The 67,326-nt window shown below is 40.0% G+C and overlaps 1 protein-coding gene across 2 annotated transcripts; it reads left to right on the top strand.

Annotated features, from left to right (window-relative positions):
- Window positions 1-14,693: 14,693 nt before the first annotated feature.
- Window positions 14,694-64,251, top strand: SLC17A8 (solute carrier family 17 member 8). Of its 2 annotated transcripts, XM_061205149.1 has the most exons (12): window positions 14,694-14,794; window positions 32,441-32,693; window positions 40,121-40,239; window positions 42,035-42,149; window positions 43,882-43,969; window positions 48,656-48,742; window positions 49,101-49,240; window positions 49,373-49,522; window positions 50,501-50,633; window positions 57,359-57,469; window positions 62,386-62,513; window positions 63,907-64,251. In XM_061205149.1, the coding sequence occupies exons 1-12, from the start codon at window positions 14,694-14,696 to the stop codon at window positions 64,249-64,251; spliced, it is 1,770 nt and encodes a 589-aa protein (XP_061061132.1). The 2 variants fall into 2 exon arrangements, with proteins under 2 accessions (XP_061061132.1, XP_061061133.1); XM_061205150.1 differs by lacking the exon at window positions 49,373-49,522.
- The last annotated feature ends 3,075 nt before the right edge of the window (window positions 64,252-67,326 follow it).

Below are 67,326 nucleotides of genomic sequence, written 5' to 3'. Positions count from 1 at the left end.
TCCAAGAAATGAAAAGCACTAGGAAGAGCAGATGCTTTTGGCAGATACATTCATACCTCGACCTGATTATTTGTCTTGATTGTAACACAATATCTATCTTGAGAAAGGTTTACATAAGGAATAAAACTGCTTAATTGAAGAATTGAGCTGAAGAGTTGAAGAATTTTTCTTCGTAACAATTCAGTAGTCACTGTTCATTAGGAAATTGCTTTTTATTTTGTAAAATAACTTTGTCAGTGTTGAACTCCTAATTAGAAGGAAAACTTAATAGAACAATTTATATAATTTGAACTTCTAAATATAAAAATAGATTATTTGAAAAAATATATGTGATTCTTAGGTAATTTTCACATCTTGAAATTTGTTCGTTCACTGAGGTAACGATGCTATATTTTTAGAAGATTTTCTACACTTTTTTCTTACTTTCTTGAAGGTATTTTGTTTAAATCATTTCTATCACTCGAACTGTTACCACTGCCTTTCTCTGTTGTGAAACTGCCTCTAAAAAATAGTTCTGTTTTTAGGCTTGTATTTCTATGTGAACAAAATTTTCAAAGTACTAGATAGATCACCTTAAAATTATTGAGATATTGATGGCATTTTAAGTCCCTTGTGCTTAGAGTAGAAAGTTGGTAGGTTAAAAAGCACCTGTAGACAAAAATTACAAGAAAGATTCCCTTTTATTTGAATTGGTTCTTTATTCTCCTAATGCTAAAGTGTGTGATATATTTAGAGGATGCATAAAAAGAAATGGAAATAGACTATGTACTTGGCTGGGGTTAGTTTTGTTTTTATTTTGGAACGCTTATAACCCTCTTTTCACCTGAATAAGTTAAGGAAATAGGTTTTTGTTATTGTTTTTTAACCTGTAAAATACCTCACATGGTTGCTTTTACATATTAAAGGAAAAGGTATATGTGAAAGTACCTGATAGCAAGCACAGAGTATGCACCAAATAAATTTCGGCTTTGATGAAACTTTCCATATTAAGTTGTGATTTCATGCTTTGTTATTTACTGGTCTTGAAATAATTTTAGAACAAAACAAATCTGTAAGAATTCAAACTGTATAGGATTTTAAGAGATTATTTATGTTGCTGGCTTTCAAACTATAACTGTGACACTCAGTAAGAAATATATCTTACATTACAAACCCAGTATATGAAATTTATACCTGAAACAAAAGTTTCAGAAAATCTTTGATACATATAGTGTACTGTGTTTTTTTTATTATATCCTATTAATTAAAAAAAAAAAAAATGGTTACAATCCCTAAAGAGATTTCATGATATAGTTTGAGTAAAACTGAAATAATTCAACACCACACAGATGTAGAAACAGAAGGTCAGAGATTCACATGCCCTAACCCAAGAAAGTTAGAGCCAGGAATAGAAGCTAGATTTTTTTTTTTTTTTTTTTTCTGATCTGCAATCCCATGCTTTCTGCCATTATATCCTTTATTGTATGAATTCTGGAGTTGCTTTTGTCAAAATGGTTTAATATAGTAAGTATTATGTGTTCAGTACTTATTTGGTACCATAAATATATTTACATTGGAAAAATTGGCATTGAAGAGGAAGAGGGAGATGATAGAACGGAAATGTTCATGGTCAAAATCAGCCTCTGGGCTGCTTCTCTGAATTGTGGATGAGATGGCTGGGGGAGCCAGGTTAGCAGTGCTTGCAGTACCCAGACATGTAGTAGAATTAAAGCATATAACCTTGAGGAGGGGGTGGCATGGTGGAAAAAGCCATTTCACCAAAATGGAGCTTGTTAGATATTAGAAACTTCTATCCAAAGCAGCCAAGTTGCTCTAGCCACTCAGAGAGGATTTAACTACCTGGAGTGCAGAACACATATGTAATTTAAAATTTCCTAGTAACCACATTAAAAAGTAAAAATGGATGAAATTAATTGTAATAATATATTTTGTTTAACTTAATAGAGCCAAAATATCATTTCAACATGAATTGATACAAAATTTAATGATATATTTTACGTTCTTTTTTGTGCTTAGTCTTGAGATCCAGTGTATATTTTACACTTAGGACATATCAATTCAGGCTAGTCACATTTTGAGTACTTGATAGCCACGTGTGGCCAGTAGCTCCTGTGTTAGATATGTAGGTATATATGGAAGGTAAGAAGCCAAAAGAGTGAACTCTGGCAGTTATCAGTTTACTGTCTCCCAGCTCCAAATCCATCCTTCTCTGCCCTGCTTTGTGATACTCGAGCTGGACCCTGTAAACGCATCTCTCTTGCCAGCTTGGCAGAATGTTAGGCTTCGTCGGTAGAGGGGCCTGAAGTGGCACTGCAAAGCAATAGCAGCAAGAAGTCACTTCTGGATTCTCCATTTTTATTCACTGCAGGAGCCCGGCAGCCCCAGCAGAGGACCCCAGCTGTGCCTCAGTCACACTGTCCCACTTGGGAGCAGCTCCAGTGGGCTGCTTTCGGCCACTCCCTCAAGCAGCTGTCTCCCACTCTGGCCCTCTGACAAATGTCTTCACCACTGGTGGCTGAATGTACCTGTGGAAACCACGCCTTCGCCGAAGAAGGCGCTCAGCTTGAGGGGTTGGAGTGGGGAAGAGAGCCTCTTCTAGTCTTTAGTTCCTTAATTTTCTTTTTACTTTCTCCTAGCCTAGAGGTAGTAGCTGCCTTTTTTTCCTTTTTTTTGCAACTGCTACTTCTGAACTCCTTAGAGTCCTTTTTTATGCCTTTTAAAGGCATAAAAGGACAAGTAACTTCTACTAGTTGACAATTACTTCATTAAAATTTCCCTGTTCAAATGTCTGGTTTTGTCTCCTAACCCTACCTTCACTGGTAAGACCCCTCAGTCTATTAAGCCATTTAAAAATGGGGCCAATATGAAATAAGTCAGACAAAGAAAGACAAATGCAAGTATGATTTCACTTTTATGTGGAACCTAAAAAACAAAGGAAAAAAGAAAACAAAACTCACAGACAACAGATTGGTGGTTATCAGAGGGGAAGTGGATTGGGGTAGTTGGGCAAAATGGGTGAAGGTGGTCAATTGTAATGTGACACATATTAACTAGGCTTATTATTTTAATTATTTTTTAGTGCATACAGTAATCGAATTATTAAGTTTTACACCTGAAACTGATATGTTATAAACCAATTTTACTTCAGTAAAAAAAAGTTGTCCAAAAAAAAAATAATGGGGCCATAGGATGGATATATGTGCTGCTAACAAAAGCTATAGGGAATTGTATATATGTAGCCTATATTAAAACTTTCCTTTCTGAAAGTTCTTTTGAAATGTGCCTTGAGTGGAAATATGATTTAGCTACTCTGTACCTATTTGAGCAGTCCCAATTTTCATCTTTTTTTTTTTTTCCTGTATTTTGGATATATGTTCTTTTTGTGGTGGCCTAGGTTGCTAGGAAACCCAGTGTTTGGCTTTCATATGAGAATGAGACTGTAATGTCCAGAGTTTGCATGTAGGGATCAGCATTCATGTAGGTCCCTTCCGAGTCCCTGCCAGTCTTTCTAAATGCAATGATCAAACAAAAGTCAAATATGGGGCTTGTCCACGGGCGCATTAGGAGCATAGAGTGCATGGACTTTGGAGCCAGATAAAGTTGGGGTTTGGGAGGGGGGCATATTTTTTTTGAAATTTCAGGCTAAAATTATAGCATTTATGGCTCTATGGAGGTGGGATGGGTTGCTTTACACATTTGTTCAGTTGGAACAGATCCAAAATAGTTTTTAGGAAAATCTTGTCTCTAACAGTGTGTGCTCTTAAGATCACTTTTGTGGAGAGATGGAAAGGCCTCTCACTGAGGTGGTATCCTCCTTAGACTGCTCCAGTGTCAGAAGGGGATGACATCTTTATCCCCAGCTCCAGTGATCATACAGACCTGCCCCTAATCAGCAATGATATCTGTACCCAGATACTTGTCAAAGAACAACATTTAACTCTCTATTGCCCAACGTTCAAAATCTCATTTTTGAGAAAGTTTTATGGAGGAGGCCAAAAATTGAGTAATCCATCCATTTCTTTAGAAATTCTGAATGAAATTAAACCCACTGTGGAGACCTTTGTGCCTGGGTTGCGTTGTTTTGGCCACACATCAATTTCTGTTACTGCACTTAGCTTTGGACTGTATTATGAAACATATTCATGCCAAGGATGACGCTGTTTCACTCTAACATAAAATAGTTTCTTTGAGGACCCACAGGAGAAACTTCAGGTTTCAGATCAGGAGTAAGTGTGCTTCTAAGCAACTAGTTTGCCCTTATGTTTTAAAGTCTGAATAATGGAGTAAATCACATATTAACAGCTTGGAGGTTCAGGCAAATTTGCAGTCCACCTGTAACAAATATATAGGACGTTAATAGTATGCATTGTTCAGTACATCTGGCTTTATCTGATTTTTAAAATTCTTATTTCTCCTTTGCTCTGATTTCCATTTTAAAAAAAAGTTTTGTATTATGTTCTTAGAAATTCTCATTTTGGAACAAGGTAAAGTGTAAATAAGTATATGGAATGAATGAGTTTAAATCTTGTCTCTTTCACCAACTGACCAGAATAAGTTTTCTCAGCTATAAAATGAGGATCACGTCTTACAGACTCATTAGGATTAAATGAAGTAAACGTGTGTGAAGCACCTGACAAGGCTCCTGACATACTGTAAGTACTCGATAGATATCCTTACCTTGCTTATGCTGGACATAAGCCTCTAAAATAATATCCACTTGAATCAAGAGCAGATACCTCACCTAGCATTATTTGAATACGTTTATTCTTCAAAAAACAAGCCAAAAATAGGTTATAGGCTATGAGATTCTTGGGACACAAATAGTAAAGAGATGTAGGCCATGTCATTAAGGAATTTGCACTGTGGTTATAAAAGGTAGCTGAGTAAGCTGACAATTACAGGACAGCGTGGTATATGCTGTGATAAATCTTAACATAGGAGGGACGGCCAACCTAGGCCAGGGGAGTGGGGAAGACTTCTTTAGAGGAGATGGGCCCTGAGCTCAACCTTGCAGGGAGCCTTTTAAAAATTGTGTTTGATGCTATCAAATGATTACTTAGGAATTACATTTTCCCAAATTAAGCTGGACACACTGGGGAGAGGATTAAGGTAGGTAACTCCCAAGGTCCTTTTGAATTCTGAGATTACATGAAAATTGCTTGAATTAAGGAAAGTCCGGTCAAATGACTTGATGACCAGGAACAGTGGAATTAATGTTGGCTGAGTAAGCCAGGGATGACACCAACACAAGGAATAAAATAAGTGAGGAATATTGTTATTTTTTAAGTAATAATTTATGCTTCGTTGAACATTTCAGAAATTTAAGAATCCACACGTGTGAGTTTAATAAACCTACTTTAAAACAGTGGCTGGGGGATTCCCTGGCAGTCCAGTGGTTAGGACTCCACGTTTTCGCTGCCAGGGTTCGGGTTCAATCCGTGGTCAGGGAACAAAGATCCTGAAAAATAAAATAAAATAAAAACATAAAACAGTGGCTGGCTTCTGGGGGAAAAAATGTCTGGCATAAATAAATTTAATCTATAAACCACCAGAAGATGTCACTATCTCCCAAGTAATAGTCCATTACATTAGCTCCTTTTCGTGTTCATTTTTGAACACTGACAGACTGTGACAGATTGATGTCTGGCTTGTAATATTGAGTCTATGAGAAGGATAGGACCTCACAGGAAATACTTGTCGAAGGTGTGTAGGTTTGTTCCATCTTGATTCTTGATGCCCTAGATATGTGAACCCTGTTCTCTAGTTCATGTATTGAAATTATCTGGACACTCTGGATTTCATTTGTGCTTTCAAGAAAAATTAAGATGGTGAAAAATCCTCCAAAATATACTCTCTGATCTTGACTTTCTCTCACATTTTCCGATTTCGTTATTATTATCCAACTGCATTTATTAAATTATCAGATTTTCTGTGTTCTATCTTGGACACAATCTAAGATATCCTTGAATCTTTTTATTTTTTATTTTTTATTTTTAAGTCAACTTTCATGGTGTGTAGAGCAAAACTGGAACATATTTCCACACTGTAATAATACTGGATGAAATGAACCAGTAGTTCCCCAGTTAGTCAGAAGTAAGCATTTCAGACTGTCTGAGCCAATATATACCAATATATAACAGGAAGTAACACGTTAAAGAAAAATAAATTATAGCAAGAAAACAGGCTCAAAAATTGATCATCAAGTGTCTTGTGCTGGGGGCTGTGGGAGTGGGATTCTCCAAGATAAAAGGTTAATAGTTTGTTAAAGGCAGCCAGTGACAGCCAGCAGATGAGCAGATGGGTAAGATTTCTGCTTCAGTTCTGCCCAAACCTCAAAAGAACTAAATACATCACTTGTCTTCTCCATGCCCATTGGTTTCAACAGTAAAGTGGAATAGTCTGGCCAACCTAGTTCTCTTGGTAGTTATAACCTCAAAGGAGCAGTGAAGAATGAAGTTGAAGTGTTTCATAAATATAAGGAATTCATGTAAATTCTTCTATGAAAAATACAAAATACTCAAATTATTCCATGCTGTGTAAAGACATCCTATATTTCTATATTTTGATTGTTTGACTTTATTTAAAGTTTTCATTAATAGGGAAAATTTGGGAAATGTTTTTCATTGGGAAAAATTTTAATTTTCATTAATTGGGAAAAATATTTAAGCAGTTACACTGATGAACTGAAAATAGAACTTGATATGTTTCTAGGGTGTCCATGTAGGCAGCCTTATGTCTGCAAAGAATTATAGAGACATTTATTTAATAATGGTATAAAATTATGTTCCTATAACTTAGGAACATAGAGCCAAATTAATTGAATTCCAGTACCCAGCTCACAGTGAGCTGAAATGTAATGGGACTAACAATGCTTTATTGTGGGCTGGAAACAGCACTGTATAATGAAGTGAGCATTTGTAATTAATTGGTTTAAATCCTGGCTCCACCAAAAAACTATGTAACTTTGTAACTATGTAACTATGTAACTTCTTGAGTTTGAGCCTCAGTTTCCTAATATGTAAAATGGAGATAATATCTGTTTGGTCATTCTACTTTGTCATTCCTAGTTTTTCATTCCCCTTTGTGAGTATGAAATGAGATCAGGAAACTCAAGTCAGCAAGACAGATAAGGAAGCAATGACTGCAGAATGGGATAAAGGTTCCCGTTAGCCTCCCCTTAGAAGGGTGGTCTTATCAGCCTTGGGTGGATGGTGGCAATTTTAATTCAGGGGCTGGTACATCAGTGTTATATGTTAAATTCTCTTTATTTTGCTATTGGTTTGCCCTATTTTTTGGTGGAACTTTTTAGTGAAAGCAAGCAGATTAGTATGTAATCTCAAAAACCAGCACCCTGTTTTATTTCTAAAAATTTCACTCTTGCTATCACAAGCTTACCTATACAGTCACACCTCTGTATCGGTGGGGGTTGTGTTCTAGCCTCTCCCCACCGGCACCCCCCGCAGGATGCCAAACTCTGGGACGCTCAAGTCCCTTATCGGCCCTCTGTGTCCACAGATGCAGAACCCATAGATATGGAGGGCCGACAGTAATTAGGTGCTCAGTGACGTTTTTAAAGACACAAGGATTCTGAATACATCTTTCCTGAGTTGTTGTGTTAAAGACAGTCTTTAGTACCCACAGTGGGACTTATAGGATCACAATGTACTGTGTATTGTGGTGACACAAGCTCAGGAAATGGGCTTAAGGACCTAGTCCCCAATCTCCACATTCTACTGGCCAGGCTACCTTGGGCAAAATTGAGTCTTGTTTTCTCTACCTGCTTATCTGTTACACAGATGGTTGGGAGAATCAAATGAGATACTTGAACGTGCTTTGTACGCACGTTTGACTATTAATAAAAGAATGTCAAAAATAGAAGTGCAGTGAAAAAAATCAAGCTTTATATACATTCAGATTAGTACTAATGATAGTTATCAACAATATACAAATTTTAAAGGATTGGGAGAAATACTGAATAAAATAGAAAGTTTTATGTTGGTATTAGTATGTTATGGGGACAAGGGGAGAGGAGTATGGAATTGGGGTGTAGAATGGGGCCTAGAAAAGCTGCCACAGAATTCAGGAGAGAAGGAGCCTCAGGACGATTAATTTTCTTCATTACCTCTGTTTCCTTATGAAGTTTCTTATCCTAAAAGGTGAATAATTAAGTCATTAGTTTTGAGCCTGTTTAAAATTCTCCACCTAACACTTTGATCGGGTTTGATGAAACTATTTTCTTGCATAAATTATATATATGTGTATATATATACATACACACACACTTATATATATATATATATTTTTTTTTTGTCTAGGTAGATTAGAATGACTTGGCTAACAACCAACTTATGAGATCCACTTTTTTCACTGTTGGGAGACTACAGTCCTACCTAAAATTGAACTGGATGGTCAGGCTTGCCCTCATGGTGTTAGGTACAGGCAGTATTGGCATTTCAGGATTTCAGGACTAAATACCAAATAAATGTTTTTATTTTACTTTAAATTTTGATTAGTATTTTCACTGGGTATATAATTTTAGGTTGACAATTTTTTCCCTAGTTTTTAAAGAGATTATTCCATTGTCTTCTGACTTTCAATATTTCTGATAAGAGGTAAACTGTCATTCTTTTTTTTTTTTTTTTTTTAGTTTATTTTTATTTATTTATTTTTGGCTGTATTGGGTCTTCGTTTCTGTGCGAGGGCTTTCTCTAGTTGCGGCAAGCGGGGGCCACTCTTCATCGCAGTGCGCGGGCCTCTCACTATCGCGGCCTTTCTTGTTGCGGAGCACAGGCTCCAGACGCGCAGGCTCAGTAGTTGTGGCTCACGGACCCAGTTGCTCCGTGGCATGTGGGATCTTCCCAGACCAGGGCTCGAACCCGTGTCCCCTGCATTAGCAGGCAGATTCTCAACCACTGCGCCACCAGGGAAGCCCGTAAACTGTCATTCTTATCTTTATTTCTCATCTAATAGATCCAGAGCAAAAACCTTTGGTTTTTTTATCTCTTGGGTTTTAAATCATTGATAAAGTCAAGATTCTTTATCAGTGAGGAGCAGAAACTATCTTAGCTAGAGTGAACTAAAAGGAGGGCAATTTGTAATAAGGATTGGGTATTTCATGAAACCCAAGGGTAGGACAGCTGGGTCTAGACAAACAGGAATTGGAAGGCCATTAGAAACAGACACCCTCAGCCTGCTAAAGTTTCATTGTGTTTCATTCCTCTTACTCTTTGCCAGACCAGTGTTCTCTCCATCTCCAGTCCATAACGTGAATGTAACCACCCCCCACCCCCCACCCCCAGTTACAGTTCCAGGGTTCTGCAAGATTAACTAACAGTCTTTCAATTCTAAAGTCAAATTACAGGAAAATTTGGCATCTGACTGGCTCAGCACAGTGCAGGTGCCCATCCCTGGTCCATCCAACAGGAGATGGGAAACATTATAGTATATACAGGACTTTGGGGGGCCTGTCTCCATAAAAGAGGAGGGGGGTGGTAGTGGGAGGGAAGTTCCCTGAGAATGAGGAATTGCTATGTTCTGGGCAATCACCTCTAAAGATGTCCTAGTCAATCTTATTTTCTCTAGGGAAGAGGCTCTTTCTGTACAGGATGATGGGAAGTCATCGAATACATGCAATGGCTGGATTTTTTTCCTAATGCATGTTCAGTCTACATATCCTAAGCATAGACCAAAGCTTTAGTTTCATGGCCCTCAGGGGTTTCTGCTCTACACATCATTTCATCTGTCTTTGCTGTATTTGTTATTTTGAGATGGAGAGCACATATTTTAATGCTCTTCTGTAACCACTAAATTATATAAAGCTCATGATCATTGTTCCAGTCTTGTTTTCTACCACATGGTAAACTCGCCCAACTCTTTGAAACTATGCAAATTTCCCCCGGGCGCCATGCTCTCTCATGCAAGTCTTTGCTCCCACATTTTTTTTCTTTCGTTTGCCTCACTCTTTCAGCCCTGAAAGCTTATACTATCATCCCCTCTTCTAGGAGACCCTCTCCCACTCCCTTAGTAAGCTAATTTAGGTGTCCTTACCTGTGCTCCCATGACCACATGTGTCACTCACCACACCATATGGACTCATTCATTTTCTGGTTTGTTTCTTTAAGGGAAATATCACAGTTCAGCCTATATCACCAGTGTCTCAGAAAGGCCTGCCACATAGTAGGCCCTCATGAGAAGGAACAAATGAATAAAACGAGCCTCAGTTCTGGAAAGTCTGGCTTTATATTTTCTTGTCTCTATTATCAACAGCTCTAGTGTAGAAGTTAGGAGTTCAGGCTCTGATGCCGGACTTCCTGGGTCTGTATCCCGTCTCTGCCTAGTTTCCTAGTTGTGCGAACTTGAGTAAGTTGACTTTAAGTCTCTGTGCCTCAGTTTCCTCATCTGTAGATGGTATAATAACGGTACCTACCTGAGAGAGTCGTTGTGGGGATTAAATGAGTTAAGTGCATAAAGTCTGGCACCTAGAGGGTGCTCCATAAGTGTTAGTTATTATTATCATCAACCATCTAAATCACTACCAAAAAAACCTTTGCAGATTCAGGTGTGTGTCATGAGCAATACATTCTGCAGAAATGGTTTGTGCTCTTAGCAGTCATTGACCCTTAAAAGAGATTCACGTGGTCTTTGCCTAGTGGTGCTTCCATTATGTGCTCTAAGAGATTAGTAACCTAAAGTTATCTGGGGATTGAGGAATGGGTTAGAAGCTTCACCAGGGTATGTTTTCTGTAGCAAGAGAGTGTGTTTATCATATTTTATTTTGATTGTATTTGTTTTTGACGAATGAGTGAGCTTTTTGGAGACAGATGAAGACATTTTGGTGGAGTGATTAGATATGTGATTTCCTGGAGTCTTAGCATTCTCAGCCTTGAGGAGTTGTGGGTGGCAAGGTTGGCGGCCTAAAAATATCCTTTTAAGAGCACAGGGCTGGATAGGATTTTTTTGCAGAAACTGATAAACTGCCTCTGAAATTTGTATGGAAATACAAAAGACTTAGAATAGCCAAAACAATTTTAATAAAAGAACAAAGTTGGAGGACTTTCATTTCCCAATTTCAAAACTTACTCTATAAAGCTACAGTCAACAGAGTGTGATATTGGTAGAAGGATAGACATAAAGATCAATGGAACAGAATTGAGAGTCCAGAAATAATTTTTTATATTTATGTTCCATTGATTTTCGACAAGGGTGCTAAGGCAATTCATTGGAGAAAGGATAGCCTTTCTAACAAATGGTGCTGGGACAACTGGATATCCACATGGAAAAAAGATGAACTTAGGGCTTCCCTAGTGGCACAGTGGTTAAGAATCCACCTGCCAATGCAGGGGACACAGGTTCAATCCCTGGTCCAGGAAGATCCTACATGCTGCGGAGCAGCTAAGCCCGTGTGCCGCAACTACTAAAGCCCGCGTGCTCTAGGACCCGAGTGCTGCAACTACTGAGCCCGTGTGCTGCAACTACTGAAGCCCGTGTGCCTAGAGCCCATGCTCCGCAACAAGAGAAGCCACCACAATGAAAAGCCCGCACACTGCAATGAAGAGTAGCCCCCACTTACCACAACTAGAAAAAGCCTGCGTGCAGCAACGAAGACCCAACGCAGCCAGAAAAAAAAAAAAAAAAATGAACTTAGATGTTTACCTTATACCATACATAAAAGTGAACTCAAAATGGATCATAGACTTAAATGTCAGAGCTAAAACAATTAAACTTTTAGAAAAAAAAATAGGAGAAAATCTTCAAGACCTCAGGTTAGGCAAAGATTTCTTACAAGACACAGTCTATGTAAGAATAAAAACTGATACGTTGGACCTCACCCCATCAAAATTTAAAATGTTTGCACTTAAAAATATAGCATAAAGAAAATGAAAAGACAAGCAGTAGACTGGGAGACAATATTTGCAAATCGTATTATCTGGTAAAGAATTTGTATTGAGACTATACACTCATACACCTCAATAATAAGGCAAAAAACTCATTTTAAAAATGGGCAAAATATTTGAATAGAAATTTTACCAAAAAAGATACATCAGTGACAAATAAACACATGACAACGTGGCCAATGCTATTAGTCATCAGAGAAATGCAAATTAAAACCACAATGAGATACCATTTTATACCCACTTGAATGGTTATACAAAAAAAACCAGACAACAAATATTGGTGAGGATGTCAGAATGGGAGTCCTCATATATGCTACTGGGAATGTAAAATAGTGCTGCCACTTTGGAAAATAATTTGGCCGTTTCTTAAAAGTTTAAACATATACTTGCCATACAATCTACCAATTCCACTCCTAGGTATTTCCCCAAGAGAAATGAAAAGATTTGTCCACAGAAAGATTTGCACACAAATGTTCTTAACAATTTTATTCATAATAGCCAGAGATTGGAAGCAACCTAAATGTCCATCAATGGATAGACACAATGTGGTATGTCCATACAATAAAATATACCACAGAAAGCAGAAAAGGAGGCACAAACTACTGACACAAGTTGTGACATGGACAAACCTGAAAATCATCATATTAAATGGAAGAAGCTAGACACAAGAGACAATATATTGTATGGTATATAGTGTGTTGATTCCATTTATATGAAATGTCTAGTAAAGGCAAATCTATAGAGAGAGAAAGATTGATGGTTGCCTGGGGCAGTGTGGGGTATGGGAGATGGGGACTAACAGTGAATATGAGGGATATTTTGGGGATGATAGAAATGTTCTACCTGCTTTGTGCTTTATGGTGATGCTTCCACAACATGGTAAATTTACTAAAAATCATTGATTGTCCACTTGAAATGGGTGAAGTGTATGATATGCAAAATATACCTCAGTAAAGTCAGAGGAGGTAGTATGGGTCGGGGGGGTGGTGGAAGAAAGGAGGAGGAGAGAGAGAGAGACAGAGACAAAGACAGAGACAGAGAATGAGAATAGGACTGCGTGGAGCCAGGCTGTTTGGATCTGAAACCTAGCAAGTCTAACCTCTCTTTGCCTCAGTTTCCTGTCAGTGAAGTTGGGGGAAATAACAATTAACTATCCACAAAGTAGTGTTGGAAAGATTGTGATAATATGTAAACAATGCTTAACACAAAGTTTGGACCATAAAGAGAGCTCAACAAATATTAGCCGTAATAGTAATAATTATTATTATTGGTGGTAGTATTTAACCTACTGAGGATCCAGCTCTGATTTATATCAACTAAATTCAAATCCAGGAGAAGGGTTTGGACTGCGACTGCAGAGGGCAGTGACTCATGTTGTGGAAATGACTCTGGGGGAATCTGAGAGTCTAAAGCACAGGATTTGTCAGTCACCTGCAGGCTGGGGGTTGGAGCACTGGAGCCTCACAGATGAAGGCTGTTTCTTCATGGCAGCATCATTTATGGAGGGGTCATCCTGCCGCCCATCCATGTGGGAGCAACATGTGCTATTTCTACTCCAGTCCAACAATGACTTATGTTATACCACTACATGCCAGATCCTATTGGCTTGGAGGACAGGGGATTTGGGGGCACAGAGGAGGGATACCTAACCTTGTGTAGGAGGGTTTCTAGAGGAAGTGATATCTCTGTGAGACTTAAGAATCCCTTGACATTTCCCAGATGAAGGGTGAGGAGAGTTATCCAGACAGAGGCTACAGTCTGGGTAAACCTCAGAGGTGACGGGGAGCTTGCTGAATTCAGTGAAAAGCTGACACACAGAGCAGAGTGACAAGAAACAAGGCTGGAGTCCCACAGAGGGCCTTGTGTGCCATGATAAAGAATTTAGACTTATCCTGAGGATGAAGAGCACTAAGCAGGTTCCAGGACCGGCTCGGTCATCTTCAGTTCCGTGGTGCCAGTGGCACTTACGCACCACACCTTGAGTGATCCTGCTCTGTTGATCAGGGGCAGATAAATGACCTCCTAGAGGTTTGAGGCCTGGGTTTTGCATTTAGCCTCCTCGAGTGCAAGTGTTCCTCCAAGGACCACATCCATACTGGTGTCTCACAGAAAAAGTGTTTCACGGCTCCCTCGAGAGGCATAAGAGGCCATAATGTGGTCGCTGAGAACCTGTCTTAGGGGCCAGACCTCAGAAAAGCAGAGGACCTGTGAATGTTTCACACACTTCGCCCTGGGTGCCTGCTCTGGCTGAGAGCGCATTAAAAGTCCCAGCGACCAAGGGGCAGGTATTGTCCTGGTTACTATGGCATCACCTTGGAAAGGATCACTCAGGGAAAGCCACAGCTGAGCCGAGTGAGCCAGGAGGCGAATGTGGTCCGAAGCAGCAGGAGGGGCTGGAGATAGGCTGCAGATGCTGTCGCTGGTCTCGGGACACCTTGTGGGCTGGAGCCCACTTTAGCTTCTCCAGCTGCAGCCCAGGGCACGAGCCGGGCTGCGCTCAGCCTGAGAGTGGCTGCCTGAGACAGCACCACAGGCTGCTGCTGAGCTGGGAGCTGAGAGGGGCCGAATTCCCGGTCACACACCACTTGGCCTCTCCTTTTTTTTGGCAGGGGGTGTTGTCTCATCTTGAAAGATCTGGGCTGGGTTTCATCTTCTTTTTGATTTTAAGTAGTCACCTGTATGAGAACTGACTTCCAGGTGTTCATCGAGGAAAGCAGAGTGGTCCCCACGCTGGAAATGAGAAAGGATGACAATTTCCGAGACTGACTGTTGACGGCTTGGAGATACCCCCTTTTCAAAATGCCTTTTAAAGCATTTGATACCTTCAAAGAAAAAATTTTGAAACCTGGAAAGGAAGGAGTGAAGAATGCTGTGGGAGATTCGTTGGGGATTTTACAAAGGTAAAGTTTGAATGCAAACTTTAGGTTTCTTTCTGAGTAGCTTCACATTGCTGGTGTTTGAAAGAGTTTGCCTCATGTTTTTAAAGCCACATTTAAAAAAGGAGTGAGTGGGTCAGATTAAAGGGCTTCTGGAGCCCCTTCTCGCTCCAACAGACTATGTGCCTAGAGGAAAAGATGCATCAAAACGATAAGGTTGAATTAGGAAAACATCAAGACAAACATTCTGCTTATACAGTAGGATTAGCACTTATTGGAGATGGTAATATTGCATTATTGTGTGTTTGGCATTGAATTAGAAAAGATTTAGGGAGATAATATTTCATGTTAATTCAGTACTAATAACAAAATCAGGAACCACTTTATATGGTTATGCTCTGAGCTGAAATAATTTTTAAGAATTTTTCACTTCATTTTTCACTATGAATGAAAATTAGGTATTTGCAAATTGTGTAGCTTGTAATATAAACTATATAAAGTGGTTCTTGTTTGGGTAGTTTTCAAAGAGAAAGATAATTACACAATGGTGTGAAGAAAGTAACTTAAAAAATTAGTATTTAAAGCAGAAAATCTTACATGATTAAGTGGGAAAGTGTTAAGTACTATCATTGAATTGAATGTTTTTGTCCAAACCAAAAAATAAATCTTTTTTTAAAAAGTAAAATATATTACCATTGGAAGAGAGTTTGCCATAAATGAATGAAATTATGTGATATTTTAATTGTGATTTTTAAAAGTAGACATAGTAAATGCCTTCCTAGGTCTTATAGATGAATTAATAAGCAGTCCTTATGTGCAAGGTAAAATGACTCCTTTAATCTCTCTGACATAAATAAATGTGAAAATATCCTTGATAAGTTTTTTATGATTATTTCTAATCCTGGTGAGTGAAAAATGCCACCTAGCATCTCCTTTTAACTTTTCTATCTATGTTTTCTCTTAAATTTAAAAACTAGCATTTGAAGGACTATTTCTAGGCACACTGAGATTCATTCCACTTCTTGTATTTTATAACACAGGGGCTCCTGTCAGTGTTAAATTTTCCATTGTATCACTCTTGATGAGCTTAGCAGGAGAACTGGGTTGGGCACCTTATTATTTTGGTAATTAAAAACAAAAAACTTTCCATCAGAACTACACTGAATTATCATGTATAGACGAAAACCTACCTCAGTGACAGCAAGATAAACCAGCCAAACATAGGAAATGATTACAATAACCTATTCTTTTAAGAGTGTTTTATCCTTCCATTGAGCACTCCCAGGTAACATCTTATGGTGGTGTTCATTTGATTAAAAATGTGAAAGGAAGGCACAGTGGCTTAATTGGCATATTCAAGTGATGACAAAAGCATCCAACAAAGTCAGGAATAAAAACCACGACTTTGGACTAGTCACCATTACAATCACCAAACTCTGTGCCTTAGTTTATAAAATGCTCAACCAAAAGTACTTAGGAGTGTTCTTTTCCAACTTTGTTTTTAAAAATTTAATCACTTTTTTCAGTAAGGGACTTATCCTAAATGCTGGTTTTACTGTGTTTGATTGGATAATCCAAACTTGAAGATCCTTTTGTTTACCAGATTGGTTTACTTAGGGATATAACAAAATTAGTAATTTCCAAGTTGTGTGACCTCAACCCCAAATTAAGTTATGTGTCTAGGACTCTGAAGAGTTTCCTCAGAACTGCATCATGGAACAATAAAAAAGCAGCTAACACAGTTCTGGAGATAGAGAATACACTAAATGAATGCTAGATACTATCATTGTTGTCATAATTGTAGAATGAATGTTTTTAGAATAAATAAAGCCAAACTCGCACCTCTTCTTTCACTGATCCCTAGAGAGACACGATTGGCAAGGAAGGGGGAAAAAAGGCATTAATTGACCGTCGATCTAAGTTGACGGATCCTCAGCTCTAGTGGTCTTTGAGCAGCGCTCCAGAATTAGGGCTCCTCCAGCAAAAACAGCTCTGCCACGCACTTGGTGTTAACCTCAAGTCTATAAGATAATTATATATAAAGTGCCTTGCCCAGAGCCTGGCATGTAATGGACATTCCCTCTCCTCATTGATTTTTACATAAAACCAGTTGACGGAATCCAACGTGAAAAAAAAAAAAAAAAAAAAAGACCTTAAAGAACTGTTTTCTGTTTTGTAAGGGGCAGGAACATTGGGAAGTTAGAAATCCTGACTTTCTAACTTAGCAATCAGTATAAATCATAAATGTCTAATAATGTTTAAGGCTGAGATCATCATCTAGATGGAATTTTTAGATGTTTTTTAATCACGGAGTGTTCCTCTTGGTCAGGGGAGTGGCAAATTCACAGGAAAGCATCTGAAGTTTGCACATGGGGCTGATTAGAGCCAGGCATTATTAATCTTTCTGGAGAACAGTCATTGATAAGAAGCAGGTGAACAATTCATCAGCTAAAGGTACAATAATATTTTTCAAATGTAGGAAGAAAGATGATGCATTCACTTATCGTCCAGTATTGGAACAGATAGACAGCATTACATTTGGAAATTAATGTCCAAAAACTGCTATACAGATTTTTTTCAACTTAGATGATAATATGAGTACCCTCTAATTGCTTATGTGTAATAAATGATAATAATGAACACTTAGTATGTTCCAGGTACCGTAAAATTATTTAATTCTATTAACAATACTGTGAGGTAGGGCCGATTATAATCACGGTTTTACAGATGAGAAAACTGAGACACAGAGAGGTTAAGTAAATTGCCCACAGCTTATAAGTGGCAGAGCTGGGTTTCAGACCAGACATTTCTGCCCACCATTCTTAATCATTACACTATGCTGCACTCTAATCAACTGTCCGCTCTTCCCACTTGCTGTCTTGAAATTTAACCACTCCCTTAGGCTTAGGGACTTACTTGGGCTGCAAAGTAGCCAGCAACTTCTGGATCTTCAGGCAAGCATGGGCTTTTATCCTAATTAGTTATAGTATGGAAGGCTTTCCCCAAGGGAGACTGAGCGAGAGTCTGGTCTCCTTTTAGGTGTTCATATCTCCCCTTTAAAGTGATGGTACCAATCCCTATATTGTGTACATCTTCAGCATTCAGCGGTTGTGTATTGAATGTATGTACCAGCCGTGCACTGCCTGCTCCATAGACAAAGGCTAGTGTGTGAGACCAGGCTCTGAGATCAGGTGATCCTGGATTCCAATTGCCGTGACATCATTTACTTTCTGCCTGCACAACCTCAGGCAACTTGCTCCCATGGTTGCAGTCAGGGTGATTCTATTAAAACAGATAACATCTCTCCCCTGCTCACCACTAACGCCTCCCCCCCCCACCCAGTTTCCCACCTCACTCAGAGTGAAAGCCAGTGTCCTTTCAATGGCCTTCAAGGTCCTACATGATCTGTAGGACTTTGAGAAATCTGACTTCATCTCTGACCTTCACTGCCTGCCTCACCCCACTCCAGCCACACTCTGCACTCTTACTGGAGCTCCCTGGACCCGTTCCTGTGCCAGCTTTTGTTTTTTCCTTTGAATTAATTTTTACGAGAGTATAGTTGCTTTACAATGTTGTGTTAGTTTATACTATACAGTGAAGTGAATCAGCTATACGTATATATATGTCCCCTCTTTTTTGGATTTCCTTCCCATTTAGGTCACCACATAGCATAGAGTAGAATTCCCTGTGCTTTACAGTAGGTTCTCATTAGCTATCTATTTTATACATAGCATCAATAATGTGTATATGTCAATCCCAATTCATGCCACCCCCCCTTCCCCCTTGGTATCCATATGTTTGTTCTCTACGTCTGTGTCTCTATTTCTGCTTTGCAAATAAGATCATCTATACCATTTTTCTAGATTCTACATATGTGTGTTAATATACAATATTTGTTTTTCTCTTTATGACTTACTTCACTCGGTATGACAGTCTCTGGGTCCATCCATGGCTCTACAAATGACCCACTTTCGTTCCTTTTCATGGCTGAGTAATATTCCATTGTATATATGTATCACATCTTCTTAATCCATTCCTCTGTTGATGGACATTTAGGTTGCTTCCATGACCTGGCTATTGTAAATAGTGCTGCAGTGAACATTGGGGAGCATGTGTCTGGATGTGATTTATTGAGAGAGAGCTCTTCCTGGAAAAATTGGGAGAGAGGGAGTAAAGCAGGATAGGAAAGGAGAAAATGAAGCAAAGATGTGATCTCAGGTAACGCACAGGGGCCAGGTCACAGTGGAAAGCTCTGGGGCATAACTGGCACTGGGTTGTCCCTTTGAGCAAAGAGACCAATCTTTTATGTCTCTGCATCAGTCAGTCATTGACTGTGGGCTGCCCCGGCAGGGATGGAGGTTTATAATGGAGGCCATGTAGTGGTGGGCAGTTCTCCTAAGAAGCGAGCAGTTGCAGGCGATTAGCAGCTCTAGAAGTGTGCTGGCTTGAGAAAAGGGACCTGGGCTGTGCACTACAGCCCACTCATTGCACCATACAGATCCACTTGCTTCTCACATTCAGTTCACTCCATCCAGGTACAGCTTCTCCAAGACCCTGTGGTCATAATTCCTGAGGAACCTTCAGGAGAAGAGTTGGTGGGATGCACTAGCTCTCTTTGCTCTGGCTGGTCCCTCCTTCCCACCCATTCTCGAGTCCCCTCACTTATGTTAACTTGCCTTGTGGGTTGATCCAGTCCTCAATCCCTGAGGGGTCTAAACCCCTGGTTAACATACCCTTACCAGTTATGGTTGCTGTATTTGAGTTACACTGGACAAGGCAGTATCAGGAGATGTCTTAGTGGATGCCCTGAATGCCAAACGTATGTCTTCTTGCTCCTGTGATGAAGCAACGGTCCTAACTCATCCTGAGGATCAGGATCAATTTCCCTTGCTACAGTGGTGACCCCTGGCCTTCCCTTTTGCTCTTGGTGTGAGGACCCCAACATGACTGGGCAGCAGTCATAGCCATATACTTAATAGGATTTTCATAGTATTCCCAAGTGGAAGAATTCTTCTTCGGGATTAAGACTTCTGGATTCACAGAGCCTAAAGTTGAAGAGATGAGGTAGCCCTCAAGTGGGTTACAGGGAATGATGGTGAGTGGGGCCACCCCTGCTTCTAACCCCTTGTTTCTCAGATCCATGTATTCTACCTATTGGGGCAGAGTACCATGCAATAACTGTTGGTTTATGGAATATACTGCATCCAGAAGGGTAGCACCCTATCCTCACAGAGATTTATCTCTAAGCTGATGCCTCAGCTGCTTCTTTAAGAGGCTTCCTCAGCTCTGGCAGGTGGCCAGCTCCTGGAAGGTGCGGGGTATGTGGTAGAGCCAGTGGATCCCATTGTCATGTACCTCTGCTACACCTCCTTTGCCATATATTGGCTTCCTCAGGTTCTTATTCACAGGGGGAATTCACCCATGGTCAAACTGAAAGGAGAAAGTCACTGATAGTCAAATCTACTTCAAAGATGTGCTCTGCTCAATTACTGAACCACAGGAAGCTCTCAAGTTATTTAAAAGATCATAGCAGCCCTAATCTCTGACCACAATGCACTGATTACTAGAAATTAATGCACAATTATTTTTTTAAAGTCATCAGCCTCCTCTTGGCATCTCTACTTTGTCTAAGCTTCTGAGAGCCACACTAAAAGCTCATTAGAATCATTTTCTTGGCCTTTGCCAGGATGTTAAATCCTGTGTCATAGGGGAATGCCCCCTGAATTAGTTTCCTAGGGCTGCTGTAACAAAACACCACAAACTTGGTGGCTTCAAGTTATTCTCTCACAGTTCTGGAAGCCCAGACTCAAGCTGTCAGCAGGGCCACGCTCTCTCTGAAGGCTCTGAAGGAGGCTTCGTCTTTGCCTCTTCCTCGCTTCTGGTGGTTGCTGGTGAATCCTTGGCCTTCCTCGGCTTGTAGACACATCACTCCAGTCTCTGCCTCTGTGGTCAAATGGCTTTCTCCCCCTGGGTTTCTCTGTCTATGTGCTCAAAGCTCCCTCTTTTTATAGGGACACCAGTCATTGGATTAGGGTCTACAGTAATCCAGTGTGACCTTGTCTTAACTTGATTACATCTTCAAAGGACCCATTTCCAAGTAAGGTCGGCACAGGTATCAGAAGTTAGGACTTGAACTTATCCTTTGAGGGCAACATAATTCAACCTAACCTTCATATTGACAAACTCTCCCTTATCCAATTTTATTACCCCTACATCTCCCTCAGAATCCATTCCCAGGCATACTTTCCTGCTTCCTGCTGGTAAATGTTAGTCAGATCCTGCTTGTTTGTTGGTGTATAACCCCTCCCTCCATTGACAGGCACACCCAATATTTGCCTAATCTTTCCCAGCCTGGGACTCGGTGCTAATTATCGGTCTGGTGGTCAGAAAGGGAGGTGGGAGCAGATCTTGAAGAGCATCAGCGTCATCTCCTAAATCACCTGCTCCGTCTGAGGCTAGTTTTCAATTAAAAGGAGGAGGGACATCTGTCTTCCAAAAAGAAGCGTGGCTGTGTCTGCAGGTCCAGAGGGTTCAGAGGAATCTAGAGCTTTAGATGTTCAAGGGCATCTACCCTTTAACCCAGCACTCAGGTATCCTAGCATCCCAAGTTCTTAGGGTCCCAGTTCTTATCAGGATCTCAGCTTGGGTGTAAGAGACCTCCCCAGCCTCAGAATTCCACCTTCTCTGGAGTTCTGCTATTTTTTTAAAACTAAGCTTTTGTTTTGGAATAATTTTAGATTCACAGAAAAGTTGCAAATATAGTACAGAGATTTTCTATTTACTCCTTACTTGGTTTCCTCTAATATTAACATCTTACATTATTATGGAACGGTTGTCAAAACTAAGACACCAACATTGGTACCTTACTAATTCAACTCCAACACTTCATTAAAATTTCATTAGTTTTTCCATTAATGTCTTTTTTCCTGTTCCAGGATCCAAACCAGGATACCACATTGATCTTAGTCATCATGTCTCCTCTGATCTGTGACTCTTTCTCAGCCTTTTCTTGTTTTTCATGACTTGGATGGTTTTGAGGAATACTGGTTGGGTATTTTGTTGAATGCTCCTCAGTTTGAGTTGTCTGATATTTCTCTCATGATTAGACTAGGATTGTGAGTTTTTAGGAAGAACACTGCAAAGGTGAAATGCTTTTCTCATCATGTCATATGGGGGAGGGGTATGTTGTATCAACATAACTTATCACTAGTGATCCTAACCTTGATTGCTTGGTTAAGGAAGTGTTTGCCAGGTTTCTTCTCTTTCCATACTCTATTCTTTGGAAGCAAGTCACTAAGTCCAGCCCACACCCAGAGGGGATTCTGCCATTTTTACAATGAAGTCTTGTGCCTGATCTTCAGTTATGTCTGCTCTCCAACTGCAGGAGATGAGGGTCTCTTTAAAGGCTGACAAGGAAGTGACAGATGCTCACTTTTTCTTTTAAATTGGTAATTGATTGCCCCAATTCTGTTATTTTCTTTCTTCAGAGCATCAGTGGCATTTAACAATAGCCACTCAACTCTGTGGAGAAATTGCTATTTCTCCTATACCTCCCAAGTACCAGAGATATTGCATGAACCACTGCAACCCCTTCCACCTGTATCCCAGCCCAGTTCACCACAGCTGAAAGTCTTAGCATTTGCACTGGTACCACATACTGGGAACTATCAACACTCACCTACCACCAGTGTTGGGGTCCTCACTCCCAACCAGTTAGTGAGCTATCAAACTCTAAGATCTCATTCTTAGGGTTTGCTTCCTAGAACGACATTCTCTTAAGGACTCCCCACCTCAGGGGTCTTTCCAAGCAGCAGGGCACAGGACCCTTCAGCTTTTAGACCCTTAGCCTCTCTCTTCTAACCATCTCTTATTTTCTCCTAGTCTGGCAGTAGATTTCCTTATCTAGGGCTTATTTTCTCTTTCCCCAATTTCCCACAAATATCTTTACAATAACCAAGTCCTCTAAGTGCTTCTTCAAGGTTAGTGCTAGGACCATAGACTCAATACCTATAGAGTGAAGCAGGCCACATTGTATTTTATGACAAAGACACATTTTAGATGTCAACACACAGAAATAGTCTCTACTTCCACAAAGAACTATGCGGTATCATTCAAAGTTCTTAGTTGCAGTCAAGAGAATCCACTCTAGCTAAGGTGGAATGAAATTTGGTAAAACATATTAGTAAGCTTTCAGATTCCTTGGGAGGACCAGATCTGGACACTCTACCTGCAGTTAAAAGGCAACAGAGAACATATTATATCATATCACTAGAATGTTCTAGATAAAACAAAGCCACTACCAATGCTTGTCTCTAGGTACTAATTATGTTCCAGAATTCTGCCACAGAGTCACAGAGGAACCAGCTGCCTCCACCATTGCATGTGTCACCATTTGCATTGCCATTTCCCCTGCATACTGCATCCTCCTCTTGTTACTTCCTTTGGCACCTAAATCTCACACACACACTTCTGATTTGGCAGAGTCCACGTCATAGCTAACATTGTAACTACAAGAGAGCATAGGAAAAGTAGTTTTCTCTGCTGGTAAGGCAGAGCTCAAAATATCAAGTGGCATTTAGACATTGGGCAACCGTAAATGATGGTTGTCTACTTCTTATGATTGTTCATAGTCTAGTTTTTATTTTTCTTCTTCTGATAGAGATATGAGTACAAAACATGTTTTCCTTTCCTCTTAACTTTAAGGAAAGCAACAGTGCTAGTGTAATGTTAAATGGCAACTGAGCTCAGTGTTGGGGTGACAATAGAGAGTGGTGGGGACAGTAGTTAAAAGGAGAGTCAATTATAACCATGAGAGTATGTGGACCTAATAATTCCAGACTTTCAGTTTTCAAAATAAGCCAGAAATCCAAGTGTTTTTGTCTGTTTGTTTGTTTGTTTTTGGAGCAATCTCCTGACTTTTAAACTCTGGCAATTAATCCAAATCCTGGGAAAAAAAAAAAAACTCTATACATGCATCATACCATACAAAAAACATGTCTATGGGCCAGATGTGGCCATTGGGCTGTTGCTTTATCACTGTAGCTTAGGCTTTTGGAATAAGCAAGCATAGAGTCTAAGTCTTTTTTGCCTGCTGTCCATTTTCCCACCGGACCTCCAACCAGCCAAGACTTGTCTTCCCTGTGTTGGACTCCAGGACTGGGGCGCCCAATATGTCTGCCTGTGTGATTTCCCTTTTCCTCTGAGTCCCCTCCCTGGGTCACAGGTCTTGACTTGATCACTTGTCTCCCCTTCCTACTCGATCCTATGTGGATCTTTCTTTCAGGCTTGGTTGTATAGGAGTCTTTCTGCCAGTTTCCAGTGAGAATTGTTCCACATGTAGATGTATTTTTGACGTGTTCATGGGATAGGGTGGGGGCGGGGGGCGAGTTCCACATCCTCCTGCTCTGCCATCTTTATCCCCTTCTTATCATTCCCTGATTGGGTAAGGAGCACTGACTCTCTGCTTTTATGAGGGGACAGGAAAGGGTGAAATTCCAGGAGGAAAACAAAAACAGCAGAGGTTAACACCTCAAAATCTGTGAAACTATGCTGGGTACTAGGGATACTTGGTTCCTGACTTTATCAGTTTATAGTCTACTGGAAGAGGCAAATAATATCTTAAAAAAATACACCAAAACAGGTACTGTGAGAGTATTGGCTGGGTGGGAGTTGACCAGGTGCATTTTCTTGAGATCCTTTGGAATCTGGAGCACTGAAAGCCACACTGATGAGATCCTGTTTCAAATCCTAACCTAGCTCTGGGAGTCAGACTTTAAGTCCCTCCTCCTTTCTTTGGAAGTTTCCATTTATTGATTATTTATCAAGTGCTTTATAAACTTTATCTTATTTAGTGCTCACAATAGTTCTATCCTCCATTCATGGAACTGAGGCCCAGATAGGTTAAGTAACTTGCTCAAGGTTACACAGCTAATAAATACCAGACTCAGCATTGGACCAGGACTGCCTGACTACAGAGCATGTTCTGTCTCTTTTTTTTAATTGATTTTTTTAATTAAATGAAAGATTCTTTAAATTCTACTGTGCTTTATAATTTTTAAAAGTTTCACACACGTGATTTCATATAATCCCATAATATCCCTTCTTTCCCTCTACCCCTATATTTCCCCTCCCCCTTTCCCTCTCCCCACTGGAACTACTAGTTTGTTCTCTATATCCGTGAGTCTGCTTCTTTTTTGTTTTATTCACTAGTTTGTTGTATTTTTTAGATTCCACATGTAAGTGATATCATACAGTATTTCTCTTAATCCCTCTTCAGTACTGCTTCTCTAGAATCTTTAAAAAATATCTATTTAGGTGAAGCACTTAATATTTTTAAGGTGCTTTCTGATTAGTTCCTATGTAGGAGCAGGCTTGAGATCAAATCTGGATTATGTTTTCACCTCACCCACTGCAACTGGGTGACTCCTGGGCAAGGTTTTTTGTTTGTTTGTTTTTTGAGTTTTGGTCTTCTGAGTTGTAAGATGGGGATAAATCCTACTTCTCAAGATTGTTTTGAAGATCTCTCCCTCTCTCTCTCTTATGGGGTGCCTGTAGTGTAGAAGGTAGTCAATATCCTTCAACTTCCTTCTTTCTTCCAGTAGAGTAGCGACTCAATGATTATGTGAAAAACAATCTGATGTAAATGTGAGCCTTTGGAAGGCAAATTAGAATACTGTATTAGTCTGCTCTGGTTGACAAAACAAAGTACCACAGACTGGGTAGAAACTTATTTTCTCACAGTTTTGGAAGATTTTGGAACTCCAAAATCAAGGTGTTGGCAGGCTTGGTTTCCTCTGAGGCCTCTCCTCTTGGCCTGTAGATGGCTGCCTTCTTTCTGTGTCCTCACAGGACCTTTACTCTGGTGATGTGCTCTCCTGGTGTCTCTTTGTGTGTCCAGGTTTCCTCCTCTTGTAATGACACAAGTCATATTGGATTAGGGCCCACCCATATGGGCCCTTATTTAATGTTAATTACCTCTTTAAAGGCCCTTTCTCCAAATACAGTCACATTCTGAGGTGCTGGGGGTTAGGATTTAAGTAAATAAAGGGACTTCCCTCGTGGTCCAGTGGTTGAGACTTCACCTTCCAAGGCTTGATCCCTTGTCAGGGAGCTAAGATCCCACATGCCTTGTGGCCAAAAAACCAAAACATAAAACAGAAGCAATATTGTAACAAATTCAATAAAGACTTTAAAAATGGTTCACATCAAAAAATATATATCTTTTAAAAAAAAAGAGTAAGTAAATAAACTTTTTAAAGTCATAAAATGATCTTTAGTTCTACTCAATTTGTGCTCCATATATAGAACTCATTACCTGCAAAACAAAACCAAATCTCCATGATTACTGGAACATTTGAATTGGCAGTATAGTTCTGCAGGTACTTAAAGGCCAGTTAGCATATCTTAAGCAATTATACTCCTGGGGCTTGATTGTTTACTGGACAGTTGTTTTTGTGAACCGTGGGCCTGTACTTGTCTAGTATATAAAGAGCCAGCAGCCCAGCCCACAGACTGCAGCTATCTGTATTTCGAGAAACAGCAACGATGAATGTCACCCTAGAAAGAATGAAGATTCTCTGATCTAAAAGACCAGCTGCAGGCAAACATCAATAGAAAACCAAATATGATAAGCAGCACTTATGGATGATTGAAGTCCTCTACTTCTTAAGAAGGGAGTTCCTTTTTCTCATTTATTCTTTTAACCCCAAACCCCTTTAAAAAAAAATAACTTGTCACTGGGCAGGGATGAATAGATGCTTACCTCTGTCTGTAAAAGCTGTAAGTCAGGAGTGATGCCCAAAATTGATCCCTCAGTTCCATTCAGTTGACTAAGGATTCATGTGTCCAGGCACCATGATGAGCCCTAGGAATAAAGATGAGAAAGAAATGGCTCCTGCCCTCAACATGCTCACAATCTATTGGAGAGAACTTCATTCATTCATGTTCTCAAATCAACACATATTTACTCCACACCTACTGTGCTGATGACAACAAATAACTAACTCCATGTGATAAGTGCACTAATAGAGGAAAGTATAAAACATTTAGGTAGCATCAGGGATGGTACAGTCCCTAACATTGAAGCAGTACCTACTCATTTACTGGTGGTAATATTTTCCTCTTGGTAGTGTAGGCTCATTTAATCTTAACAACAGCTCTGTGAGATAAATATTATATTCATTTTACAGATGAGGAAATGTGAGATTCAGAAAGGCCAAGCTACTTGCCTAAAGTCACACAGCTAGTATATATGTGGCAGAGCTGGCGATCAAACCTGGGTTAGCTGACTGCCACAAAGCCTGGTTTGTTCTATTAAGCAGGGTGAGGTAGTTCGGAATCTTCCTCTCTGAGCAACTTGGCTGTACAAGTTATGTCTCACCATTTTTCTGTTTTTAAAACAAACCAAATCTAACTGTGGTGGAAGTGAAGTTTCAGTTGATATAGGGGTGCCCCTCCTGCCACACCCAGGATGTGCAAAGGAGTCACAAACAACTCTGGAACTTCCTCTAGTGGTTGACCCATGCTCATTCCTGGTCCCATGGTCATGTGAAGCCTGGTGACTCAGCTGCCACTTCAGGCAAGAGAAACTGAAACTGAAAGAAATCTACTCCCATGCTGTTGTGTCCTCCCTCTGGAAGCTCTTAGGACATCCCAGGTGGCACCATGCACTCAGAGGGTGCTTGTGTTGGTTCAGGTCCTCTAAGAAGCAGATGCTAAAACTGGAATAGATGCACAAGAGATTTATTGAGGGAAAAGGGGAAGGAGCTATGGAAGCCTGGGAGAGCATTCAGACCACCACACTATCTGCATAAGAGAGAGGGAAAGAAGAAAGTTTAGGTAGGAAGAGTCTCAGACTCCACCACGGTACTAGGAAGTTTTGGCAAGGCCATTGGGGAGTCCTGCCTCTTGCAGGAAAGGGTCTGCCTTAAATCACTGCTGTGCTCAGTGCTTGCTGGAGAGCAGCCTGTGACAGTGTGGTCCTCGAGTCAAAGCCCTGGTGCACTCAGAGCACAGCAGCTGGGTCTGTCTTCAGTTAAACTCCTCAAGACCCCACAGTGCCTGAGAATGTTAGTCTGTATTACTTTTCATCCAAAGCATCTGCATGCATATAGAGAGATGCTAAGCTTGTGAATGGTAACAATTTTATTAATAGCAATAATACTACTACTCACCATGTATTAATAGAAAAATCTTTTATGTACCAGGCACTGCACTAAATAATTTACATGCATCATATCATTTAATCATTAAAACAACCTTATGAGATAGCTATGATCACTAGCCCATTTTAGAGATGGCGATTGTTATGAACTGAATTGTGTCCCCCCCAAATTTGTATGTTGAAGTCCTAATTCCTGGTACATTTTTTTGTGTGTGTGTTGGAAAACAGTTTATTTATTTTTAATAATAAAGATAGGAAGGAATTACACTGAAGTATTGATACTTATCTCCATGTTATGCAAATATAGGCAGTTTTTCTGCTTCTTACTTTCAGATAAAACACAAAAGTATAAAAAAAAAAAACCACACAAAAGTATAAACTTATTTTTATAACCTGTTAATTATTATAAAAAAGGAAAAAGTGAACAAGTTGAATAGTCAGCTTCTAAAGGAGGAACTAGCTCATAAAACTTAAATGTTTAAACACACTACACAGTAAATAAGTTCTTACCATATATATAAAAACATCAGCAGATGAAATTTGAAGTTAGTATCCCAAGAATTGCAGCCCCCAGCCTTCATCTAATCCCTGGTGAGGAATATGTATTTGGAGATAGGGTCTTTAGAGAGGCAATTACATTAAAATGAAATAATTAGTTTGGACCCTAATCCATGTGACTGGTGTCCTTATAAGAAGAGGAAATTTGGACACAGAGGGACACAGATATACACAGAGGGAAGATGATGTGAAGATACAAGGAGAAGACAGACATCTACAAGCCAAGGAATGAAGCTTCAGAAGGAAGCTTCGCAATACCTTAATCTTGGACTTCTGGCCTCCAAAACAGTGAGAAAATAAAGTTTTGTTGTTTAAACCACTCAGTCTGTGGTACTTTGATATGGCAGATCTGGCAAACTAATACCAGAATACTGTGGCTTAAAGTGGTCAAGTAACTTAGAGCCAAAGTCACAAAACTGGCACAGAGGTGAAACAGCATTCAGCTTCTCTCATTCCAGAGCCCTTTCTCTTAAATATTCTCCTCTACTGGGTCATCCATGGTGACTGGGCTACAAAGTAAGAGATGACAAGGTGACTCAGGAAGATCACTGAGACAGAACACAGCCTGGTGAGCTGGGGAACTCACATGAAAGGGAACTTGGCCTGACAGGCAGGAGAAAGGCTTCACATCTTGCCCCTACCCTCTACTGGCTCTGCAGTCTTGGCCAATCCACTCTTGCTTTCTGAACTACAGTTATAATTTGTGTCAAATGGAAGCATTAGATTTCCTGTCTCACTGAGCTGTTCTAACCATAGAATAAGATCATTATATGCAAGTGTAGGGAGAGGAAAGGGCAGAGGGAAAGAACTGAATTTGCTTCATACAAATATTAGTGTAGTTGTTATATATTATCTACGTTTTAGTGAATATTAATATTATTATAATAATGTATCAATATTAGAGCATCAGTTTTCCACGCTATTCAAATTATATATGTTCTGATGCCAGAAATTCATGATGACCACTGGGGCTGCATATTATAAACAGTTTTATGATCCAAATAACTCTTAGACATCAATATAAATGGCAATAAATGGCATTAATGCTCAGCCCAGCAGAATGGGCTCATTGAATGGTTATGAGGATTAATGTAATAAAAATAGCTGGCATATATTGAGTTTTCACATGTGTCAAGTTCTGTTCTAAATGATCTAGTATAATAATTCACTTATGACAATCCTAAGAACAATCCCATGAAGAAGAAACTATTATTATAATTCTTAGGTTACAGATGAGAAAACTGAAGCCCAGAGAGGTTAACTAGGCCAAAGTCACACAGCTAAGTAAAAAGAAGAGTAAAAATTAAAACTAAGGGACACTGGTTCCTAGACTGGACATAGATTGGAGAAGAAATGCATCCAGGATGTCACCAAGTATTTTGCCTGAGCAACCAAAGGAACAAACTTGTCATTACTTGGGATGGGAAAGACTTCAGGAATTAATTTCTTTTAGGGGAACTCAGTTTGTATATGTTAAGTTTGAGATGCTGATCGTGTGTCCAAGAAGATGTCAAATAAGTCTAGATATGAAAATTGGGATCTGTCAGCATATGCATGGTATCTGTAGCCCAGAGGCAGAGTGAGGTCACCCAGAAAGTATAGATCGAAAACAAAAGAGGTCTATGAACTGAGTCCTGGATATCCAAGTGTTTACAGGTTGAGGAAGTAGGGAATCAGCTTAAGGGATAAAACAGAAGGAGTGGTCAGGGAATTAGGAGGAACACCAAGTGAGTGTGGTTTCTGTGAAGGAAACAAAGTAGTCAAGGAAGAAAGAGTAATCAGTAGTGTCAAGTGATGCTGATAGGTTGAATAGATGAGGACTGAAAATAGCCTTTGGGTTGAGCCACGTAGAGGGCATTGATGACGTTAAGAAGAACAGTTTTGGTGGACAGGTTGGGGGATACCTGGTTGGAGTGGGTCCAAGAGAGAATGAGACAAAGGGAAGTGAAGACAGTGACTTCCAATTTTTTTTTTATAAAAGGAAGGTGAGAAATAGGGGAGTAGCTGAAAGAGAAAGTGTTTTTACTTCAAATGTTAATGTGGGACAAATAAGAGCATATTTGTAGACAATAAGAATGATCTAGTAGAGAGGAAAAATAATTGATTAAGTATGGGGGTAGGATTTCCTTGAGTAGATGAGAGACAATGAGATCTAGTGCCCAGGGAGAGAGGTTGGCCTTAGCTAGAAGCATGGACAACCATAGAAAAAAGGTAGAACAAATTAGCATAAATGCAGGTAGGTAGATAGGTACACAGGGAGGTTGCTGAAGTTCTCTTCTGATTACTTCCATATTCTTGCACATTTATTAAGCTACCACTCTGAGTTCACACATTGAAAATGAAAGCTCTTTTCCTGTTTTACTATTGCTCTTCACCTTGATTTCAACAAAACCTACATCATCCAGCAAATATAGCTGCTTGTGTATGTGTCTTTCTTCCCAAACAGCCTAAGAACTGAAGAAGGGCAGAGGCCATGTCCCCTTCTTTATTGTTCCCTAACACTCAGCACAGTGCCTGACACACAGTAGGCACTCAATAAATATTTGATGAACTGAATTAAATCCAGTACATTTGCTTCTCTCTACATGTGCTTTAACCTCATTTGCTTGAGTCATAAAAAGCTACCAAGATTATCTCTTCTGTGAATTGGTGGGCAAATTATTTGTGTTTCAGTCTGGTCTGTATTAGCTATTAGTGAATATGATACTCAGGAAAACGTATAAGCTTTGCTTATTTTTACAAAGACTTGGAACTTAATTGGGCATCCTCAGAAGGGTTACAATATGTGAGAGGATGCATACAGCTCCTTTTATAATTGACAGATTGTGTTCAGTTTGCCCAATTACTCTTTTCTTTAAAGAAGAGAGTAAATTTACTGTAATAGACATACCATAATCTGAATTTATAGAACTCAGTGAGAAATCCTACCATCTGGTTAAAAATTGTCAGAAAATCACCTCCTTAGAAGAACCACCTAAGGAAGAAAGGATACACAACCAGTTGGTTGTGTGCTGTGATAGGAAATGTGTCTCCCTACCTCCATCTAGTATTTTATTAAGACTTAGAAAAAGAGGAAGAAAGAAAAACATCTGCATTAATTTTCTACTGTATATCTTTTTAGCAAGCTTCAAGTGACATTAAAATTAAGGTCAAACATAAGAGTTAGCTGGGTCATGCAATGTGGATGAAGTCTATGGATACTCTTTCAGCAGGAAGTTCAGTAAAGCATATATTTTTTTTTAATAAATTTATTTATTTTATTTATTTATTTTTGGCTGGGTTGGGTCTTCGTTGCTGTGCGTGGGCTTCCTCTAGTTGCGGTGAGTGAGGGCTACTCTTCGTTGTGGTGCGCGGGCTTCTCAATGTGGTGGCTTCTCTTTGTTGCCGAGCACGGGCTCTAGGTGCGTGGGCTTCAGTAGTTGTGGCATGCGGGCTCAGTAGTTGTGGCTCGCAGGCTCTAGAGTGCAGGCTCAGTAGTTGTGGCACATGGGCTTAGTTGCTCCGCGGCATGTGGGATCTTCCCGGACCAGGGCTCGAACCCATGTCCCCTGCATTGGCAGGCGGATTCTTAACCACTGCGTCACCAGGGAAGTCCCAAGCATATTGTTGAGGACACAAACTCTGGACTTGGGCTTGCATCCCACCATAGATGACTTAGCTTCCTCATGTATAAAAGGACAAGATAGCACGATCTACCTCATGGGGTTGTTATGAGATTAAAACAACTTAATGCCTATAAGGGTGCAATACGATATCCAGAATATCAGTAATTTTAGCCATTATAATTTATTTTAGTAATAATGATGATGATGACGTTAAACAATGAAGGGTGCATCCTACTCTGGGTTTCCTTTTTTCTTTCTTGGTACACTTTTTCTTTTTTTGTAGTACACTTTGTTTTTTTCTGTAATCCTGGTCTTTCTTCTCTGCGCATTCTTTTTCCACTGTAGGAAAATCGATGGGACCAGTGAGGAAGAAGGTAACACTGAGCTGAATGAAGAAGGAAGGCCAGTGCAGACGTCCAGGCAGAGCCCCCCACTCTGTGACTGCCACTGCTGTGGCCTCCCCAAGCGCTACATCATTGCCATCATGAGCGGGCTGGGATTCTGCATTTCCTTTGGGATTCGGTGCAACCTTGGAGTTGCCATTGTGGAAATGGTCAACAACAGCACTATATATGTTGATGGAAAACCGGAAATTCAGGTCAGTGTCTGTCTATGGTGGGAGTCCTTTGTGCCATGGCTGTATTAATGTTTTAAATTCTTAAAATAAAACACATAGGATTATAAAGGAAACCCATCATTTTAAAATACAGATATCGGTCTTCCCTGGTGGCGCAGTGGTTAAGAATCCGCCTGCCAATGCAGGGGACATGGGTTCGAGCCCTGGTCCGGGGAAATCCCACATGCCGCGGAGCAACTAAGCCCGTGCGCCACAACTACTGAGCCTGCGCTCTAGAGCCCGCGAGCCACAACTACTGAAGCCCGTTCACCTAGAGCCCGTGCTGTGCAACAAGAGAAGCCACTGCAATGAGAAGCCCGCACACCACAATGAAGAGTAGCCCCCGCTAGCCACAACTAGAGAAAAGCCTGCCCGCAGCAATGAAGACCCAATGCAGCCAAAAATAAAATAAATAAATTTAAAAAAATAAAGCAAAACAATAAAATAAAATAAAATACAGATACCAAAATATTTAAAAATCGAATTTGTGGTATAGAAACATATGGGCTTCTTTATGAACATGTCAGATGACAAACTCTAGCAATGGGTCTAATAATTACTGTAATTTTGAAGTCTGAAGGAGAAGCAATAGTTTGAGATAGCAGCAGCAACCATCATGTGATATGAACATATTTATAATTTCCACTAGTAACAGAGTCACAGGTACTGATAAATGACTGGGGTTTGTTTCCTACATTCATAATTACAGGAAATGCTAAAGTTTAGTTAGTGGAAATAAAGATGCTGATTTTTCCCCATCCAAGTTCATAGATCCACATGGTTCCATCCACGGACTCCAGGTTAAGAAACCCCGGTAAAAAGGTAAAGCATGGGGTGGGCATCAAGAGAAGGAGGCAGCAAGTAAAGTGGGGTTAGGTCTTGCAGAGCCTGCTAAGCCATGCGGGGAGATAGGGGTGGGCTTTAAGCAAAGAAGAGGTGCAGCCAAATGCATGCTCCAGAATGATCACTGCCCAGCCAGTCATCTCCCAGTGGATTGGGATTGGAGTGAGTGGAGGCAGAAGGCCCAGTTCAAAGGCTGTTGTAGTCATAAGCACTTAAATGCTTTAAGCACTCTGATGTCACTTAAATAGTATTGTTTTTATGAATCACTGGAAAGATAAAATCTGGTTTGTTTTTTAAATGGTAGGCCTAGAGACGTATTGAAATTATGGGAGAATAAAACGAAAATGTATGCCCAGTGCATACCCAACATATACGTGTTTCATTGTATTGAACACACACACAGGAGTGACACATATGGAAATCCATCTGTTTGCAGAGAGACAGCTAATAGTTCTCTGGTCCCTGCCCATATTTGGGGAAACATTTATTTATTTATTTATTTATAAAATTTATTTATTTTATTTATTTTTGGCTGTGTTGGGTCTTCGTTGCTGCGCGTGGGCTTTCTCTAGTTGCGGCGAGCGGGGGTACTCTTCGTTGCGGTGTGCAGGCTTCTCATTGCAGTGGCTTCTCTTGTTGCAGAGCACGGTCTCTAGGCGCATGGGTTTCAGTAGTTTCAGTGGCACACAGGCTCAGTAGTTGTGGCTCCCAGGCTCAGTAGTTGTGGCTCACGGGCTCTAGAGTGCACGCTCAGTAGTTGCAGTGCACGCATTTAGCTGCTCCGCGGCATGTGGGATCTTCCCGGACCAGGGCTCAAACCCGTGTCCCCTGCATTGGTAGGCGGATTCTTAACCACTGCCCCACAGGGAAGCCCTGGGGAAACATTTAGATCAGAATTTTCCAAACTGGTGTCTGGAAATCATTGTTCTGTAGGCTGTGCTGTGAAGAAGGTGTCTTATGAACTGGGAGCCTTTACTGTGCCGTGTCCTATGAGGATCTCCAAGAGGGAGCTGTGGTGTGCATTGTTTCCTGGACTTGACTGCAGAATGCTTTCTTTCATGCCACATCTGTTTCTTGACAGAAACTGTTCCAGCATTACGTGGAACAGTTTCTGTCAAGCACTGGTTTGGGAAAATTTGATTTCAATTCATTAAAAAGAAGTCTTTAGTTGGCTGGCAGTTTTTTTGTTTTTTGGTTTTTTTTCCTTTTTCTTTTTAGCTAAGAGATTATTCTGCCAGAAGAAAAGGGTACCATGGAGATTCTTCTAACGATTCTCTTTTTGATGCCACAGCTGAATCTGTTTTAAAAGGATATCCTCGTTGTTTATTTTGAGGCGGGGAGGGAGGGCAGTAGAGGTGTGAGGGGGCATGTCATGCATTTTAAAAATAAAGAATGATGTATATTAGTGAGGTTTCAGATGTGTATCACATGCATTCTGGCAGCCTTTTGTGAGCAAGGGCAGCTAATTAAACTCGTCTGCTGAGGCCCGGATCAAAATGAGATGCTGATTTGCCCTTGTTTGTTGCCTGAAAAGATAGGCCTAGGTCAACAGAATTTGCTTGGAGGTATATGGAAAAGACATTTTGATAAACTTAAGGAACAATGCTGTGCGTGCTCTCTAGTTTCTATGGTTTTGCCCTCTGGAGTCTTAGAGAAACTGATTAAAATCTAAAATATGCTTTACATCATTCTCCCTGGCCTTATAAGTAGGAGTTTAGTAGCATTTCAGAAGTTCCAATTTATAGCAGGCCATTTCTCTCTTATCCAAATAGAACAAAGCTTAGATATCATCTGAGCATGTTCAACCCGATGACAAAGATTTCACTAAGTGTATTACAAAAGGCTCTCAATGGCTGGTATATTTGTTTGGTTGGTTTTATGGGAGAAAAACTAGATATTTTGCACTGAGATATTTTAAAATCTTCATTTTCAGCAGAGGGAGAGAAGTAAGCAGTGTGAATTGGTAGGTCTTGCAAATAAATGGCATATATTCTATTAGTGGTGTAAAGGGTAGTTTTAGTTGATGTGTGAGTAATCATTTTTAGTTTAATAATTATGAGTTTTAAAACACGTGAATCACTTAGAACAGTGTCTGGCATGTGGTGAGCAATAAATGACTAAAGTTTGAGCAACTTTGAGATTGGTTCCCATTACCCTCAGGAAAAACCCAAACTCCTTCTCATGAATCGTGAGCCCTGTAGGGTTAAGAAGAATTGGGCTTTGGAATTGGCCAGACATGGTTTCAGACTTGACCCTTGTTTATTAGCTCTGGGACCTTGAGCAAGTTGCCCTTCTGTCTTGGTCAGGGATTGCTGGTTGCAAAGAATAGAACTGCAGGGAGACCAGTTCAAGTTAAGAAGGAAATTACAGTGGGGCTATAGGGGATCTCACGAAAGTGAAGGGCAGAAAGCAGAGCTGCTGTGTATGTTTGTGCAGTCTGCGCCCTGGACAGGGGAGCCCAGCCTGAGGTGGGACTAAAATCCAGGCTGTACCCCACTGTGGGGAGGAAAAGGAGCCAGGAAGGGCAGAGTGGAGCTGGACCTCATGGGAACTGGGAAATCCTTAGCTTAGTCTCCAACTTGCTTGCTATGCAGTGTCTTGCATCTGCTTCTCTCTGAGTCTGCTCCATTCTCCCAGGTCTCTCCATGGACTGTTGTTTTTGTTTTTTCCTTTTCTTTTTTAAAAAAATATTTATTTATTTATTTTTGGCTGCGTCGGGTCTTAGTTGCTGCACACAGGCTCTTTGTTGCGGCGCACGGGCTTCTCTCTAGTTGTGCCACGTGGGTGACCGAGCACGTGGGCTCAGTAGTTGCGTTGCATGGACTTAGTTACCCCACGGCATGTGGGATCTCAGTTCCCCGACCAGGGATCGAACCCGTGTCCCCTGCATTGGAAGGCGGATTCTTAACCACTGGACCACCAGGGAAGTCCTTTTTTTTTCTTTTTCCATGGCTTCTCACTGCCCTCCAAAGCTGAAGTTCTTTGAGCCGTTGCCTTGCTGGGGAGCTGACTTACTTGGCACTGACTCCAATGGGACTTGTTTCAATTCAAGTGTTCAGTATTGTCTAACTAGAATCTCTGGGTTCAGATTAGAGAGAGAGAGAGAGAGAGAAAGAGAGAGACAGGTGGGCTGAGTCCAACCCATCCCTTGGCTCCCTCTACTCAGGTGTCCAGTCACAGGGGAGAGACCCATGGCTCTCCCTCTTAGAAGGAAGAGGAATCCTCTTAGAAGGAAACGTGTGTAGGGAGCCAGGAACTGGCATTTCTAGCAATTCTTTGCTAATCCTCATTGCCTTATTGTGAAATGGGAATAAAAGGCCTGCTTTACAGATCAAATGAGATAATCTGGAACCAATATATTAAATACCTATATTACTTTCCTAAGGCCGCTATAACAAATTACCACAAACATGGTGGCTTAAAACAATAGGAACTTAGTCTCTCATATCTGGGGAGACCAGAAGTCCGAATCAAAGTGTCAGCAGGTCCACACTTCCTCCAAAGGCTCTAGGGGAGGATCCTTCCTTGCTTTTTCCAGCTTCTGGTGGCTCCAGGCGTTCCTTGGCTTGTGGCAGCATCACTCCAATCTCTGCTTCCGTCTTCACATGGCCTTCTTTCTGTGTACCTTCTCTTATGTCTCAACTCTCCCCTTGCCTTTCTCTTACAAGGACACGTCATTGGATTTAGGGCCCAGCTAGATGATCCAGGAAAACTCATCTCAAGATCCTTGACTTTATCACATCAGCAAAACCCTTTTCTCGAATAAGGCAGCATTCATAGATTCTGGGGATTTTGTGCATATATCTTTTGGGACCCTTTTTTCAGGCTAACACAGTACCTGACACAGTGCTTGGTTTATAATAATAGTTCAGACATGAGGCCATTATGATTCTAATGAGCTCAAGTGATAATGAAAGTCAGTTCTTGGCAGGCACAAGTGCTCTTCTTCAGGTATCATTTCCCAAATGGACAGAAGCACCAGCTAGTCAGAGAGAAAGACATGAGCAAGGGACAAGGTGATTGACAATTAGCTGCTGGTTGAAGTGGATCCCTCTGTCTCGGATCCTTGGATTCTTGGGGCATTCTGTGACTCAAGGCAAAGAAGTCCAGTCTCTACTTCTCAGTGAGAAAGTCAAGTCTCTGCAGCAATGGAAAGAATATAGTTTTTTTGGGTCAAGTAGGTAAGAGGGCTTGGTCTTGGCTCTCTTTATAACTGGTTGTATGACCTTGGGCAAGTAAATTAATCTCTCTAAGCCTCAATTTCCTCTTCTATAAAGAATGAGATAATAATAGTTACCTCTACGTGTTGTAAGGATTAGAAGAGGAAACACATGGAAAGTGACTTAAAATCATGTCCCTCTTCACTCAGTGCTTCCCTCTGTCTCTGAGTAAAAGCCAAGGTCCTTATGATGAGTTAAAGGGCCCTTCATCATTTGAACCTCTCTTATTTTAATGCCTATTATCCTCTTCCTCACGTTTACCCTCTAGCTCTACTGACATCTTGCCATTCCTCTAACACACAAGATGCATCCTTACCTCAGGGCCTTTGCACTTGCTATTTCTCTGCCTGAAAAGCTTTCGTTTCAGGTAACGAACAGCATGACTTGCTCCCTTTCTTCCTTTAGGACTTTTGTCAACAATCATCTCCTCACTGAAGCCTTTCCTGGCCACTCTATCTAAAATTTCACCCTGCTTCATTCCTACCCAACATTTCTGTCCCCTTCTCTGCTTTATTTTTTTCTTCTTATCACTGATCACCATCTAACTCAGTATGCACTTTTATACTTTCTGCCATTCCCACTGGCATCTTTGTGAACGTAGCAATTACTGTCATTGTTCACTGCTGTATCCCCAGTGCCTAGAACAATGTGTGGCATGAAGTAGCGTGAAATAAAAATTTGGTAAGCTGGTTTGAATGAATGATTGTTAGTTCCATTTTACTCTTGAGCTTCAACTTCCTAATCTGCAAAATGGGAACTACAGTACAGAGCTGAGGCCAATGTTACCTGGACTGTGGTCTCCTCAAGGCAAAGGCAATACTTGTTTGCGTTTGTATTTATACTGTCTATCACCTGACCTGGCACACAGGAGGCATGAGGTGCATGTTGAATAAATGAGCAAATTATTATATAACAATGTGTGGGAGAATAAACTGTGATGAAAATTTATGAGATGTTGGGGACATCCCTGGGGGTCCAGTGGCTATGACTCCGCACTCCCAATGCAGGGGGCCTGGATTCGAACCCCGGTTGGGGAACTAGATCCCGCATGCATGCCGCAACTAAGTGTTTGCATGCTGCAACTAAGAAGTCCGCATACTGCAACTAAGAGGCCTGCATGCTGCAACTAAGACCCGGTGCAGCCTAAATAAATAAATAAATAAATATTTTTTAAAAAAAAGAAAATTTATGAAATGTATGTTGATAATTAAGAACCCTTACTCTATAATAGGAACATCTTGCATTTTGATATCAATGCTTTACAAAGCCATTCGTTTATTCATTCATTTGGCAAATCTTTACTTGCCCCTTCTACGTTACAGGCATTTGTTTCAGGCACTAAGGCTATAAAGTCAAAAGGACATGGCTGCCACCTTAGAGTTACTCGCCACCCCATGTGGGAAGTGGACACGTGAATGGCAAGTTTGAGAACAGTGTGGGTGCCATGGCTGCAAGAACAGAGGTCTGTGGACCAAGCCTAGGAAAATGACCACTTCAATTCAGGGCAGTTGAGGAGCTTCCTCAGAGGAGGGATATTTGTAGGGAGTCTGAAAAGGATGAGTTACTATGCCTGGGGAAGAAAGTGAGGAAAGGCTCTCTGACTCTCAAGAATCACATTTTCAATGACCTAAGAGTTTTGGAAGGGTATTTTGTTGTTATCATCATCATCATCATAACAACAACAATGGCTGCTAACATTTATTGAGACTACACTATGTTCCAGGCATTATCCTAATGTGTTAAATGCAAAATCTCTAAGCAGAGGGATAACCTACTAGAAATATTTATGGTGTTTATCCCCACACATACTATAGGGAGGTAGAATAGGTTTTATTATCCTCATTATGAAATGAGAGACTTAAGACTCTCATTCCCTTTGTGCTGTCACTAAACTGGTATCTGAATAACCTAGTAAATAACCTAATAAACCTAGAATTTATTTTTTGTTTTCTTTGCAAGTTGTTTTATTTTCTTCCTAGCACTCATCATTATTCTGTGTATATATATATATACACACATATACGTATATATATATACACACACATACATGTATATATTTACACACATATACGTATATATATATGCACATATACATGTATATCTATTTTTTTCTTTTTTAAAATTTGTACATAATCTCTCCTTTCTATCACTAGAATTTGAGGTCGGTGACAGCCAGGACTTTGTTTTGTCCTATATCCCAAGCACACAAGAGGCCCTCCATAAAATATTCTTTGAATAAAGGAGGGAAGGAAAGACCTCATGGGGTTACTGTGTAGGATGATCAGTGAATAATTATGGTCAAGTGTTTTCTTCCAAACACAACTGTATCTGATTTCTCATTTCCAGACAGCACAATTTAACTGGGATCCAGAGACGGTGGGCCTTATCCATGGATCTTTTTTCTGGGGTTATATTGTGACACAAATTCCAGGTGGTTTCATTTCAAATAAGTTTGCTGCTAACAGGTAAGATAAATTGATATGAGTGCTGCACAGATCATAATATGGCTTTGTACTCTTATAAAATCTGCATAATTGGCTCTCAATTTAGGGGTACAGAATGAAAGATAGAAGCCATTCCTAAAGATGTGATTCACAGACATTGATCTTATATGGTCCTGTTCTTAAGAGTCTCTTTTTGTTTACTTTTTTGTCTAATCTAATCTATCTTGCAATTCTTTAAATGATTATGTAATAAAAAGATCAATTGCATCCGAGTCAGGAGAAACAGTTCCTGGACCCTAAGTAACTCACTTGGTGACCTCTACTGAGTTCCTTTTTTCTCTGGGCCTCAGTTTCTTCATCTGTGAAATGAAACGGATTAGATTGTGTTTGAGCTGCCTTTGACCAATGACATTCTGTGATGCTCTGTACTATGTTAATATCATCCTGTTCCATACAGGTTTTGTCATGTGAGTAGGAGGGGCTAGTCTCTAGATTGCAAGATGTCTTTAATGCCTTTGAGATTCTATGGTAGGTGTTTGAGCAATTAAAAGTGGGTTCAAGACAAAATGAGCTGCTTCAAGGAGTAGTAAGTTCTCTGTCACTAAAGGTATTCAAGCAGAAATGATGGCCACCTGGGGGAGATGTAGTATGTATATATACCAGAAAAGGAGTGTACTAATTATTTCCAAGTCTCTTTTAATTGTAATTGACTTTACATATGTGGATTTTGTGAAGTGTATACTTTATAAAGCAGTGTTTTTCAAACTCTAAAACAAAACTCATTAGATGGTAATAAAATCAATAGTGATTTACCAATGACCATTTTCTAAAAAAAAAGAGGGAGAAATAGAAGAAAAGGTAATCAAATAGAATAAAATAGAATAGAAAATATCTTAGCTCATTGCACATTTAAGTATTGGTTTTTGAAACTTGTTTCGGTTACATTTGTGTGTATCAGTGTGTTGAGTTGCAATATAAAATATATTTTGTTTTATGGATCAAGGACAAAAAAGTTTGAAAGTCATCTTGTATAAGCATGACTCATATTTACTTATGTTCTTGTCTAGTTTGTGTCCTTTATTGTCACTTACCTGTTGTATTCTCCTTAAAAAGTGATAAAATATTAGTTCTTATGGTCTCTGGGGTTACTACTTACACTTCTGCCCTAAGAAGAAATAACATATAATATGATTTCACAGCATGTAAAAGGGGCTGAAGCATCACTAACACGTGTGAGAAAGGAAGAAAATGCTGCCGGCTCTCTTTTCCCAGGACACTCCTGTCTAGGCAGGGAGGAGAAGGCACACGGTACTTGGCAGAGAGTTGGGGGCTAAGACAGGTACACAGCCTGTCTTGTGCTTGGCTGGTCCCAGGACACAGCATGCTTCTCAGATAGTCAGTATCCCCATCTGGTAAAGTGAGAGCAGAATTGGGAAGCAGGAGACACCACCCAAATGTGCAGAAGTCATGAGGTAATGGTCAGAATGGATCAGTTGGGTAGAACCAAGAAGAATGGTGGGTCTCCAGCAAGCTTACCTCATGCTGGTCAATCTCCAGCTTCAGGATCTCATCTAGGCAGGACATCCCTGTACTGCCCAAAACCTTCCCATGACTGGTCCAGGGACTGGAGCTTGGAAATCAAAGCGGCCCAACAGTCTAGCTTGGAACACATCAGATCCTAACACAACATCTATTTCTCTTTCCATTAATTTCTATAGTGATCTTCCATAAACTGTTAGGTTTGTTCCTGATGTTTAACCAACATGCCACATCCATCAGTGGGCCTGCCCAATAACACAGTGTTTTGGTCCCTCAGGGTCTTTGGAGCCGCCATCTTCTTAACATCGACCTTGAACATGTTCATTCCTTCTGCAGCCAGAGTACATTACGGATGTGTCATGTGTGTCAGAATTTTGCAAGGTCTAGTGGAGGTAGGAGATTTTTTTTTTTTTTTTTTTTAATAAATTTATTTATTTATTTATTTTTGGCTTTGTTGGGTCTTCGTTTTTGTGCGAGGGCTTTCTCCAGATGCGGCGAGCGGGGGCCACTCTTCATCGCGGTGCGCGGGCCTCTCACTGTCGCGGCCTCTCTTGTTGCGGAGCACAAGCTCCAGACGCGCAGGCTCAGTAGCTGTGGCTCACGGGCCCAATTGCTCCGCGGCATGTGGGATCTTCCCAGACCAGGGCTCGAACCCGTGTCCCCTGCATTGGCAGGCAGACTCTCAACCACTGCGCCACCAGGGAAGCCCCAGGAGATTCTTAACAAATTTTGATATTGCTGGAGACAACATGGTCCTTTAGAAATTTCAGCTTTTGAAGAAAACCTCCTTTACTCAGTTTTCCTGTCTTCCACCTTGTCCTGCTATCTGAACTCTCTGGCTATGATTACAATTATGAATACTTTAATTAAAATGCCTTGTATGATTCCAAATTTATACCTAATAAAGGACCATTTCATAGAGGGCAGAATTTCAGATGAGCCAGGAGCGATCTTAGAGATAATCCAACCCCTTTCATTTAATAAAATTTGAAACTGAAAGCCCCAAACCTACAGTTCACATAGCAAGGGCTCTTTCCACTAAAACAGTTTAAATGGACTTATTAATAAATCTGTAAATTTCCAAGGGTGTAGTCTTACACAGAGGTTTAACTTGATGAAGGAGGTAGAATAATATAGAGCCAGAAAGTAAATATTTTGCACTTTGCTGGCCATACTATGGTCTGTTGCAATGACTCAACTCTGCCATTGTAATGCGAAAGCAGCCAGAGACAATATGTAAACATGTGGGCATGGCTACTTTCCAGTAAAACTTTTTGGACACTGATATTTGCGTTTCATATGATTATCACATGCCAGGAAATATTATTCTTCTTTCAATTTTTTTTTCTGCCCACTTAAAAATGTAAAAGCCATATTTACTTGAGGGCTGAACAAAAATAGATGGTGGGGCCATATCAGGCTATAGTTTCCGAATACCTGTTGTAGAGAAATGTTTCCCGAACTCAGTCATTCACCTCTAACCTTTGTCACTTTTGTCATATCCACGCTACGATTTATACTATTATTTGCCTATAGTTTTTCCCTAGATCAATTCACTTCAAAACAAAATAAAAGAACCTATCATAAGCAACAATATCTTTGATATCATGGGCTTGATGTGCTAGTTATATTTTATTTCTAAAGCATGTTATAATATATATGTAACAATTATAATAAAAAATGTAGGTTGTTGTAGCACCTTAAATCCAACTTTAATCCCACTAGAGGGACACATACCACGCTTCGGAAAATACTGACATGGTATAAAGAACATGATATTAGCAGCCGTGAAGACTAGAATCTAGTCACTTAATGGCTCTGAGCCTCAGGTTCTGTATCTTGAAATGACAGGATGGACCAGCTGGTTGTGGAAATCCCTTTCTACACTGATATTCTATAATAATATGAAATATAAATACCCCTTCCCTATTCCCCACCATGCTTACATTTGAACTAGTATTTGAATTTCAGCATCTGTGCCATGAGCCAAAATAGCTGACACATGTTATTTAGTATCTGTAAATTAGGCTTTGAATTGTAGTGTTAAAGAAGCAAAATCTGTGTTTTAAACACAAAAAGAAACTGGAGTCGAATCAAATAATCTATTTTCAACTATTTTGCCAGGGTGTGACCTACCCAGCCTGCCATGGGATGTGGAGTAAGTGGGCACCGCCTTTGGAGCGAAGCCGACTGGCCACAACTTCTTTTTGTGGTAAGTGTATTAGAATCATAACAAATTTCATTTAGGAATGCTTTTGGCTTCAAGTGAAGACCCTACTAAATAGAATTTATTTTTTTCACATAACAGAAGTCCAAAGGTAAATCGTTGCTAGCATTGATTCTGCTGCTCTGTGATCTATCCAGGGACTATGCGTGTTTGGACTTTTTACTCCACTAACCTCTGAGTGATAACTTTTTACATTCATGTGTGTTCCTCATGTTCACAAAACGGCTGTCACAGCTCCAGGTATCAAGTCCACATTAAAGGCAGAAAGAAGCGGGGATAGGTGTCCTAACCATGTCTGTTCCTTTCACTAGGAAAGCAAAAGCTTTCCCAAACTCCCTAGCAGGCTTCCATTTATATTTCCTTGGTTCTAACTGTGTCATATACTTTACTAACTGCAGAGGAGGCTTGGAAAGCAAGTGCCTAGTTTTTCTAGCATCTTTAATAGACAAAGGTAAGAAAGAAGGGGTTGGAGGCGGTTGTAGGATTAGCCAACAAATGATATTTTCCAAAGTTGAAAACAGAAGATATATCAATAAAATCATCAAGGCCCCCACTCCTTTTCAGAAATGAAGAAATTAAAACTAAAGTTTAAAGTTTAGTTTCATTGAACTGAAACAAAAGTCCAACGACTTGCCCAAGGTCACACAGCTACTAAGTTAAGGAGCTGGATCTAGACCACCTGGTTCTTGATTCAGAACTTTCCTCACTACACACTACTATGTACACATTGTCATAGAAGCTGTTTAATCAATTTTCGCCATTATCTTCCAGATAAAAACGAAGTGGACACCATCCATCTTACCCGAAAGTAAATTAATGGCTCTTAAGTAGTGATGTGACTTAAATTCCTGGGTCTCCAAACTTCACCTTGCTAAGGTTGCCTCATTTGATGCCATGTCTTTGGGACTGGCCCCGCTATGAATCTCTGAGAGTAATCAGTGTTCAGAAGAGTCTACTAGGTATTGATTAACATTTGAACAAGAACAGCACATGCTGCCACCAATATTTTCAAATATTTTTTATGGGAGAAGGGGCCAAGAAAGACAAAAGTGCCTCAGGCCACAAAAGTCACAACGGGTCCACGTAGAGTTAGGATCAGAATTTAGTTCTGCTTAGTTTTTCAGGCTAGCGTGTCTTTCCTAACCGTAACTAACCTGTATTTCTTAGCTAAAGAGGAACTTTATTTCTCTGAATATCTTTATTTATTTCTCCCTCTGTCTCTCTCTCTTTACCTCCTTAAGTAGTAGTAGTAGTAATAAAGGATCCCAGGGAATCTGGTGTGAAATGTCCACCCAAGTGTCTGTTTTGTGCCTAGTTTGGAAATGCATGCACAGCAGAGATATCTTTACTTCTTTAGCCTCTCTTATCCTTAGAAACTATTTCTGTCCTCTTGTTTGAAGTTGAAGATCATCTCTACCTCCACTACTGATCTTATACCACCTCTAGAAGAATATAAGATTCTGCCCCAGCTGACCTTGACCTATTGATATTGTCTTTTTAAAATAATTTATTTATTTATTTTTGGCTGCCTTGGGTCTTCGTTGCCGCGCACGGGCTTTCTCTAGTTGTGGTGAGCTGGGGCTACTCTTCTTTGTGGTGCGTGGGCTTCTCATTGCGGTGGCTTCTCTTGTTGTGGAGCACGGGCTCCAGGTGCACAGGCTTCAGTAGTTGTGGCACGCAGGCTTCAGTGGTTGTGGCTCGCGGGCTCTAGAGCACAGGCTCAGTAGTTGTGGCGCACGGGCTTCGTTGCTCCGTGGCATGTGGGATCTTCCCGGACCAGGGCTCAAACCCGTGTCCCCTGCATTGGCAGGCGGATTCTTAGCTACTGTGCCATCAGGGAAGTCCCCTGATATTGTCTTTGGATGATTTATTTGTAAGTCTTTTCATTGTGATTTGCCAGCAAAACAAGAATAACTACTGCTCACTCTTAGTGTCTTTATAGCTCTAAAAGAGCGAATTAAAGAAATGATTTGACTCTCAAGGAAAGTTACCTGATCAAGGTCACAGGCTTTATTACATTTCCCAGCTAAGGTGTAGCCTTGGTTTCAAAGAACAGCCAAGGGAAAATGTCATTAGAAGTAAACCCAGGCTTAGGAATAATTGATTCTTACACTTCAAAAATATTGGCGTTGGAAGGGTCTTTAGAAAACATCTAGTCACATCCATTGTTTTATATTTTTAATTAATTTTAATTTTTTTTAGAAGTAAAACTGGCTTTATTCAAAGACATAGATTTCTGTTTTTGTTTTTTTCCCCCTACTTTTATTGAGATGTAAGAGACATACAGACTATATAATTTTAAGGTGTTCAACCTAATGATTCAACTTACATATGTCATGAAATGTTTGCCCCCATAGGTTTAGTGAACGTCCAATCTCTCATATAGATACAACATCAAAGAAATAGGAAAAAACTTTTTTTTCCTTGTGATGAGAACTCAGGATTTACTCTCTTAACTTTCTTTGACAACATACAGCAGTGTCAATTATCTTTATCATGTTGTATGTTACATACCTAGTACTTATTTATCTTATACCTGGAAATTTGTACCTTTTGACTGCCTTCATCTAATTTCCCCTCTCCCCACCACTGCCTCTGATAGCCACAAATCTGATTTCTTTTTCTACCTCCATTATTTTATAGTGGAGGCTCAGGGAGGGGAAAAAAAGATATAAATTCCCATGGAGAGTGAAGACAGAACTGGGGACTCTCCCATCCCCCGTTCAGCCACTCCCCTCTCTCCACGCCAAACAACAAGCATCGGAGGGCCTCCTCTGTCTTCCCTGGTGACCACACAGAGGCATCAAGGTGCAGTGAGGGCAATATGGGTGGAGAGCCCTGTTGGGGTATGCTCAGGGTGTGATAGGAGATTACATTCAGCCATGTCTGGAAGGATGAGGAAGAGTTCATCTAAAAGACAGGGAAGGACAATTTCAAGTTGTAAAATTTCCTCAGTGAATGAATGCTTCTTACTGTGGGAATTATTGGGTATTGTTGAGCGAAAGAAGCAGGACTGAATTATTAAGAAGTTAAGGTTAAAGGCTTTGGATTCCTGCAGACCTGGGTTCCTATCACTCACACCTATGTGACCTCAGGAAATTTACCTACCCTCCCCTCCCCTTCTTGTAAAATTGGGATGACACCGGTACCAATGTTACCAGGTTGAAAAAAGGGTTAAATAAAATCAGGAGTCCAGAATACTCAGCACAGTACTAGAGAGCACACAGAAAGCACCCAATGCATCTTGTAGATTGTTATCCCCTGACCCTCCCTGTTTGCATCACCTAAACTGGAGGCCCCACACCCCCACTCCCAGGGTATTTGGTCCAGGAAAGAAGACCACCTCCTCCATACCCACAGAGGAATTAGGCCTGCAGCTCTTCTTTCTAATGATACGTCCTGGAATGCTTGCCTTATTGGTTTGAGGAAGTCTGAGATTAAGAAAAAAAAAGTGCTCCGTCATTCTGTACATGACAGTAGCAGTAATAGTTGGTGTTTATGCAGCACTAATTAGAGCATCTTCATCTAATAATTTATTTGCTCCTCAAAACAACCCTGTGAGATAGAGATTTCACTTCCATCTTCTACCTAATGAAAATGATTTGGAGAGACTGAGAGACTTCTTCAGGTGTTATGATGTTATGATGTTATGATGTTCAGATTTGGGATTCCAGGTCAGGCCTTTCATAACCAGTTGGGCCCAGCTTAGAAAGATGGGATTTAATCTCTTTCTCTAGAAGATCCCCAAGCTCCCATTTCCTGAAGGTCTTTCTTAGCATTGGATTCTGGGATACAGAATTTCCTTTTGCGGCTCATTTTATCTGAAGCAATAATTTTTTTTCGTTCATACCCAGAGGGAATTTCAGATAGTAATTTTTTTGATTTAGTTAATATTTATTGGGAGTTTGCAGGGCTCACGTTTCTCCAGCAGGTATCATGGAACTGCAGGAGATAGTGGAGGTGAGGTCACTGCCTCTAGCCCTCACTATCTTGTCTAGACAAGATAAACATCCACATATAGGTAAGTATTTACAAGGTTAGGTATTTACAAAGTAAGAAATAAACTAAAAAATGTACATATTTAGGAGGTGGATGGAGACAGAAGCCATCCTGGTCATCCTGCCATCCTGAAATTTAACTGTTTCCTGGTATTAAAAAAAAAAAAATCGAGACTCTAAAAGCATGATCCTTTCATAGTTTGAAGTCCCTCATTTAAAGACCTAGGTGAATTATATCTCAATAAAGCTGGAAGAAAAAAATTTTTTAATAAATAAAGACCACAGTGATAATCCTGCTCTGTGAGCCCTGAGAGGTAGATACATATGTTCCTTCACTTTCTGTCTTCTGCACCCAATATTGTGCCTGGTTGAATTTTTCAGAATTCTCTTAGATTTTTCTCATCTTTTCATTCCATTCTCTTGTGATTCCAAATCACGGTGCCCGAGCCATCTTTGTCTGATCCCTCCATGGTGTCTGGATGAAGTTAAAGGGCATCCTGGTGAACTTTGTCTCCTGGAAGCCCTGTTTTTGGGCACAATGGGAGTTTGCCTGCTCCTCTTCATGACTCCTGCTCAGTTTGATTCATCCTCAGTTCGACCACATGAACTCTAAATGGTTTGAAAGGGCTTGCATGACGACTGGTAAGTTTCCCTCAACCTTTTCTCGTTCTAGGTTCCTATGCGGGGGCAGTGATTGCCATGCCGCTGGCCGGCGTGTTGGTACAATACATGGGATGGGCCTCTGTCTTTTATATTTATGGTGAGTGATTTGATTTCATGAGTTCCCTTGGGTGATTCATAGAGATGGTATTTTACTGTCTAATGGGGTTGGCTAAGAGTTTACTGTATGAAAATAGAGATTACTAAGACAAGTTTATCATATAAATGGAATACTTGTCTAGTGATGATTCATTTAATGTTTATGTGAAAGTTGAATTTAATGAGCAGAACATTATCTTTCTTTAAATACCAGTTAATAATAACAACAACGGAAAAATAAACCAAACACTTTCTCCTAGCTGAATATAGTGCCGTTTGAGAATACTTTGAAATTTGACAAATTTAGAGATGGAAGAAAATGAGACCGTATCATCAAGCCTTTTGTTTTTCAACTGCAGGTATGTTTGGGATTATTTGGTACATGTTTTGGCTGTTGCAGGCCTATGAGTGTCCAGCAGTTCACCCAACAATATCCCATGAGGAAAGGACCTATATAGAAACAAGTATAGGAGAAGGAGCCAACTTGGTTAGTCTCAGTGTAAGTAGAGACGGATAGATGAAGACTTGCCTCTTTTTTATGAGTATTTCTCTCAGTGATTGTGTTATCCTCTTAAGAAAAATAATCTGTCAGTATATTCACTAAAAATCCCGCGGTATTTTTACTCCCTAGAAATTTAATACACCATGGAAAAGATTTTTTACATCGTTGCCGGTTTACGCAATCATTGTGGCAAATTTTTGCAGAAGCTGGACCTTTTACTTGCTGTTAATAAGTCAGCCTGCTTATTTTGAAGAGGTCTTTGGATTTGCAATAAGTAAGGTAAACACACAGATGCTTCAAATGTTCTTGAACTTTAAATCTCTTGCTTCTACTGAGAAAATCTTTGCATGATAAAATAAGTAAATTGCTGATCAAAATTCATAACGGTTCTGTGACACCTAATACCCTGGAGGTCAGACAAGTTATACATTCTATGCACAGTATACATAGCTATTTAATTTCTTCTTAGTAAGGATCAGTGCTGTATTAAGCTGCTTTTAAAGATTTGTATTATACCTGATCTCAAAGTGTCTTTGAAGCTGACTCAAGGACTGTATATTAGTCAAGGATCAGAAGATTTAAGGGTGAGAGGTTTTTTTGTTTTTGTTTTGTTTTTTGTTTTTCCTATAAATTATTCAGTGAGGAGCGGTAAGAACCTTAAAGCTCATTTTGCAGATCACGGTCATAGCGATAACGGCCAGAGCTTTGTATGGTTTAGAAAGAACTTTTTCAAAGTCCCCAGCCATTGCCATTAGGTTGTCTGTGTTTCAGGGAGGAAGAGTGTGAATGGTAAAACATAAACTGTCATCATAAAAGAATTAAGCCTCCTTCCCACAATGGAAAGAACAGCAGCCTAGTAGAGGTAGATGTCTGCATGGCTACAGGTACTGTCAGAAGTGACCATGGAAGAGCTAGCTCAGCCCATAGTGGCTGCCATCGGGGAACACTCAGTCTGCGACAAGTGTTTAACTACCATGTGCCGGGCACTCTGCTGCGTGCTGGGGCCTGTGATGAATAAAAGTCACCTCTGCCCTCAAGGAGCTTCCGATCTGATGGAGGAGACATTTGGTCTATCCTTAAAACCATTCATTCATTCATTGTTTATTTATTACAGAATTCAGGCCTACCTTGGTCCCATATAATTAGATGATTAAATCTGATCGTGAGGGGTGCGGTGGAGATGGCGGAGGCAGGGAGTTAAGGAAGTACCTCTCTCAGAAGTAGCTAAAAATAGCTCATTGCTTCTTTTCATTCCAGGTGGGTCTCTTGTCAGCAGTCCCACACATGGTTATGACAATCATTGTGCCTATTGGAGGACAATTGGCTGATTATTTAAGAAGCAGAAAAATTTTGACCACAACTGCTGTCAGAAAAATCATGAACTGTGGAGGTACTGTGGATTTCATAGGTGGCTTAAGCAGCTTTTATAGAATGAGATGAAACTGAATTGCAGACCATATTTTGGAGGTTATGTCTAATCACTGAGCAGGAGCTTAAAGGCTCCTAAGTCCATCCCCCAGTTGAGTGTCCATCACACCCCTGCCTAGTGGTCATTCAGCCTGTACTTGTCCAACCTGAGATACGACAACTTGGGAATTCCCTGGCGGTCCAGCGGTTAGGACTCTGTGCTCTCACCTCCAAGGGCCCAGGTTCAATCCCTGGTTGGGGAACTAAGATCCCACAAACCACGTGGCCGAAAAAGAAAAAGAAAAAGAAAAGAAATACTAAAAAAAAGAGAGAGATATGACAACTTATTTGATACATCAATATACACTGGCAACTGCAGAAATGCTTCTTTCATCTACTCTTAAGCCAAAGCAACATGATTTCCTGGTATCTATCTGTTTATTTTTCATCTTTCCCATATATCCTTCCACATATATAATCCTTTGCTTTTATAGGTTATTCCCTTATCTCCCCCTTCCCTTTCTACATATATACATGTTTTGGTAAGAAACATAAGAAAAGTATTTTCTCTGAGTAGTTTTCTTTCTTCCCAACATACGCTTGTGCATGGGGTGTACACACACACACACACACACACACACACACACATATACACACACACACCATCCTCTTCCCTGTGTTATTTAGTTCCTGTTTCATGTTTTGATTTTGCAAAGATATAATAGAAGTTGGGCGATTTTCCAAAAGAGGTAGGTAAAAGTAACACGAACCCTTACAATGCTTATGACAACTCACCTTTTTAAAACCCTCCACTTTCTCCTTATCTTTTTTGTTTTGCTTTTAAAATTAGCATTTAATGAACACTTTCTGTGCCAGCCACTAAGCTAAATTCTTTACACATATTATATTATTTAATCCTCATAACCACCCTGTGGAACAAGTGCTGTTATGTATTAAACCCAATTTACAGTGAGGAAACTGGGGTATAATAAAGTGACTTGCTCAAGTGGCAGATCCTGTACGAGATCCCAGGTCTGTCTGAGCTCATTGCCAATGCTTACAGTCACTACTGCTATCTCTCCAGGGGACAGGGGGTCAGGGTGGGCAGGTGGGAGGTAGAGGACAGCGCCATCTATGGGCGAAAGTTCATAACTGGGATATTAAGTTGGAAAGGAGGGAATGGGGGCACTGTGACCAGATGAGATGGGTCAGGGCCCTTTAGAAGTGAAGATCCTATGGAGGGATGCAAGAGCGGGCAGGCACGATCTCATCGCACAGCATCTCAGGAATAAAGTCTGATCAGGGAGATTGGGAATAACCTGTCAGCATCTGGGCTCCCAGCGGTTTGACTGCTGGCCCCAAGCAGGGATTTGGGGGCCTACCCTTGACTTGAACTTAAAGGTTGGCAGGTATGGGCTTGCTCTCTGATGGGCAGTAGGGGAAGCTCTGGGACACTGCATTCACGATCATCCACAAGGCGGCTGAGGTAGGCAGAATAATTTCCTCATCAAAGATGTCTATGTCCTAATTCCCAGAACTAGTGAATGTGTTTCCCTACACAGCAAAAGGAATTTTGCAGGTGTGATTAAATTAAGGATCCTGAGATGGAGAGGTTATTTTGGATTATCTGTGTGTGCTCAACATAATTACAAGGGTCCTTATAAGAGGAGGCATGAGGGTCAGAGTCAGAGATGGAGATGTGACAGTAGAGGCAAAGGTCGGAATGATGCAGCCACAAGCCAAGGAATGCAAGCAGACTCTAGAAGCTCGGAAAGTAAGAAGAGAGTTTCCCCAGAGCCTCCAAAAGGAATGCAACTCGCTGACACCCCGATTTTAGCTCTGTAGGACCCATTTCAGACTTCTGACCTCTAGCACTGTACGATAAAAAAGTTGTGCTGTTTTAAGTCACTAAGGTTGTGGTAATTTGTTATAGTAGCAATCAGAAACTTATATAGTAGTCAAAGTACCACTCCTCTAATTATCAGATTCTGTTCCAGCTGAATAGCCCTCCATACCAGGCCCTGAATATATCTTGCTGTCTCTGACTTTGCTCACTCCCTTTCCCTTTACTGTGAGTTCTGCTCACTTTCACCAATCAACCCAGTCCCCCACACACAGCCTACTACATCAGCTCAAGTCTTTTCACTTGTGTTTTGTTAAGGCTACGTCAGCCTCCAGTGAATGCTCCTTCTATCTATACACTTGGTTGACAACTCATCATGTACTTCCTTCTTACAGCTCTTGCAGGAAAGTATTTTAGGCAGAGGGAATAGCATGTGCAATGGCCCTGAGGCAGACATGACTGTGACATGTTAGAGAACAGAAGGAAGGAAAGTCAGAATGGTCGGGGCTTGGTGGGTGAGGTGGAGAGTGACATTGATGGGATCAGAGTGCACAGCTGGGGCCAGATCACGGGAGGCCTTGTAGACAGACCTACACGGAGCTTGGGTTTTACTTGAGGTGCACTGGGAAGCAAATGGAGGGTTTAAAGGAGGGAAAGGGACATGATCTGATTTATGCTTTCAAATCGAAATAATAGAACTTAGAGTAAAAGAAGGGAAACTAGCTAAGAGGCTATTTCAGTCATTCCGTGAAAAGAAGATGGTGGCTTGATCTAAAGTAGTGTCAGTGGAGGTCGACACTGAAGTGGATGGATTTCTAAATTCCATGAGCCTTACTTTCTTCTTCTTTAATATCTGAATAATAGTATTTACCTCAGATGATTGTTATGATTGTAAATGAGACAATGTATATATGCACCTAGCATGAGTTCAGCAAACAGAATGTTCTTGACATATTTTAGTGCCTTTGTCTTCTCCTGTGTTCAAGACACTGACAAAACAGAAGTTTTCCAAAGGAAGCATTCAATAAGTATATGCTATTCAATCATATTTCCCATGGCCAAAAATATGCAACTTCTAAACCTGGAACTTGAAAGAAAATTCTGTGTTTAAACTCTACCTGTACAACCTCTTCTAAAGACAGATGCCTTGAAGACTCTAACAACATTTTCATAGGAATGTCTTGTTCATATTTAATTTTTCCTCAATCACCTTTGCCATTGTTTCTTCATAATTAGTAGTTTAGGTGGTGGTGACAACTCTCAAATATTTTAAATCCTTGAGAGTAAATCCTTTTTTTTCTTTTTTTTCTTTTTTTTGGCGGAAACTAGAATGCATTCATAGAATCTCCCCAGCCTCTATCCCATCTTAAAAAGAAAAAAAATCTCTTCACATGTCTATTCATGTCATTTTATATTTTGACATAGCAGAACCAGTGGGATATACATAGAAAAAATTTTTTAAAAGACCATGATTTTCCCAGCTTGCTTAAACACAGAGATGCTGCATTAGAGATAAAGACAGAGTTTTGTGCCATCACCGAATGACCCAGATTGATTTGGATATAATGAAGCACTTACATGATCTTCTAGAGAATTTTAGTTGGTTCCATATTTTCTAAGACAAAATACAGAGGACGTTTCTCATCTGAGAAAGATCACACATTTCGTGGAGTCTGCCACCTCCTTCTTTTCTTTCCATAGGCAAGAGATATTTGCTGCTAGAATCATTTAAAGCAAACAGATCACCTTAAGACATGATGCTCTATTCTAGTTCATCCTGAATCAGGGCACATTTCCAAGATCCTCAAAGACAGATGTCAAATGCTTATACCTCCCTCTGTATTACATGGAAAGTGTGAGTGAGGTAAAAAATTCTAGTCTGGCCGAATCAGTTGCCTGTGTGAACTTCAGGGGAGATGAAAACATTTCTCAGGCCTTTTAATCCTTGTTCTGTTTTTCTTATCAGCTCTGAATAGGTTCACTTTCCAGGATCTCTTGATTACCCATGAAGTCCAAATTTTATCCTTCAGCTCCTGAAACGTACAGTTCTATCTTTAGCATTTTCACTGTAGATAGGAACCATTTAGGCTCTTAAATGGTTTTTCTTTCTTTGAAAGTCTACTATTTGGCAAAGATCTTTTTTTCCCTTAGAGATGAATCAGTGTATCATTTGTAGGTTTTCTTCTTCACGTGTCTTTATTCTAATTCTTTGGGGGAATTAACTTTCTGGTACCACTTTGTTGAAAGTGTTAAAGGAAGTTTCAGCCATGTGCCTTGTTGCTTAAGACAGGCCACTTCTAAAACACAAACAGTTAGTGTACGAAACACTAGCAGTTTTTCCTTATGTATAATTTAAACTGTTGAAACAAAATTAATAACAAGTAGTAATGGTATAAAGTCCACAGTTTTTTAAAATTTTTATTTATTTATTAAAAATTTTAAAATGTTTTCATACAATTTTTAAAGGTTACTTTCCATTTATAGTTGTTACAAAATATTGACTACTTTCCCCTTGTTGTATAATACATCCTTGAACCTATCTTACACCTAATAGTTTGTACCTTCCATCCCCCACCCCTACATTGCCCCTCCCTCCCCACCCACTGGTAACCACTAGTTTGTTCTCTATATGAGTGAGTCTGTAAAGCCCACAGTTTACAAAGCACCTCTGCACCCATAATTGCATTGATCCTCTTTAGATGACCAAGTAAAACAATTATTGAGGCTTGCCCTATTTCTATGATAGTTTTGAAGAAAGGAACTCAGACAGGTAAGCAACTTAGCAAGGTTTACAAAAAGTGCTTTAGCTTGTGTTTTAACTTGTCTTGGTTTTCCTTTCTTTCCTTCACATTAATTCATCAAGCATTATTTATTGAGTTCCCACTACATACTCACCAGGCTCTGTGCTATATATATGGTACCTTCCCTGGATAATATCACAGTTTTGTCAGGGAGGCAGAAATACAAATGAAAAACTACAAGGCAATGTTGAAAAGCTCTATAGAATGAGTAAGAGTGAGATGTCAGCTTTACTGGTGGGTGAGGGGCAGGGTTATCAGGAAAGCTTCCTAAAGGAAGCAATATTTGAGCTGGACTTTAAAGAATAGTAAGATTTCTCCAGAAAAGAGAAGTGGTGGGAGGAGAGTACTGCAGGTGAAGGAACAGTCTGTGGAAATACATTATGGGCACAAAACAGTGCTGTGATCAGGAAACAGCGGATAGATCTGTGTGACAACAGGGGGCTTTCTACGGGCTACAGGTGGTGAGCAAGGAGGTGAGGGTACCTGAAGATGAAACTGGAACCGCAGGAGGGATTTATTATACAGCATTGTACTCATACTACGTAACCATTGACAAGGGTTTTAAGCAAAGGGGCAACTGATCAGATTTGTGGTTTAGAAAGATAATGATCTAGAGAATGGATCAGAGGAAGAAGAGATGGGAAGACCAATACAGTAAAGAGGTTATTGAAGTTGTCCAGGTGAGAGATAGTGGCGCCCAGAACTAAGACAATGGCAGAGGAGGGGAAAGCAGAGGTCGGATTTGACAGATATTTCTGAGGCCAAACCCATGGATTCTTATCTTATGTGAAAGCTGAGGAAGAGAAAGAAGTCCAAGATGATTCTGAGATTTCTGCATTGGACTTTTGGTTACCATTTGTTGAGCTGTGCCCATGGCCGACAACCATGCTCAATACCTTATATACTCAATTTCATTTAACCTTCCAGTGTTCCAAGGTTGTATTATGAGCTCCATTTGGCGGGGTAGGGGGGGGGATGAGGAATCTAAGAGGTGAGGTGACTTGTCCAAGATCACACAATTTGTGATTTTGAGATGGAATCTGAACCCAGGCCCGTCTGACAAAGTCTGGGTTCTAAAAACAGGTGGATAGAAGTTTAATTTAGAGAAGAAGAAAGAGTGTGGTGGTGGTTTGCTTTGTTTGTTTCAGACTGAAAATAGGGGAACAGAGACTTGATTTGGGCCTGTTGTCTTTGAGGTAACTCAGAGGACAAATGTGTGGTGATGTCTGGAATCAGCAGACGGTCCCCAGTATGAAGCATCATTTCATTGTCTTCTACCTCCCAGGGTACTTCATGTCCCTGGAAATGGTATTTATATCATCTTTCTGTCTGCTATCGGCTGAATGTGTGTGTGTGTGTGTTTGTGTGTGTGTGTGTGTGTGTGTGTGTGTGTGTTGATGAGAAGGACCATCTTCATAATTTCCTTACTCTTTTTTATTGTGCTGGATTCACTTATTCTGAATGAAAGGAACAGAAAGTACTTTTGTCCTGCTGTATTTTCTGTGCAAATATCTCGTGGCTTTTTATAGAGGCCTGAGAGCTTGGCAAACTTCTGAAAGGGAAGATTCTGCCTTAGGCTTTACAAGTGGTGAGACTCTGCTTTTTGTTTCAGATATTCACTACAGCTTTCTAGTCACCTTTGGCAATAATAATATTTTATTTTTTAATTTTATTTTTATTACATTTTTCTGTGAGAGACCATCACTTGTGTAATCAAAGGAGAGTCATTGATGGTTTTAGTATTTAGAAATGGCAGGGGGAACTACCCATGAACAACTGATAATAAACATCTCTCATCCCATGGGCATCATTATACCTCCTGGGACCATTCAGTGTTCAAAGTACACCAGGAAAATGTTGGAAGGCTCACAGAACACCTGGGTAATATTAGCATTGTCATGTAGTCAAGAAACACCCCAATAAGATTGTAAATATTGTGCCAGAATGTGTGTACTAAAAACTTGGGTCCATGGAAATAAAAACAGATTCTAATCTGATAAATTCATGAACTTGGGCTGATTGACATGAAAATGACTTTTTCCCCCCTGCTGTTTCCATTTGCAGGTTTTGGCATGGAGGCAACCTTACTCCTTGTGGTTGGCTTTTCCCATACCAAAGGGGTGGCTATCTCCTTTCTGGTGCTTGCCGTAGGATTTAGTGGTTTTGCTATTTCAGGTAAAGTGTCCTTTGGGTTTCCAAATCTTTTCCATAGATCCAGCAAGACTTGGGAGGAAGGAAGGAAAAGATATTGTAGCATCTTCCTTTGGTAGCCAAGCCATTCCCAAGGATCGGGGCCACTGGCTAGAGACTTTCATCTAGTGGGGATGATTTTGTCAGATCACTGAGAACCAGGCTTAGGAGCCCAGTCAAGCTGGAATCGTTGATACTTTCTCCATCTTGGAAACAACGTGCAGGCGCTGCCTCTGGGGCGTGGGCAGCGCGTGTGTTGTTGGACGAAGTGACACCTTCATACTTCAGAACCAGGTCACCCTAACTAACGGAGGCTCTCATGACCTTTTCAATCCTCACCTCCTATTGGAGAGCTGCTAATATTAACTCTAAAGTCAAATGATGTAGTCATTTGACATATAGTCATAGAATCAGAAGTTTTTAAGGGTGGAACTCTCCTTTAGATTTTTGTCTACTCCGTGGCTTTCATTTTCCAAACAAGGAAATGCAGGTCCAGAGAGGTGATGTGACTTTCTAAACAGGCTAGAGCAGGAGGTAAAAATAATAATGGTGATGATGAGAGCTAACATTGATCAGGCACAAACTCTGGGCCGGGGACTGTTCAAAGCCCACTCTGTGTATTAACCCCTGTAATTCTCACAGCTACACTAAGGGCTATCAGTCTCCCATTTTACCGGAGCAGAAACCAGCCTACTGTGTGAGAGGTCACAGTGCTAGCATATCATGTCTTACAGACTTCAGAATTTCCCTATGCAAAACTGGGTGAAAAAGTAAAACTCAGTTTTTTTTTCTAACTTTAAAAACATATTGTAGGACTAAAAAGTGTCATTTACAGAACACTTCACATATATTGCATCTATCTGACAAAATTATGAAGCAAGTGATATTACCATTATTTTACTGAGGAGTAAATTAAAACTCAGGAAAACTGGGGACTTTCCTATTGTCACACAATTGGTAGCAAAGGAAGAACTAAGGTGCAGTCCTGCCAGGCTTCGTGTCTGTGCTCTTTCCACAATTCTGGGCTGTCTTAAAGATCAAACAGGGTGGTAACATCCCAGAACAGAAAAACATGGAACCTCTGGTCTAAACTAACATAAAACAGGGGCTTAAAAAAAACAAAAAAAACAAAAAAACAGGGGCTTGATCTTGTCAAAATACAGTTGACCCTTGAACAATGCGGGGGTTAGGGGTGCTGACCCCCAGCACAGTCGAAAATCTGCCTATACCCTGTAGTCGGCCCTCTGTATAAGATGTTCCTACGCATCCTGGGTTTTGCTGTATCCTCAATTTCTCATCTGAGGATTCAGTCAACCACAGATCCCGTAGTCCTGTAGTATATACTACTGAAAAACAAATCCGCCTGTAAGTGGACCTGTGCAGCTCAAACCTGCTTTGTTCAAGGGTCAACTGTAAATAGAGCTGATAAATAGTTAAATTAGGAAAAAATGTCTGCATTAAAAGTAGCTTGCAGCTAACAGCGGGTTTGGGGATGCAGAGACCTGGGTTTAAGGGCCCTCTTTACTACCTACTATTTATAAAAGAAAAAAAATGCTAAGTTATTTACATCCTCAAGCCTCAGTTTCCTCATCTAGAGATTGGAGCAATGTAACGGCAACTTCATAGGGCTGTTGGGAGATTGCAATGAGCTGAGATCATTCATTTATTCACTCACACTTCCCAAGAGTCAGACACTGTTCTTGGCACTGGGGATATTGCAGGGAAAAAAAAAATTAAAGATTCTGTCCTCATAAAGTTTACGTTCTAGTGGAAATAAAGCATTAGAAGATCTTAGCCCAGTACCAGATGCATAAAACAATTAATAAATATTCACTATTGTGGTTCAATTATTATTTAATCTAGTCCAGTGCTTCTCAAAATTTAGTGTGCATACAAATCACCTTAGGATCTTGCAAAATGCAGATTCTGATTTAGTAGGTCCAGAGTGGTGCCTGAGATCCTGCATTTCTAACAAGTTCCCCAGTGATGTTGATGCCGCTGATCAATAGTCCATACTTTGAGTAGCAAGGCTAGAGCAGTAATGACTTGTTTCTAGTAGGATGTTAAGGAACACCTTTCTTTGATAGCCCTGTGATGCAAAAGAAATTCATATCCTGTCCCAAGAGATATTGAAATATTCAGGCTCATATTGTCCCCAGATTGCCAATTAAGCCACAATCAGAAGGAGAGAAATCCAATAGCCCAAATCACAGCAGCTGCCACTTTTTTTTTTTTTTCCAGCACTTACTCAATGCTGGCCACTTTTTAGATATAATCTCATTTAATCTCTGTAGCAGCCCGATGAGAAGGGTATTACTATGTTCATTTTGTCAGTGACGACACTGATGCTTGGAAACGTGACTTAACTTACGCAGGTAAATTAAGTAATTAGGATTGGAATAAAGGTTTATCTGATCCAACAGTGAGACTATGGGAGGGATTATGGTCATGGGGATGATGATTCCTTAGGATCTGCTATCTGCCAACTTTATAAGGAGTTAATAGGGATGCCAGGGAAGACTTGCTCAGCTTAGGACCTGATTATGGACAAGAGAGCTGAGACAGGTGAGATTAGAAAGCTACAAGGGATGGAAAGTGCTCAATATAAAATGTATAAATTTGTTGAAATCTTTTGGATGTGAATCTGTTATTTCAAGTGGCTTATATTAATATTTTCTCAGATGTACTTGGGTGTTAAGAGCAAACCCAAAAATAGATAGCTAGTGGGAAGCAGCCGCATAGCACAGGGAGATCAGCTCTGTGCTTTGTGACCAACTAGAGGTGTGGGATAGGGAGGGTGGGAGGGAGGGAGATGCAAGAGGGAAGAGATAAGGGAACAAATGTATATGTATAACTGATTCACTTTGTTATAAAGCAGAAACTAACACACCATTGTAAAGCAATTATACTCCAATAAAGATGTTAAAAAAAAAAAAAAGAGCAAACCCAAATGTGTATTTTTTGTTAAAGAGCTCTGCTTTATAACTTTGTAATAAAGTTTCAATATAGAAAAAAAAAACAAAGGATGGGTGAGGCCTGCTTTAGAAAATGTCCTATGTAGAGAAGACTGACTCTCCCAAATTGTGTGCAACTTACTTTGTGTGCCTGCTTCAAAAAAATCTATCAGTTTCTCAACAATTTTCCCCCCAAACATCAGTATTGTGCAGCTAGAAACCTAAATGGCTTTTCTGACATTGTTTTTAGCTGAACACAAATGCCTAGGCTTTGTATCAGAATATAATACTCGCCAATCATATTAATTGCTTCTTATCTCTGGGTTCTTTTCTAATAAAGTGTTTACCGCATTCAAATCAACAGTAAGATTAATTAATCTTGCAGCTGTTTTATATTCTGATTTTCTGCCACTTTGACCTGAAAGAGAGGGTATGTTTATTCCAGAAAGGTTTTCTCAAAATTCTCTCTGAATGGAGGTAGGAAAAAAAAACAACCAGCCAATGTGCCAGATTAGGAAAAATATATATTTTTTAATTCTGTTTTCAAGTTCTTTGCACAAAATAGAGAATTAAAAAGCAAGACCAAGGAAAATAAAAATATGAATAAACAAAACCTACAACCCCCTGCTGTAATTTCAGAGCTCAAATTGGTAATTAATTAAACAACTATTTATTGAATGCCTACTATGTGCCAGACACTTTGCCAGCTCAGGGAAGATAGTGGTAAACAAGGCAGATGGATAACCAACCGTAAAGAACCTATATGTTGGCTTTCACCTCTATGTACCTATGTAATTAACATATATGATTTAACTTAATTCTTACAACAATTCTATAAGACTGATTATCCCAGTTTATAGGTGAAGAAGCTGAGGTTCAGAAAGTTTAAATCCTTTGTCCAGGTTTGCATCTCAGTTAAGCTGCCAGGTCCAAGGTCTGTCTGACTCTAAAATGCACCCCTGGGCTATACTGGTAGAACTGGTTCCCAGCGCCTGATGCCTCCTCTTTGAAAGCCTTATTCCTCCTCTGCCTTCACTCCTCCTTCATCCCACTCATTCTTGTCTCCTGATAAGCAGATTAATAGTGAGGTGTTGGTGATTTATTATTTTACCACTCCTAGCAGAGTTATCTATAGATAGAAGACCTCAAAGAGAGGGGCGTGCTTAGAAGTGGCGGCAACAGCAGAAGTAGTACTGGTATTGGTAATCGTGATAGTAACCAGAGCCTAGCTGTTTGCCAAGAGCTCTTGCATACATATTTCCCCTGAGTCTCATTTCACAGCATCCTTATGAGCTAAGTAGTAACATTACCCCCAAATTAGAGATGAGGAAACAAAGTCCTAAAAAATGACTTGTTTAAGAAGTAGGAATAAGATTTGAATCCAGATTTACAGACTCCAAATCAAGTATGTATGTAAAAGTGTTTTGAAAAATGCAGAGGATTCTGCCAATGTTTGTGTAAATCTTTCTTATCAAAAAAGAGCCCTTTCCATTATGCCATGTGGCTACTAAGGCAGACCTACATATGGTGGACTTTCGGGAGTGAGTTGAGAGCTAGGAGGGAGGATATTATGAGGCAGGGTTTGCTTCTAAGCACACTCTATGTGATCATGTGATTGTTTACTCTGAATAAATGTGATCTAGGCTTCGGGCTTTTCAGTATTGCCCCAAACACCACTGTTTTGGGCTTCTAAGCCTAGAAGGTACAGGTGCCATAATTCTCCCCATGGAGAACCCATGGTAGTCATTGCTAATCAATCATAGCATGTTTTTCTGCTATGTACAGACACAGCCTGACAATTCTCAACCCAGCCCTTCCAGTAAAGGTATCCATTAGTTACATGTAGAGGAAATAGATTGATGAGGGTTGGGGAAAGTTAGTATTTTCCAAAATGTATTTGGAATTCTGTTCTTGAGTCTGATTTTGAGGTGTTTGGCTTCACTGTAGGTTTTAATGTCAACCACTTGGACATTGCCCCCCGCTATGCCAGCATTCTCATGGGGATCTCAAACGGAGTGGGAACCCTCTCTGGAATGGTCTGTCCCCTCATTGTGGGCGCGATGACCAAGCACAAGGTAATGTTTTCCTTTGGGGCTGTGGGTTACAGTATCAGGGGACTGAAGTATTGCACAAACTCTCAAGGCCCTACCCCAGTCTGTGTAAATGTGTATGTCCTTCACTTGGCTGAGCCACTTGAACTTCTTTTCTTTTTTTTAAATTTCTTCTTCTTCTTTTAAAAAATTATTGTTTATTGATGGCAACAGGGCTGACTGATGTTTGCGTCTATGTTTCTTAAATTGAGAAATAAAAGGGGTGTGTGTGTGTGTGTGTGTGTGGAGGGGAGGTATTAATACCATTAGACTGTTTAGAGATACAAAGAAGAAACTGAGGTAATCAACTCAGGATAAATAAATTACCTGATTGCTTTATAATCGTAAGTAATTAAACTTTACAGCCCATTTCCATTTAGCATGTTCCAGCATGAAAATATTAGTGCAGTTATACTTCCTTATTATGAAGAAAATAAACAAGACATTAATGACCCTTCCTAAGAACCTAAGTGGGTGTGGCACTAGGTCGTTACTGAATATTTGTGTATTTAGCCTAGGGTGGGTGGTACAGGAAGATCCCAGATCCATCCAGAGTTCAGCCACAGGCCACATGTTTTCTTAATCTCTGTCTTTGAAAGGGTTTTAGTTGCTGCTTTCTGCAAATAAACATTTTTTGATACTATGGAGTTTTTACCCAACTATTTTTTGTTGTTGGATTGCCTATTGCAAATATGACTTCAGAAATTCTCCCAGCTTCTTGGAGAGGAAAGTGTGGGATAACTTTTCTTATCTTTTGATAGAAAAGGAAGGTGGTCTTTGGGGATTTTATAGGCAGAGGATCCACGCTTTGTCTGTTCATGAGATGAAAGGATTGGTAATATGATCATTAAATTTCAGATACTGTCTGCCCCTAACTTTAAACACAAATTCCCATTATTTTTGATACAGTATATTTTCATAGAAAATATGATTATAAATAAGCTATTGACAGTCAATACTGAGCATTTTCATGGCTCAAATTGTCATGTATCCAAAGCAAGCAAGAGGGAGACCTCTGCTATTTACAATGGTGGGTTCCTAAAGCAAGTTTAATTTAACCTATTATGTGAGTGGAAACCTCATTTGTATATATAGAAGAGCTGTGAAGTGGTGCAGCAAGGAATTTACAGGATGTTTATTTTGTAGATATTTTTCTAAATTAAAAAAATGCGTATTCATTGTAGTCTTAACTTTCATTTTTTAAACACTTAAATTCCACTTGGGTCCTGGGCATGCTTCTACCACATGTCTTCCTGAGAAGCACAGCATTTGCCTTTGGGGTGACCAAGTGCTTTTGTCCCAGTGGAGGCCTCCAGAAGATACTGTTAATCTCTGTTTTTGGTTAAAATATTAATTGATACCGTGTTTCCTTGTTTAGACCCGTGAGGAATGGCAGAATGTGTTCCTCATAGCTGCCCTGGTGCACTACAGTGGCGTGATCTTCTATGGGGTCTTTGCTTCTGGGGAGAAACAGGAGTGGGCTGACCCTGAGAACCTTTCTGAGGAGAAGTGCGGAATCATTGACAGAGATGAATTAGCCGAGGAGATAGAACTCAACCATGAGAGTTTCACAAGTCCCAAAAAGAAGACGTCATATGGAGCCACCACCCAGAATTGTGAAGTCCAGAGGAAGGAATGGAGAGGACAGAGAGGGGTGACTCTTGATGAGGAAGAGCTGACATCCTACCAGAATGAAGAGGGAAACTTCTCAGATACATCCTAATGTCTGAGGGGGCACTTCTGGCTCCTCCTCACTTTAGAACCAGAAAGTATCCATACCTATTGCTTTCTATTGCCAGAGGGTCAACTCTAGGGACACTGCATGTGGGGGAACGGGGAGAGGAGGTTTACTTAGCAATAGGGAAAAGATAGATATTATCTTGCAATGACAACCTGCTCTAAGTTGATAAAATGGGTGGCTATAATTTTTTTGATTGGCAGTTGACTCTTCTCTCTAAGAACTAAACTTATTCAGGAAAGAGTGACTAGAAAAATAAGAAAGACAATACCATGTTTTTCAAAGAAAAATGGAAGGAAATGGGGATATTTGGCCTGGAGGGGAGAAAACAATAGTTGCTACTACATTTCTGAGAGCCGCCATGCAGAGGAGGGTTTCCTATTCCTAATAAAGGCCACGGCTTACAAAGGCCCTGTATTGTGCCAGGTACTTTATAACATTCTCATTTAATCTCCACACCCCTATGACATACATTTTTTATCCCCATTTTACAACTAAGGAAACGAAAGCAACAGGAGATTGACTTGCCCAAGGTCATCCTGCCAGGGACAGTGCTGAGATTGGTGGGGTCCAAAATAGGTGGCAGCTTTGGAGAAGAAGGTTTCACTTCAGATTAGAGAAGACATTTTTAATAATGAAAACTGAAAATGGAGTGGGTTGTCATGTGGATAATTCCCTATTTTGGCAGGCATGGGGGATGGAAAACATTTGGGTTGACGTGGCAGAGAACATTCAAACATTGTGTGAGAGACTGGATTCAAAGACCTTTAGGGTCCTAGGTGGTCTGAAGAGCCAAATGATTCTGTGAATCCATAGTTTTTCTAAATAATAAGGGTCACAGACTATATGAGAGATTCAAATAGGTTAAACAAAGAAAAATAAAAAGCTAAGCAACACAGCAAATTTCCAGGAATCTGATGGTCAGAATGGCTGAGAAGAACTAAATTTCAACCCTTCATAATATCAAGAATGTGGTTAAATGATGTTCCAAATTACTTGTAAATCTTTAAGATGTTTAGTAATTTAAGAAGTTGGTTCATGCATTTTATTAGGTAAAATTCTCTTAGAAGAGTCCTCTGTTTTAAAAAATGTATGTCTTTAGCCATTTCTGCTGGTGATATTAGGAAATTTGATCAAATTATACAAAATTATGATTGAAGTATTCCTAACGACTCTACTTGGAATGATATTCAGTGAAACCACAATAATACAGCATTAGTTAAACAGTGAAATACTAGAATGTAAACATCTGGGACAACTAGACCCATAGTGTTGAAAAATTAATCTTTGCATAAGGCAATAACATGGATACTCTCTAAATATATTTTAAAATTTAATGATATTTTAAAACTTAATGTTGGCATGTAAAAGGTTGTTTGAAAATAAAATTATTTCCCTGTTCATTGTTTTTGAAAATTTTATTTCTACTTTCAGAAGAAAAATATAATATTGCAGGAAAAATTATAGATTTACTTGTAGTTTGTTATTGTAAAGTGGTTTTTTTTTCTCCTAATTTCTCTCATATATATATATTTCTGGTCCCTAGTTGTATCAGCAGAATTGTAGTGTATTTTATAAAGAGAATAATTTTGAAAAAAAGCCTGATTTTCCATTAAATAGTATTATTGATGTCATCAGTGTATCATTTATGTTATATATCTTTAAATCTCTTTAATGAGTGAATCCATGTAAGTTCCTTTGAACAGTTCCTGTCATGTAGAAAATGCTCAATAAACATTAGTTATCATCATCATTATTATCTTTTAACCTTTTTGGGAACTTTGCAGTTGAAAACAAAGCATGCTATGTCATTTTCACCCATTAGTCACAGGATTTATTGTGAAAGTCGTGCTGTTTTCTAAGTTAAAAAAAAAAAAAATTGAGAAATTTATGGTAGTCAGTGTTTTATTTTTTCTTCTGTTAATGAAGTCAAATAACTATTTTTAAAACTCATGGTAATCCTTAAGGTAATGTTGTAGATTGTGACACAAAGTTGTATTTACTCCATATTTGACGTCAGGGTCATATGTAGAAATTCCACATTTCGATAAATCAAAGCACTTTTGACAGGGTGCCTGTCACTTGCCCTTATAGTATTAAAAAAATGGGGTCCATGGTGTTAAAAACTAGAAAACACATTATTTTGTTATGATGGATTTCGTGAAGGTTGCAATGAGCAGATAATTACATTTGAACATCAGGCAGATGTACTTTGCAAGTTATTGTACATTTGGCTGCAAACATCCATTCGTAGATCAGCTCTTAGAGGCAAACCATGGATTCTAGCAAGAAGGGAAGGAAGCCTGAGGATGCTGGATTCTTGAGACAAAGTTTCATCCTTTTTAAAGAAGAAAAAAAAGGAACAGGAACATGTTTTGGAACATGAACATAACAAGAAAAATATAATTATTCAAGAAATAATGACACATTTGTTATCCCTGCCTGGGTGTTGAATTCAACAGGTAAAACTTGGAATCTACTATTTCTATTTCACACTGACTCCTTCTGAGCCCAACAAACCTAGCCTTCCTTCCCTGTTTCTTATCTCAGTTAATCACATCACCCTTTTGCTGGAGCTAGAAATCTTGGAGTCACCTCTGACTTTTAAAAAAGTAGCCCTTTCTCTCTTCCCTGCCAAGTCCATTTAATTTTATTTTCAGTCTGGGGCTCAATGTCTTACACCAGTTTTCCAAAATGTTCAGCCATTCTCTCTTATTATACTGCTTTTCTCCCTTCTCTCTCTATGCTTTTCCCGAGAGTCCAGTTAAATGGGTGCTGGACTGTGGGTAGGACTCTGACCATCTCCTCTGTATTTTCCAGCCTTTTGCCTCTGTCTTTGTTATTCTGGAGATCTTCTGACTCATTTTTTAAGTTCTTTATTTCTCTCTTTAGCAAGGTTTAGTCTCGTAAAAATCCACCCATTGTGTTCTTAATTTCAGTTATTGTATTTTTAGTTCTAGGACTTTTAGTGGTTCTTTTTCAATTCTGCTATGTCTTTAAAAAAAATATTTCCAGTTCTCTGCTGAGATTTTCAATCCTGTATTTTATTTCCTGGAACAC

The sequence above is a fragment of the Eubalaena glacialis genome, chromosome 11 (genome assembly GCF_028564815.1).
Source record: "Eubalaena glacialis isolate mEubGla1 chromosome 11, mEubGla1.1.hap2.+ XY, whole genome shotgun sequence".
In the NCBI taxonomy this organism is placed as follows: Eukaryota; Metazoa; Chordata; class Mammalia; order Artiodactyla; family Balaenidae; genus Eubalaena; species Eubalaena glacialis.
The sequence above is the reverse complement of the archived record's forward strand: the minus strand, read 5'-3'. Positions and strand labels throughout refer to the sequence as shown.

What these genes read in the sequence shown, in the direction of transcription:
- SLC17A8 (XM_061205149.1), top strand. Translation starts at nt 14,694, where the DNA reads ATGCCTTTTAAAGCATTTGATACCTTCAAAGAAAAAATTTTGAAACCT. An exon ending in ATGGAAAACCGGAAATTCAG is followed by an intron (nt 32,694 to 40,120) that starts GTCAGTGTCTGT and finishes TCTCATTTCCAG; the next exon opens with ACAGCACAATTTAACTGGGA. An exon ending in GCGCGATGACCAAGCACAAG is followed by an intron (nt 62,514 to 63,906) that starts GTAATGTTTTCC and finishes TTCCTTGTTTAG; the next exon opens with ACCCGTGAGGAATGGCAGAA.